The sequence below is a fragment of the Pangasianodon hypophthalmus genome, chromosome 3 (genome assembly GCF_027358585.1).
Source record: "Pangasianodon hypophthalmus isolate fPanHyp1 chromosome 3, fPanHyp1.pri, whole genome shotgun sequence".
Lineage (NCBI taxonomy): Eukaryota > Metazoa > Chordata > Actinopteri > Siluriformes > Pangasiidae > Pangasianodon > Pangasianodon hypophthalmus.
In genome coordinates this window covers 32,023,875-32,091,817 of record NC_069712.1, presented here as the reverse complement: position 1 = coordinate 32,091,817, position 67,943 = coordinate 32,023,875, and the positions used below count along the sequence as shown (strand labels likewise).

At 38.9% G+C, this 67,943-nt stretch overlaps 2 protein-coding genes and 2 long non-coding RNA genes across 9 annotated transcripts in view; 3 read left to right on the top strand and 1 right to left on the bottom strand.

Moving 5' to 3' along the window:
• The window catches only part of LOC128316996 (uncharacterized), a 139,176-nt gene extending 124,629 nt beyond the window's left edge, over positions 1-14,547 (top strand). For both annotated transcript variants that reach the window (XR_008301437.1, XR_008301436.1), the window contains one exon: positions 14,492-14,547. This is a non-coding gene — a long non-coding RNA (uncharacterized LOC128316996). The remainder of the gene's footprint in view (positions 1-14,491) is intronic.
• Positions 14,548-21,596: 7,049 nt separating this feature from the next.
• On the top strand, positions 21,597-32,728 carry fndc5a (fibronectin type III domain containing 5a). 3 transcript variants are annotated; one of them, XM_026939454.3, is made up of 6 exons: positions 21,597-22,254; positions 26,891-27,006; positions 28,246-28,438; positions 28,913-29,002; positions 29,238-29,371; positions 30,428-32,728. In XM_026939454.3, exons 1-6 carry the CDS (start codon positions 22,185-22,187, stop codon positions 30,488-30,490), a joined length of 666 nt encoding a protein of 221 aa, XP_026795255.1. In that variant the 5' UTR covers positions 21,597-22,184; the 3' UTR covers positions 30,491-32,728. The 3 variants fall into 3 exon arrangements, with proteins under 3 accessions (XP_026795255.1, XP_026795253.1, XP_026795252.1); XM_026939452.3 differs by having other exon boundaries at positions 21,603-22,254; positions 29,238-29,423; positions 30,425-32,728; XM_026939451.3 differs by having other exon boundaries at positions 21,606-22,254; positions 29,238-29,423; positions 30,428-32,726.
• A 672-nt stretch (positions 32,729-33,400) lies between these two features.
• LOC117596876 (uncharacterized) lies at positions 33,401-52,963 on the top strand. 2 transcript variants are annotated; one of them, XR_004577870.2, is made up of 5 exons: positions 33,401-33,611; positions 33,963-34,049; positions 48,632-48,782; positions 50,498-50,592; positions 52,364-52,963. It is a non-coding gene; the product is annotated as an uncharacterized LOC117596876 (long non-coding RNA). The 2 variants fall into 2 exon arrangements; XR_004577871.2 differs by having other exon boundaries at positions 50,425-50,592.
• On the bottom strand, positions 35,694-65,822 carry LOC113541991 (collagen alpha-4(VI) chain). 2 transcript variants are annotated; one of them, XM_053232886.1, is made up of 43 exons: positions 65,715-65,822; positions 63,844-63,885; positions 63,411-63,507; positions 62,673-63,269; positions 61,620-62,198; positions 60,304-60,876; positions 59,538-60,155; positions 58,853-59,422; positions 58,094-58,645; positions 57,400-57,975; positions 56,709-57,296; positions 56,065-56,408; positions 55,826-55,904; positions 54,970-55,106; positions 54,669-54,761; positions 53,644-53,697; positions 53,448-53,519; positions 53,125-53,151; positions 52,970-53,014; positions 52,628-52,681; positions 52,374-52,436; positions 51,866-51,931; positions 51,609-51,662; positions 51,306-51,341; positions 50,750-50,815; positions 50,442-50,504; positions 49,608-49,670; positions 48,244-48,306; positions 47,561-47,611; positions 45,665-45,700; positions 45,499-45,561; positions 45,288-45,350; positions 44,593-44,628; positions 44,451-44,487; positions 44,153-44,164; positions 42,634-43,127; positions 41,636-41,711; positions 40,258-40,920; positions 39,582-39,678; positions 38,448-38,821; positions 37,688-37,858; positions 37,564-37,605; positions 35,694-36,372 (listed from the first exon to the last, which is right to left on the bottom strand). In XM_053232886.1, the coding sequence occupies exons 3-43, from the start codon at positions 63,484-63,486 to the stop codon at positions 36,191-36,193; spliced, it is 8,505 nt and encodes a 2,834-aa protein (XP_053088861.1). In that variant the 5' UTR covers positions 63,487-63,507; positions 63,844-63,885; positions 65,715-65,822; the 3' UTR covers positions 35,694-36,190. The 2 variants fall into 2 exon arrangements, with proteins under 2 accessions (XP_053088861.1, XP_026795015.3); XM_026939214.3 differs by having other exon boundaries at positions 38,472-38,821.
• Between the last annotated feature and the right edge of the window lie 2,121 nt (positions 65,823-67,943).

Below are 67,943 nucleotides of genomic sequence, written 5' to 3'. Positions count from 1 at the left end.
ACAACTCTCGGCTTTATAACCCCATACACACTCCATACACACACACACACACACACACACTCACACACACAACCACAGAATGGACACATGGCACAGGGCCAGTCACAGATGGGTCCCGGACTCTGTGTGCGTGTTGGTTGTCATGGCGAGGGAACACAAGCAGCGCTAAAGGGGCCGAGACAAAAGCCAAGGGACGGGACTCGTGTCTAAGAGATGGAGAGGGAGATTATTAGAGAAGAGAGGGAGCAAGAGACATAATGACAGAGAGAGAGAGAGAGAGAGAGAGAGAGGTGGCAGAAGTGTGTATGTCTACAACAATGAAGGCTTTTCACTAAGAAGCCAAATGTTTCAAAGTGTGACCACAACAATAGGGAGAGAGAAATACAATATACCACAGTGCTATAGAATCCTGGATTCTGATTGGTCAGAAGGTGTTGATTAATTTCCTTTAACAGCAGCCCTGACAGGAGTGCAGCTGCAAATCACAGGTTTATATGAAAGCGCTCTTTATAATACGTCATCGTTTCTATAGTAACAGCTCAGACTTAGACTTGTATGGTGGACGGATTAAAAAAATGTGTTGTGAGACTTTATGGAAGGAGTCTCCAGTGTCAGCCTGTCGTAAGTTTTCTCCCAAGAGAAAGAGGAGATTGCTCTTTGCAGTTTCTCAGTAACATGAGTGGAATGTTTCCCGACATGGAAACACTCTGTGGAAGGGTTCTACCTAAAGGAGAACCGGAGAACCCTTAGGAGCGTATCTATCAGCGACAGCTATAATACACCACAAGCATTACCTCACACGACGTGCTTGTGTGTATCTGTTCCTGCTGATTTGTTGCACGAGTGCTGCATGGCTGCCATCTGCACAGCTGCTGGAAGAATTAAATATGAAAACAGGTTTATGGGGCATCGTAAAGGACGGGGGAGAAAAACAGAAGTGCTCAATGCATTCCCCAGCTGGAGAGAGAGAAAGAGAGAGAGAGAGGGAGAGAGCTGAAAGTAGAAATTACAGCACGAAGGGGAAATTATAGCGTGGAAGGGCAAGAGGTCAAGAGAAATTTTCTTTTAGGTTGCAATTTTTGGATGATAATTGAAATAATTATGGATTATGAATTATATCAAGAAGTAATGATAGAGGGATAGTGCTATTGGTTGTGACTCTTGTGTCATTTTTGAGAAAAATATAATTCTTTACATGATTCACTGAATCATCTAAAGAATCATATCAACTCGTGCTTAGTGACTCACTGATTTCCTCAAACACTCACTGAATAACTTGCAGACAGAATCTCTTATCCACACACTGGTTACTGGTTACTTCCTCATTGACTCACTCATTCACTCGCTTACTCACTCACTCACTCACTCACTCACTTATGACTAGTGACTCTCACTTACTTAGGAACTCACTGATGCACTCAACCACTCACGTACTAAAGCACTCACGCACTTACTGATTCACTCACTCATTTACCGAATCACTCACTCATTTACTGAATCCATGACTAATGTAATGAATCACTCACTCACTATTTGAATCACTCACTTACTGAATCAGTCATTCACTTACTGATTCATTCACTCACTGACTCACTAACATAGTGGCTCACTGTTTTACTCAACCACTCACTGAATCACTCACACACTGAATCACTTATCTACTCACTGTTTACTTACTCATTGATTTATTCATTCACTCACTGAATCACTCACTCACTCACTCACTTAATGACTCACTGATTAACTCAATCACTCACTCACTCATTGGAACAATCACTTACTCACTCACTCACTCACTTTCACTTATTGAATCACTCACTCACTCACTGAATGATTCACTCACTGACTCACTCACTTACCTAGTGACTCACTGATTTGCTCTACCACTCACTGAATCACTGAATCACTTACTGACTTTCTGACTTTAATTTCTTGTTCCATCTTTCTGAAGAGAACAACTCTATTAATTGTAATAATTTTGTGGACAGTTATTTGGTCTGCAAATAGGGTTTGATGGCGTGATGCTTAAAAAAAAACATAAAGGTGCTACTGATAATGATTACCTGCATGTGGAGGTTAAAGGGGTCACAGCCCAGTGAGAGAGGGAGAGAGTTTTTCCTTTAGGAAAGACATCAGAACGACGCGTGACTAAAGAGAAGGAGGAGCAAAAGAGAGCTGCTGCAATCATGGCACTTTCCTCTCTCTATTTATTCTCCTCAATAAGAGTAAAGGACAAAAAAAAGCAAAAAAACAAAACCGGGAGCAAATGGTGGTGAAAAGGGTCAGCGCAGAAACAAAAGCAGGGAAGCAGAGGAGGAAATCCAGCATGTTTACATATGCTAATTTTATAGAGCACCAATTAAAGAGCCTTGTTTTATGATGCTTTTTATGAGAAAACAAAAAGGCAATGGCTTCGGCCTCCTCTCGGGCCTCCTCACACACACACACACACACACACGCACACACACTGTGGAAAGGAGGCCATGTCTGTTTATCATCCTATTCACACACACACAACGCATCTGTCACTGTTAGGAGCATGCTGAAAGGAAAGAGGGGTGATATTATTATTATTATTATTATTATTACTATTATTATTTAAGATTTTCTTATAGCCACACAGGTTCATCCATCCAATTTCTGTAGCTCTTATCCTACACAGGGTCACGGGGGGACACCCTGGAAGGGATGCCACCCCATCTCAGGGCACAATCGCACACACACTCACACACTACAGACAGTTCGGAAATGCCAATCAGCCTACAACGCATGTCTTTGGACCCGTGCAGCACGGGGAGAAAATGCAAATTGCACACACAGGGCGGAGGTGGGATTCGAACCCTCAGCCCTGGAGGTGTGAGGCAAATGTGCTAACTACATATATTTAAATTTGTAAATCAGGATGATTTAAATTGATTTCTTTCTTTTTAATCTTTTTAGAAATATTTTAATATATTAATATTTTAATATTTATTTTATCCACTTAACCGCCCTCTGGCTCTAGCTACATCCCTGTAATTATATATATATATATAGTTATGTTTTACTGTTTTAATGTTTTAATCTAATCACTATTAGATTACATCTGTATGTAACATGGTTTCCAAACAGAAATGAGTTTTAAGAATTCATACAAGACAACTTGCTTTAAAAGTTATGACTTCATTCATATGAACATCAAAACTGATATCACTAGTGAAAGGGATTGGATTGGTTCTAATAGCTAGCTTTTCTATTTGCAGATGCAGATGCTTGGTTCATCCATAATTCTCTTTAATTATAATTTGTAGCCTCTTTCTCTATTTCTACATACAGGCATTTGGATTTCAATTCTTTGGCATCTGTGCTGATTCCAATAAGAGCATTAAGATGTGTGTGGGCTGGTGTTCGCCATCTCAGTAGCCGCGCTGCTGCCCACGAGGCCAGAGGTGATTCCCTACATAATGATACGTGGCCTGTAATGTTTAACCAACGGCCTACGCACACACAGCGCTAAAACCCCACAATGCAAATGCTATGTCAATATGTCTCTACTGGGATTTTCCTACACTTTAGAAATGATGGACTGGCATCGAGTAAACATTATTATACCACAGCGCTGTTGAATTCCAGAACCTGATTGGTCCGAAGGTGTCGAGTATTTTTCTAAAACAGCAGCTATGGTAGTAGTTCTGGCTAATCACATGTTTATATTAATGTGCTTGTTCTACTACTTTACAGTTTCTTTAGTAATAACTAACACCGGGACTTGTGTGGTGGGCGCGCCACATAATCATAATAAACCACATAATAATAACAAACCGATATGTCGTCATTTAACAAAGAAAAACATATAATCGTTGATATGGTGAAGTTTTCCATAAGGAGACGTTTATTTAGCATTTATAGATAAACGACTATATATTTATAGCTGCTGTAACGTAAGTGGTAACAAGAATGAACTTGTCTGGCGGACGTTCCACAGCATTAAACATAACTATAAATGGATAAAAAGTATGTATCATTCTTTAATTAATAACTAACGAGGATGAAAATGATCTAAATCGTGTGCTATGGCTTCTAAATCGTGTGCTATGGCTTTCACAGTCATGAGATCTCAATGCAATTGAATGCCTATGGGAGATTTTGGAGCGATGTGTTAGTCAGTGCTCTCCCTCGCCAACATCTAGCTCATTTGATGTTGGTTTTCCCTTTGTCATTTTTCATAATATTCAGAAATGAGATTTCTGAAATGAGATTTCTGAATATTATGAAGAATAAGAGACCGACACCTGTAACTATGCAACGGTTAAAGAGGTGAAGAGGTTACAGTCCTGAAGGTGCCGTGTCTCAGGAGGTCAGGGTGGGGTCGAGGGGTCGTTCGTATTCACTTCAGGAAAGTGACGGACCAGGGAAAGCAAGGTGAGCTGGTATTGTAATGCGTCCCCTCCTCAGGTGACGGACCCTTTGATGCAGCAGGATTCAGAGCATTAAGACAGCACCCTCTCAGGGGTCAAAGACTAGGGAGCTTTGGGAAAAACAACAACAACAGCAACGCCTGGGGCAAGCTTTTTGTCCTTAAAGAAAATGAACGCAGCTTTGGGCGGGATGGTGGGCATGAGAATCAAAGGAGGGGATGGAAAGAGAAAACAAATACGAGAGGAAAGGGCCAGGTTGAGGGATGGATATGACTGGGATCAGTGGGGACGGGATGCATAATGCAGATCAGTTGAAGAACCCTTTAATGCGTCAACACAACACTGAGGTTTGACACATTGCTTAAACTTATACTTAGAATTCTGTACTGAAACGTGCTGCGAAGATCCATCTCTATCAAACACATTGTCTGCAGTAGATGAGGATTGTTAAGATGTGGGTTTAGAAATTTAAAAAGTTGATTTGCATGACTTTGATCATTTGAAGAAATGAGAACTTCAGAACATCAGAAACATCCTGACTCATCAGATTCGAAGCATCTCTTCATTCTTGGATATTTAACCAAAAAAGCCAAAGCAGATAGACATTATGCATTGATAATAATAATTTGACCAGATTCTTATCAGACAATGGAGTCTAATGATTTAGCGATGTTTTGGCTCCTCTCTGTGCTCCTGCTTTCGTCGGCTACATGCTGAATGTCTGAAAAAGGTTTCGTTTACGAACACGCTAGCAGGATTAACAACGCAGCCTTTCTATGTTGCTCGATGGGAAACCCTACGGCAGACTGTACAGATGTTCGTGATGTGAAGCTGGATCTTGCCACGCCTTCTCCTCATATTGCCTGGTAGCAGCATGTGGACTGGTGCTACGTCCAAGTTCTTTTGACTGATTCTTCATCCTTGAACAGTTGTACATTAGAATGTCCTGAGGTCATTCCTTCTGGAGCTTTTGCAGGGTTGCCAGATTTGCAGCTGATATCATTTGAGGTTGATGAAAGTATGGTTTGAATCATAGAGTGCTGCAGTTCATCTGTGTTGCCAAATGCTTTTGGGCAACTACCCAGTTTACACAAGCTTTCTTTCAATCACTACAATATGTCCACAATGTCAACAGATGAATTTAACAGACTGAAAGATCTAAACGTCTTGGGCTTCCACAGCTGCGGCACAGAACTCCTGGATATTTCATGCAGAATTGCTGAAATCTCACAGTCACTGATGTCACTGTATGTTAGAGCTGATGAGACACCAGAGTTGTCCTCGATTGGAGGACGCTTTGTCTTGGGTCAGTTTGTGATATTGTATTTAAACTTTCAGTTAAAAAAACCTTAAAAAGGAGCCTCGACAACAGACGGCATTCTGGGATAGACTGTTGGCCAAGCTAACTCCCAAACCTGTCCAAAGAAAGTAATCACTCTTGGATCTTTTTATGGCCTCAGATGATTTTAGATAACAACTTGTAGTAGAAATAGGCACAGAAATGTTTGGAGAAATTGTATTTATACAACTTTTACTTAGATATTTGTCAGCCATGGTTTCGTAAAGGTTTTTTAAATAATCTAAAATATTAACTTTAGCTTTAAGTTTGTATTTACATCTATATTGATCTATATTTTATATATATTTTTAACCATGAATGGATAGAAGAGTAAATGTTGTAAAAAAAAAATTCTCTTATTTTAGTCATTTTATTTTTATTTTGCTTTTATTTCAATTTTATCTTGGGCTACACATGAATGATTTTATGATTCAATCATCTTCTTCTGTATCATCACTGTAGTTATGTCCCGTTTGTAAAATTCCTGTAAGTATCTTAAGCAGCTTCGTATGTGTACTCAAGTTATTTGTATAAATTATTGTTATTATTCTGATTATTATTCTGATTTCATCATTCACCTTTTAACATTTGGTTCTTGAAAGTATATTTATAGCAGAAAACTAATTAACACCTTCTGACTAACAGTAATTATATGTAAATATATTCTCACCATACTAATATAAACTCCGCATGTTTTTATAGAAATCCTTTACAGTGTATGAAAATGAATCCATTGATGTGTGTCAGTTGTGTTTAAAACAACAGCTTTATTGGGTAACGTGTAATATTCTGAGTGACACTTTATTTACTTCGTTGGTTAAAAGGTTCAAATTAGCAGCCATATTGCCTTCCAGTGAATATTATAAAACCTACAGTTCCAAATTGAACCAGCAGCTTCTTTTGGGCCGGGGTCCTCTTTAGAGCTATACACTCACTCTCCAGTTTATTAGGAACCCCTGTAAATCCATTCATACTTGCAATTATCCAGTCAGCTAATCATGTGGTAGCAGTGCAGTGCGTAACATCGTGCGGATCCAGGTCAAGCGTTTCAGTTAATGCTCACATCAATCATCTGAATGAGGAAAAAATGTGACTTTAATCGTGACGTGGTTGTTGGTCCCAGATGGGCTGGCTTGAGTATTTCAGAAACTGCTGATCGCCTGGGATTTTTAAAATTTTTTACACACAACAGTATCTAGAGTTTACACAGAATGATGCGAAAAACAGAAAAAACATCCATTGAACTGAAGTTCTGCAAATAGGTCATAAGACATTGGCCAGACTGGTTCGAACTGACAGGAAGGCTACGGTAACTCAAATAACCACACTTTACAACCGTGATGAGCAGAAAAGCAGCTCAGAATTCACAACATGCCAAGCCTTGAGGCCAGCAACAGAAAACCACAATCTTTTTCCGATTTTCAGCTGCGCAGTTTGGGTGAGTCTGTGGTGGTGAGAGAGATTTTTTTTTTGGAGAGAGATTTTTTTTTCATCAACAAAACACTAAGTGAGGAAATACTAAGAATATATTATTAATTACACAGATTAGTCACAGATTAGTCATATCACTAACATTAACTTGAATGCAGCACTTCTGTCTTGCTCTCACTCTCTCTCTTTCTCTCTCTCACACACACACACACACACACAAAGCATCTCCATCTCCACACTGTTAGTCAATCAATGAAAAAACAATTACGGCTGGAGTCTCTGTAGGTCAGTGCAGCTGTCCTCCCTCTGATGTACTTCAGTGAACTGTAAGAGTGATTACAGTGCAACACGCTGACTAAAGCAGTCAAGATAAAGTCAAGCGTGAACATTTTTAATGTTGATAGATGATGTAAACGTGAAACTGATGGTTCATCCGTTTGTCACAGTACCAATTCTGCAGGATCAATCACTTCAAATGTGTACAACTCGCATTAAATGTCCTTAAAAGTCTGTGATGATGACTGTGCAACGAAATATCATGTCTTAACGCTTAATAATTTAGGAATTATGGTGTCTTTTTTTTTTTCAGAGTGCTCAGAGCTGTAGTCGCTCACTTGAGTAGCTTTGTCCATAACAGATTTACACAACCAGCTTGTTGTTATGTTTTAAAACTTCAGAACAAAACTGACCCTGCAGGTGGTTACAATGGTGAAAACTCCTGAGAACACGCGTGCAAACACACACAGGTACAGGAGAATGATGGAGAATGTTGGAGCAGGACACAGAACGGGCGGGTATAGGTAAGCTTCATGCACACTTTTTCCAACCCACAGGTCCAGGTGATCTTTTAAAAAAAGGTGATTTTGTAAACAAACAAACGTACTGGTGATCTCTAACCAAAACCTAAAAAAAAGGTACCGGTGATCTTAAAACAAAACTCAAATCAAACAGGTACTGTGTTTGTTAGAGGACACGCCTCCTAAATACACTGCAATTCCATAAAACTGTTTTTCAAACTCTGTTTTATTGGTTATTTTAAATGTTGTCGACGCTTGTATATATGTATATTTGGATATTTATGTGCATGTGTTTTGTCCTCGGATGCCAGGTCTGCTTCATAGTGTTGTCTTCTTCTGTTTTCTTTAATTAATCATAAAGACTGAATCTTTAGATGCATTAGGCTGTGAGTGTTTTCAGCTTCGATAGAGGAAATCGATGCATCAAGCCTTTCTGTCTATAACACATTTTCATTAGCTTATTGCCTGCAGTATCAGATTAAATCCTTGGCATGTTGAAAGAACCAGTGTATTTATTCAACACTTTTTCCCCCTGACTATTCCAAATTGGTGCTAGTTTTGGAAAAAGCTCCTTTGTTTAAAACTTAAAATTTCATCCAAAGTTCATGAAATACAGTATAAAGTAACTGCTGTATCTACTTGTTATCCACTGACAGGACTCTTAGACTCGTCGTTATCTTTGCTGAAAGTTAGTGGCGCTCAGATAAGTAACGTCCACGTCAATGGAGCCTTTTTCAGGACATTGCAGAGTTTAGGGCTTATACATTTGCATATAAAAGTCTAGGCACCCCTGGCCAAATTGCTTTTAGTAGTCAGCTTGGAGACTTTCCATTTTCTTTTTAGGAAATTTCACACACTCTTGCAGGACGTTTCTAGTTCTGAAATATTTCCGGGCAGTCTTGCATGCACAGAATGTTTAAAATCTACCTACACATTGTCAATGATGTTCAAGTCAGGGCACTGTGAAGGCCTTTCCAAAAGCTTCAGCTTGCATTTCTTGAAGTAGTTCAAGGTGGATTTTGAGGCATATTTTGGATTCGTAGGATCATTGAGGCATATTTTGGATATGTTATAGAAGCCAGGCTCTTTTCAGCTTCAGATTCTTGACTGATTATCAAACATTTGTTTCCAGAATCTGCTAATATTTACTGGAATCCATTCTTTCATCTACCTATGCATGTGCCACTGGCTGCCACACAGCTCTAAAGCATAATAGATCTACCCCCCATGCTTAACAGTTAGCAACATGTGTTTTTTATCAAATGCTCCTCCTTTTTTCCCCTCCAAACATACCTTTGGTGATTGTGGCCATAGAGATCCATTTTACTTCATCAGACCACAGCACCTGTTTCCAAAATGCCTCTGGTGTTTCTTGCTACTCTTTTGCATTCATCAGCATATGTTCACTTTGGTGATGAGGGTGCAGGTAAAGGTTCCTTCTGATGACTCTTCCATGCAGAGCATGTTTGTGCAAACACCACTGCACCACCACTCCAATGCCAGCTAAATCTTCCTGCAGTTCTATGTGAGAGATTTCTTGGCCTTCCATTTCTTGCCTTGACTTCCACAGCTCCCCTTAGCTGCCCTCTTTAATGATATTTCATACGGTGGAAATTGTGAGCTGGAATTGCTCTGATATCTCCTTAGCTGTCCTCTGCTTTGTAAGCATTAAATTAGCTTCATTTTCAGATCTTCAGTCAGCTGCTTAGAGGAGCTCATGGTTGTTGAGTATTAGCGCAAGACTGTTGAATTGTTATTCCTAATGACAATTCTTTACCTGCCTAAAGAATCCTAATGAGTCAATTAAGGCCTAAGGAGTTAATTAAGTTTTTTACAACTGGAAGCGTGTCCTTTTGGACATTGCATGAGTACTATTTTATTTAATCAAATATAAAGTAACTGTGTATTTGCAGAAAATGTTCTTTTTTGGTCTTTTTTTTTTTTTACTTTTCTTCAGAAGTTGTTTTGTTTTTTTCAAATCAAAAATAGACAAAATGTCATTTGGGCTGCCCAAACTTTTGCGTATAGCTGTAGCTACTAGTTAGCCTCTTGGCTAGTTAGCTGACAGTTAGTGACACTAACACATTCGGTTCAGATTCCAAGTAACGTACACGGTAAGACGTATATTTGTTTACTTTAGCGTTGTTTTCCGACTGTGGTGCCGCTCACGTGAGCTTCCCTCTTTGGGTGCTTTCTTCTGTGGTGGTTAAAGGGGGTTTGTTGTATTTCCTCGATGTGACAATCTTGCCAAACAACCGTTGTTTTAGTCCATGTCTATTGTGTAAAATCCGGCAGTTCCATGTAACGTTTGTTTGTTGTTACTATAGAAACGATAGTGAGCGCATCAATATAAACCTGATTTATATTAACTCATGTCAGATCTGCTGGTATAGAAAGTTAATCAACACAATCTGACCAATCAGAATCGACCATTCAGCAGCACTGTGGTCTAAATACGGATAAACATTTATAAATATTGTAAGATGTTTTTTCCTGCTGAGTGCAGTCTCTCTTGTGCGGTGTGTGTGTGTGTGTGTGTGTGTGTCTCTCTCTCTTGTGTTCTTTAGAGAGTGTTGGTACTGAAATGAAAGTTTATTGATTGAACCTTCTAGCTACTACAAATAAGGAAATGACAGGAATAAGAGAGAAAGGATTAATTACTCCTCCTTCTGGCACTTTATTGATCACCAACTTTCTCAAAGTATTAACCTCTCAGACAAGGAAAGAACATAGAAAGAGTGTGTGTGTGTGTGTGTGTGTGTGTGTGTGTTAGTGGAGAGAGTTGAGATGTGGATGTAAATTGTGTGTTTGGCTTCTCTCGTTTATTAATACTCAGCTTTTATTCACTTTAGATTGTGATGCAGGCTTTTAGGTCCGAGGAACGGATGCATAGCACTACGCTATTCATTTATGTCCAGAGCGAGGCTATGAATGACAATATGGCTTGTGGGCTGTTTGGAAATGGCTGACACTGCTGATTCTCTCTCTCTCTCTCTCTCTCTCTCTCTCTCACACACACAAACACACAGTACAGCATTAAGGCTTGCAGCCAAAGATTTCATTTGTGTGTTTGCTTTGCTGCTTTTGTGTTTATATATATTTACATGCAGTCAGCGGTCATTTCTTGTTTGCAAAAAATATATCTTTGTATAATTTAATCAGAGCGAAAGTCCACACACTGTGTGTGCATTTTTACATAATCAAGCTGTTGAGGTTTTTTTTTTAGTCATTTCTTGTGTAAAAATGAGAGCACGTTCTGGCAAAGAGCACGGAAAAGTTTCGTTTCTGTTCACTCCAGCGCCGTTAATGCATTCTTATCAGGACGTGTGTTTATGAAAGACTGAACAGAACAAGATGCCTTGGATATATTGTGCGGAAAATGTTTGCATACACCAGAACAAGACTTTCTGAGTTTTTGATAACTTATTTGCTCAGTCTTTGCCTTTATAACTGGTCATTGTTTATCTTATTCCTGATATATCTGCTAGAACCTGTGCTTGAGTTAGGGAAAGTTACGTGTATTCAGAGTAGAGTTTACGCAGCTGCTTACGTTGATTTTATACAAATATCCGTCGTGTAGTTCACACTTGAGAAGAGGATTTTCAGGGGATAGAAAATGCAGACTGGAGAAGCAGGTCACATTTTCCCCCCCTTTGCTGTCAAATGTAAGATGATTTTATAAAAAAAAGCAAGAAAGTTGGATTTAAGTCGAGGGTTTTTTTACGAGAGAATTGCTCATAATTGAGACACGCCTCTGTTTTCAGCAAACTCCACCCCGCTCCTGTCGCTCTGAGTAGCTGCAGACATCTAATATTAGCATTTCCTTTATTAAATCTGTTCTGACATTAAAATATCAGTGCACTTTTATTTATTATCAAATGAATGTGTAACTTATTTTGTACTAACATGCTAAAGAAAGAAAGAAATGTTGTTGCAGGTTATAGTGCTGGACCTCCTTCCACACACACACACACACACACACACACACAGAGCTAAAGCCCATGCGTAAGCAGCTTTTCTTTACGTTGACCCGGAGTGTGTTGTTGTGCTGATGAAATGGAGCGATCCATTTCCCTCGACCTGCCGTCCACACAAAACAAATGGAGCAGGAACCTCGGCTTCCATCTCGTCCATTTAATTAGCACGATGCCCAGAGCAGCTCTTGCATTGTCCATTCATTCATCAGCCATCAGAAGCACCCAGCACAGCTTTTTAATCCCCTCCTAAACACACTCGTCCTTTGTTTTTTTTGTTTTTTTTTTAATGTCACGCCATCAGCAATAGTTCTGCATCAGCAGCAAACAAGCAGTGAGCTGCAACTTTAATCCAGACCGCAGCCATCGCTCAGTGACCTCGCGCTCTTTTCCACCCTTATGTCTGTACTGTGTGAGTTTTCCACTAGTGCATACTGGAGTTAAATCAGGAACACGCTCTTCTCTGACTGGGAATGTTGACGCATGAATGAAGATGGGTTGCAGGATGAATTCTCCATTTGGCTGCTGGCCTTTAGATGACATGATTTTTGCCATTAGTATTGGCTGCTCTGCGAAAGCATTCCACAGAGCTTCCTTCATTACAACAAACGGCAGAAATAATCCGATAGTGCTTCTTCAGATCAGATCTGAGGCGGTTATGGCAAAGGTTCTTTGTCTTGTTGCAGCACATCCCTACATTTCATTTAACTTATTACAATTCTATTTTTAGTAAATAATTTCAATTCTATCTTAGATTTGATTATTATTATTATTTACTTATTTTTTTAATTATCAAAAAGACAATTACATAACTAATTAAACTAAATACAACAGATTATTATTTTACTAACTCAAAAATCTGGCTTTTTTTTTTTTTTTTTTTGAAAAGCAGCAGTTTACTAATGAAATATTTTAATACATTTTTGAGAATGAATAAATCTATTAATTAAAAAAAAAGAAAATTAAAAAAAAGATCCAAGGCAGACAGTGATTCTCATTTCCAGTCTTACTGCAGCGTTTCCCAAAATCTAAGCTTTCCCTCTTTTTATTAATTTAAACCTTTCATATGCACTTTTAACCTCGTACCTTGATTGTTAATTAATTGTAAAGTTTTTAATTAGTAAATTATTTACTTGCTTAAATTAAAGTGTTAGTGAATTACGCTACTCCTCTGCCCAGTCCATTCAGTTATTTAAAATACTTAAAGCTTATACTTATACAGTATAAAACCCCCCACAGTGCTGCGTGAGACTGCTGGGAAATGGAGTTAAAGACGTGTTCCCTCCTGCACAGCGCAGAATCAGGAAGTGGAGAGATGAGAAATAAATTCAGCAGAGAGAACGAGAGCGAGGATGAGAATTCAGAACTGAGTGAGATTGGAGGTGGAGGGAAATGAGATGACTTTAAGCACAGACTTTTCATTTACATTCACATCCTCACTCTGTCTCTCACATCCTTTCTTTCTCTCTCTCTTTCTCTCCTCTTAAACCTCTTTCCCACTCACTCTTATCCTTCTCTGTCTTTCTCTTGCTGTCTCTCTCTGTCAATCTCTCTTTTCCTCCAGACTCTAAAACTTTGTTTAGTGCATTTTTTTTCTCCCTCAATCTCTCTCTGTCTCCCTTTCTCTCTCCATCTCATCTTCCCTTTCTCTCTGTCTGTCTCTCTATCTGTCTCTATCTCTCTGTCTCTCCCCCTCCTTTTCTCTCTCTCCTTTTCACTCTCAGCAGTGCCTCGTCTCTCATTCCTGTATCTGCTTTCCCCGTTCTGGAACAACTTTCCTATTCCATCTGCGGGGAAATGAAAGATCACTCCTCCTTTCCTGTGCAATCTCGTTCTGAATGAAAAGCTCGTGCTTTAGTCGAGATTTATTGAGCTGTGAGAGAAAGACTTCCTGCTGCTACACTTGTGCTTCACTTTCACTCACATGCTTTAAAGAGCCATTTGGGCTCAAATTCAAATTGTTCTGAGGTTTAAAAATGTTTAAAAATAAATGAGTTGAAATTAAATTCCAAGCTGCAAGAAAAACACACTTTTGTTTGCAGTTGCTATGGTTTGTGGGATCAAATCAAATTTCAGTTTTTTTTTTGTTTTTTTTTTTAAATGCATCTTTTCTGGTTCAAATGATAACAATTCGAGAGTGAGTAAATTAGTACGTGTTAAGAGATTATTGTAAAACAGAATGAAAAATATCTCTTATGACATGATGTACAGTTTCAAGTCATAAATTTGCCTTTTGGAACATTTAGCCCCGCCCACTTCAAAAATGGGAAACCTATAATTGTGAACAAGTCCTAGGAATTTTGGTATGTGCTCATAAAACTGGTGTCAAAATACTCACAGTCAGAACTTATAAATATTATAAAACAAGTAATAAAGTAATTTTTTTCAGAAATATTCTCTCATGCATTTGTTCCTGTTTTGTTGCCACATGTTTAATTTGTTAATGTTAACAAATATAATCCTTTCTCTCCCCTTTCTTAGTTCTGGTATTTATTTCATTGTTTTCCTTCTTTTCTCTCTCTCTCTCTCTCTCTCTCTCTCTCTCTCACACAGGAGCAGCTTTTTTAAGTCCAAAGTCCTTATTGTCCTCTGAAAAAGGAAAGTGGTGGTGAGTAAAAAAAAAAAAAAAAAAAAATTACATGTACATTTTAAAGATATACTTTCACCTGCTCGTGTTTCTTACCAGCAATGCAGTGACCATTTGCACACTTTAAATGTCAGCACAATCCAAAAAAAAAAAAAACTTACGGTCTCTTACACTTATGTAGCGAAGTCTTGGAGTGTTCTTTCAGGATTTGAGAAATAGTCGTTGGGCAGCATTTATAAAACTCTGCCTCAAAGCTTTAAAAAGTAACAGTGAGCTCGCCAGGAGAAGGTCATCTAAATGTAAATGCACTTGTGCGGTTACACGCTCCTACTAGCACAGGAACACGCTAACAGCAATGAAACGAGGTGTGTGTAGCAGCTGTGTAACGTGCAGGAGCGAGTGCTGACTGTCACACACCGAATCATTTCTCTCAGAGATGCTCTCGTGATCGTTTCCATCCTGATTCATGCATTCAAGTGTGTGTGCGAGATAGATAGACAGAGCGAATAACACACACACACACACAAGATGCGTCTCCAGTGATGGGATTTCAGGCGCTCTAAACAGCGTCGCATACGTATAGGTGTGTGAATACATGTGCATGACTCTCTCTCTTTTTTAAGAAAAAAAGAAATTGCGCAGTTTTGCCTTACTTGCTGTTTAAAACATCTGGAAGTGGAAAAAATACAGTTATGAAAAAGTGAGACTGGGGCTGAGTTTATTAAAAAAATATTTATATAATCTCTATCATACAAGAGGAATAAAACACTTCACGACATGCTCTTATTGGAAAATAATCAACCTTGCGGTGTAACAGTAACTGCTCCTCATCACACTAAGCCTGTTGTTGATTATTGTCCTATAACAGCATGACACGCAGTTTAATTTTTTTTTAGTAAGTTTTATTCCTTACATACTGTATACAGCTTAAAAAAAAAATAAAAATCCTCCATTCTCCCCATAATGTAAAGCAGGGACTTAAACCCACAGCTCTGTGTAAAGCATTCATCACCACTCCTCTTTTGCATTTCATCAGATGCTGGAGCTGGAAGAAGCTCTGTGGCACATTAGCACAAATTGCACACTGAAATCAGGAAGAAGGTGACACGAGAGCTCCTTTCAGGATCTTTCAGGATCAAATTAATGACGATCAATTACAGATTCATCGCCGTGGTGATGGATGACGGAGCAGCAGCCTGTCGGAGTAAAATTAGCTGAACGCAGGTCAAAATTAATCAGGGCTTTGTAGCGCGAGGGAGATAAAGCCTGTCGATCTCAACCGGTTTTCATTTCCTCACGAGTTTCTGAACGCTTCGGATGGATTCGAACAATTTCATTACAGGAGCAGCATTTTAAAGGGATGAAAATAATACTGTGTCTGTGTAGCCTTTAGTCAGGATTGAACCTTTTCTCAAGTACAGTGCTTGCTTTTTTCTTTTTTTTTTTAAAATGAAATGGAACAAGTAAAAAGCAGCATGGTAGAAGGAATGATCTAGAAATCTCTATTAAGGATTCTTTATATACGCACACACACACACACACACACACACAAAAGCTTCATTAGAATGAGTGCACCAGATGGTGATGTATTATATAGCATGATGAAAGTCTTTTTTGGAGGTGACACACACACACACACACACACACACACACACACAGACACACAGACATGCATTTCATTGCACTGCTCTTAGACTTCAAGCTAATGTGTAGTGTAATGTCTGAAACAGAAAGACACTTTTCAATGTCAAAGTTAGAAAGGCTTTTTTTTCCCCCTCAACATACACATCCACACACACCTGCAGATCATGAAAATGGGCTCCAGAACAACGCAACGCATTTTCATCCTTAACTCCAAACGTATTCGATGGCCCAAGACGCACTTCTCACCTGAAGTTTCAGCAAAGTCCGCATTTTCTATCCCTGTTTTTTTTCCTCACTGAATCATTAGACAGTGGTTTCAGGCAAGTCCGTAACCTGGGTCCTGTTTCCTCCACGTGAATATTGACATAACTTCCTAGCTATATTAGCATAATTTCAGCCATGAAATATATCTCAACTTCTCGACAACGTTTGTTGTAAATAGTAAACTATAAATTTCACGTTTTGGCCGAACTACTCCGTGAAGTCGTTTGCTGGAATTGATCGCGAGCTTCGTTCCTAATTTTACTTTGACTGACTGCTTCAAGCTATTCTCCATTTCGCTCTTGAAGCACTTTTATTACTCTCAGCCTCTTTCTGGCTCCAGTTGTTCCACATGCATAAATATAAATCCATCAGAAGCTATAAGTCATCAAATGGTTCTTTTTCTCCAGAGACTCTTACGCTCGCTCCTTTATAAAATGACTCGGCTGATTCACAGAGTACGTGCTGCTGATTGACAGAAAGTCACTTCCTGTTTATGTATTTAACACTTTTTTTTAAATCTCTTTATTGGCTAAACACCTAGAAGCTACTTTGATTTTTATTCCACAGGCTCGGGGTGAGTTTATCTTCAGATTTAAAACAGTTCAGATAGTTTTGATGACGTGTAGATAAAGACGGTTGTATTGGCGATTATAATATGTTCATTTATAAATGCATTATAAACACTGCTGTAAAGCGTAATACCTTTTCATTAATAATTATAATGGTCCATGAATGCGTATGTATATGAATCTTAAAAGAACAACTGTTTGTTAGTTTTCATTACATCTATTTGTGTAAATAGCAGCATCTTGGGATAAACTCCATACCCTTATTCTATACCTTTATTTTATAACACACGCGCACACACACAGTTTCTGGATGTTATATCCAGCCAGATGTTCGGACGTGTCAGCCAGATGTACAGACGTGTCAGCCAGATGTTCGGACGTGTCAGCCAGATGTATCTGGTGATGAATATTCATGATGAAGAGAAAAGATGGGTTCAGGGCTTTTAAACACTGAGTGTGTTTGTGTGTGTGTGTGTGTGTGTGTGTGTATAAAAATGACAGGAGAAGACAGATGTGTGTTTACAGTGGATGTGTGGTATGTGTGTGTGTGTGTGTGTGTGTGTGTGTGTGAAATTGATGGTAGAAAGTGAACAGTTCAGCACACTGGCCTGTAAATAAAGTCTATCCTTTCTGCAAACACAACATCCTTAACTGTTACTGAGGTCATCTCTCTCTCTCTCTCTCTCTCTCTCTCTCTCTCTCTCTCTCTCTCTGGTTCTCAGGTTCTCTTTCTCTCTGTCTCCAATTCAATTCAGTGAGCTTTTTTTGGCATGAGCATTAAAGCAGTTACAGTATTTTCAGATCATGCATCTCGCTCTGTCTGTCTGTCCGTCTGTCTGTCGGTCTGTCTGTCGTTCTGTCTCTTTCTGTCTTGTGTTTTTTTTTTCAGTTTAATTCAGCGAGTTTTATTGGCATGATCTTTGTAACAGCAGTTAAAATATTGCCAAAGTATTGATATGCCTTTCTCTGTTTCTATTTCTTGCTCTCTCTCTTTCCGTCTCTCTGTGTTTCCTGCAGTTCCTCGAATCTCACTCCTCACACCATAATTCTGACTTTCTCTAACATTTTTAATGCAAAACATGCCCTTTTAAGCTCTAACACACACACACACACACACATTCTTCCCATAAGCGCTGAAATGAAACTGTACACCAATCTCCTTCTCTGAACAGCCGAGATCTGTAGAGCTCATCGTCACACTTCCACACATTTCTGACCTTTTTTTTCTGTAATTTATACTGAATATTGTCATTTACATTTGTACATTTGTTCATCTGGAACACATTCTGATTCAAAGCGACTTACAAGTGAGACAGAATCCTGCCCACGAATCCAGTCCAAGAATCCAGTCCAATCTCAGAGCAGTCAGTGAAGCAGACAGTGATGTACGAGTTTCCATTATCACAGACTTACAGAAAGCTGGTGACGTTATTTTATAAACAGTGAAGTAAGACCACGTGTGTGTCATACACACTCACTCTCAGAACTGTAAAACAAACGGCTGCCAAGGGGGCTTATGTCAAAATATTCCCAGAATAATCCCTAATTCAGCTTCACCACACAACCCTGTTGTTGATTATTTTCCTATAACAGCATGCCACTGTGTGTTTTACTCTTTTTTTGCGCATCCAGATCATTTGATTCGTTAGTTTATTGTATAAATGACATATTAATGGATTTTTTTTTGTTGTGTTGTTGACCATCAGTGGCTGTAAGGCAAAACAACAGGTCACGATATGCTATGGACGCTGTTTTTACTTATTTATTTTATTGATTATTTTTTAAATATTGAAAGTATGAAATGAAAAGCAAAATTATCCTTGACATCTCTGGCAAAAATGAATGCAAGTCTACAGGGGGGCACTTAAATTTGAGTAGCAGGATCGATGCTCGACATTCATTCGAGCCCTTATTTCCATTCAGGAAACAGTGCTGTAATGATCTGGGGTTTAACTCTGAGAATGAGAGTAGAGAGACTCGTTGGACGACGTGATCGGTGACTGCGGAGATCTGGAGGGCGTCATCACATCCCGCTGACTCTGATGGCACTGCAGTGTTGCTCACACACCTCCAGGTTGCTTAGCATACAAAAACTCTGCGTGCAGGAATAAGAAAAGGTCAGCTGAAAGATATGAAATCTGAGTGTAGGGTTGGTTTCTTACCTTTAACACAGGCTGGGTGATTTTGTGTGTGTGTGTGTGTGTGTTTTTCCTCACAGGCTGTGATTTCTGATAAAAAAAAAAGAAAATAAACCACATTTCTACGCAGCCTACTCCTCAGTAGGTAACACAATCATAATTTGTTGGCTCGACATAATAATCTTGTATATAATAATAATAATAATAATAATAATCTTGAGACATCTAATGAGTGTGTAAGTCTAATGAGTAGGATTAAATTATAGATTATAGACATTTAAATGATATAATTATGTCAGATGTGTCTGTTGTACAGGGTTTTGGCAGAACGGAGCAGTGAACGAGTGTGTAGAAAACCTGTCGCAGGTGAGAGAGCACTTCACCTCAGCGAGCACTGAGACACGCACACTCGAGTCAAGGTGCAATTATGCTCATTCAGTACCGAGGAGTTTGTTCTGAGGTTTCTCTCTAACACGACAAGTGGCATTTTGTCTTAATAACTTTGAGAGAAGAGAGAGGATGGTGAAGGAATGACTGTTTATAGCTGCTAGAAAGTGAGAACATGAAGTTGTTGCTTTAAATTCCAAATGTGTTGTTATTGGACAATAATAAGCTTAAGGCTGGTAAGATAAGAGTAGATGTTTTTCTAATGGAGGGAATTTTTCAGTTTAGTGGCTCAATGCTTAAGGCTCTGGTTTACTGTTCTTCTTCTTTCTTGGTGCCCCGTGTGAGGAGTAGCTACTGTTAACTACAGTCATGTGAAGTCTGGAAAATAACGGCTATCAGAAATCTTCTAGTTTAGTAAGAGTTGTGCAGCTCGCGTTTAATGTGCTTTTAATGTGCTGAGCTTGAAATTGGCACCCGGAGGAATTACGTACACCATTAAATTCCCAGCACTGCTTTATTCCCAGCTGACCTTAAAGCCGTAGTTCAACATCTTCTGCATTCTGTCTCCGTATCTATAAACACAGAGGAGTTAGATATTTGTGGATTACATCCACATCAGCCATGTGAGCGAATCCCCGCTGGTGGGATCGTGAGCCCAATTAAAAGATAGAATGCATGTAATGTAATGGAGGAGTACTTCATCATTTTTTAAAGGAAGGGAAAATCCCAAATGCCATTGTATTAGACTTATATAGGTCTCATAGACATTATGTTATGCTGTATATGTATCACACAGCAGGGATTAAACCCTGGATAATCAGAGAGCAGACAGTAAAAGGGGTTCATTTTGCTCTGCTGTTCTTATTACACACAGAAAAGTTGAAAATGTCTGTTTCGGAGTAGTTGAAAAACCAAAGTGTATACACGGGGACAAACGTGAAGAGCAAATTCATTTTTCTGTTTTTTTTGATGTGACAAAAGAAAGAAAAATTCAGTGACCAACAACTGAAAGAAAATCTTCCACAGATATGAAATAGATTCCCTATTCTGTGTATATACAGTATGAAAGAATGAATATGTTTCCATGTTTATGTTTATGTTGATGCAGACAGTACACTAATAAATACAGTGGCATTTTGGAACAAATTTACTTGATATGTTTCATCATTTCCAAATGAACACAGTTTTGTCTTTCACCTGTTGTGCTTTTTTTTGTAAGTTATACTATACTGATGCACTACGTAATGAATAAATCATACACACACACACACACACACACACACACACAGAGGGACGGAGGGAGATGGGCATAGAGAGAGAGAGAGAGAGAGAGATGGTCACACACAGTAAGAGAGAGATGGGCACACACACACACACATATAGACAGGGAGATGGGCACACACAGTAAGAGAGAGAGATGGGCACACACACACACAGACAGGGAGATGGGCACGCACAGTAAGAGAGAGAGATGGGCACACACAGACAGAGAGCGACAGAGAGAGAGAGAGACAGAGAGAGAGAGAGACAGAGAGAGAGAGAGAGAGAGAGACAGAGAGATGGGCACACACACACAGACAGGGAGATGGGCACACACAGTAAGAGAGAGAGAGAGACAGAGAGATGGGCACACACAGACAGAGAGCGATAGAGAGAGAGAGAGAGAGAGACAGAGAGATGGGCACACACAGACAGAGAGCGATAGAGAGAGAGAGAGAGAGAGAGACAGAGAGATGGGCACACATACACACACACACAGACAGGGAGATGGGCACACACAGTAAGAGAGAGAGATGGGCACACACAGACAGAGAGCGACAGAGAGAGAGAGAGACAGAGAGAGAGAGAGAGACAGAGAGAGAGAGAGAGAGACAGAGAGATGGGCACACACACACAGACAGGGAGATGGGCACACACAGTAAGAGAGAGAGATGGGCACACACAGACAGAGAGCGACAGAGAGAGAGAGAGACAGAGAGAGAGAGAGACAGAGAGAGAGAGAGAGAGACAGAGAGATGGGCACACACACACAGACAGGGAGATGGGCACACACAGTAAGAGAGAGAGAGAGACAGAGAGATGGGCACACACAGACAGAGAGCGATAGAGAGAGAGAGAGAGAGAGACAGAGAGATGGGCACACACACACACACACACAGACAGGGAGATGGGCGCACACAGTAGAAGAGAGAGAGAGATGGGCACACACACGGAGACAGCTCTCTGTGTGTGTGTGTGTGTGTGTGTGTGTGTGTGTGTGTGTGTTGGGGGGGGGTATCTGAATTCCTCTGACGCAGGCAGTGAGTACAGACGTCTCGCGCGCACCGTGTGCATCTTTCCGTCGTCTCCGTTGTTAACGTGCCAGTCTCCGTTCTTTCCGTCTTTCTCTTGCTTCCTGAGTGCTGAGCGTGCTGCGCTCTCCGAGGTGCTGAAACCCGGTCGTCTCTCCCGTTAATGAACACGCGGTTCGTCAGCGACGCACGCGCCTTTAATGCGACACGGCGCGGAGGCAGACGGTCGCGCGAGAGCCGGACTGAACCCCTTAGCCACCCCCACCCACCCCCTCTCCCAGTTTCCCGCCCCTCGTGAGAGAATAACGGAGAGAGGGGATGAGGGGAACTGAGCTGCTTCTGCACGTCGAGCGCGCGGTCTAAAGGATGGCGCCGTGTTTGGCGCGCGCGGTGCTGCGCGTGCTGAGCTGTTTCAGCGTGTCGCGGGTTTTGGCTGGTAAGTGCGCGAGCGCGTCTACGAGACAAAAGGCAACAGGCTTTTCACGAGGGTTGTGGAATTCGTGCTGGTGCGCGCGTGTGAGAGACAATCTGTGTGTGTGTGTTTGTGTGTGTGTATGTGCGTGTGAGAGAAATGTGTTGCATGCACTGCACGCGACCATGCTTAGCGTCCTCGTGCACTGCATGTTGCATTGGGATTACAGGTGACAATATCAGGTCAGATGCATGACTAGATCTTATGCACCTGTTGCTCTCTCTCTCTCTCTCTCTCTCACACACACACACACACACACGCACACATAGCGAGAGAGATGGGGTTATATTTTCAATTAAAAAATAAAAGTAAAATGTATTTTATATAAATTAATTTTATAATTATTTATTGTGTAAAAACAGTGAAATAAACACTTCAATAGGAATTAATATAGAACAAAAAAAAAAAAACTGCATGTGGATTCATATTGTGCCTTTTTTCAAATTCAATTACTAACATGAATTTTTTTAAATAAAAAAAATTAACACCATATCTGTCATACACACTCACCATCCACTTTATTAGGAACACTGGTACACCTGCACATTCATGCAGTTATCTACTCAGCCAATCATGTTGCAGCAGCAGCAGCATGATGCATGAAATCATACAGTTACAGGTCAAGAGCTTCACGTAATAACACACTGTTGTGTGTGAAATTCCAGATCAGCGGTTTATGAGATACTCAAACCAGCCATTCTGGTACCAACATCCATGCCACGATCAAAGTCACAAATGTATCTGCATGCCACATGATTGGCTGATTAGATAACCGAATGAATGCACAGGTGTTCCTAATAAAGTGGACAGTGAGTGTATTGTATGTCCACATTTTCACATTTATGTGAAGTGCACAAAACAGTGCATAAAAGAAGCAGTAAAGAATTAATGCAGTGAATAGATCTAGTAGATCTAGTAATTGAGCCCATTGCTTCATTAAAATAAAAAAAAAAAAAATCCAGTACTAATAGCTGAGCTCAAAGCATCAGACGCTGTCCGACCCTGATCGCACTAATCACGTCTCTGCAAGCTTCTGCTGCTTCTGTGGTTGATCTGGTTTGTGTCTCTGAATGTCGTACTTCATACGTCATTATAGCATGAATAAAATAAAAATCAGGCCATCAGATCAGATGAAGATATTTCCTGAGCCAGAATTTCATCACGAGACTCAGAACAGGATCAGTGCGTAACTAATAACTAACAGGTTAAAGGAAATCGGAAGAATTGTGTAAAAAAAGCGTAACGTTTGTGTGCTGATCGTTTTGGAAGAAGCCCTCGCATTCCTAAAATAAAGCGTATTTCACCCTGGAATGGAAAGAGCAGGATGAGTCAGGATCAGGTGATCATTCCTCATAAAGGTCAGAAATATGTCAGTAAAGTTTCTTTATGATGCCTCAGCTAGACATTTCCAGGTTATTAAACACTTTCACTGTTAAACACTGAAAACATTAAAACGAGCGACTATCATCAGCCATCAGTGCTACAGATTTACAGTCGACCATAAAATCAAGAATCAGAGAGAGAAAAGTGCATGTGGTCGTAAAACATTAGCAAGAGTGGCCGTAAATTCACTGCAAATGTGGAGAAGACGTCCATTAATCAGAAACTGGAGTCTTCCTCCTCCTCCTCCTTCTTCTCCTCCTCCTCCTATTCCTCCTCCTTCTCCTCCTCCTTCTTCTCCTCCTCCTCCTATTCCTCCTCCTCCTTCTCCTCCTCCTTCTCCTCTTCCTCCTCCTTCTCCTCCTCCTCCTCCTCTTCCTCCTCCTTCTCCTCCTCCTCCTCCTCCTCTTCCTCCTCCTTCTCCTCCTCCTTCTTCTCCTCCTCCTCCTATTCCTCCTCCTCCTTCTCCTCTTCCTCCTCCTTCTCCTCCTCCTCCTCTTCCTCCTCCTCCTATTCCTCCTCCTCCTTCTCCTCTTCCTTCTCCTCCTCCTCCTCTTCCTCCTCCTTCTTCTCCTCCTCCTCCTATTCCTCCTCCTCCTTCTCCTCCTCCTTCTCCTCTTCCTCCTGCTCCTTCTCCTCTTCCTTTTCCTAGTCCTCCTCTTCCTCCTCCTCCTCCCAGGACCATAAGTTACCTTGAGCACCTTTAATTATGATTTGGCTCGTATGAATTGTTCCAAATTTGCATTGAGGTCTGTCTTTAAGGCACGCCTACACAATGGTTATTCATAAATCATATGTACAAAAGTTTGTACACCCCTGCTATTAGAATAATAAAGAAGACACTAACACACAGGGAATGAAACACTTTGTTACAGGAAAATAATCAACAATGAGGTGGTGTGATGATGCTGCGCTCCTCTTTTAATGTTGTGGCTCGTCTGTTAAACAAGTTCGTTCCTGTTATCACATACGTAATAGCAGCTAGACATACATTTCTCCCTTTTTTCTCTTTCATGGAGTGAAAAAATGCAGCTTGTCACATTACTGAGAAACCTCGAAGCGTAAACTCCTCCGTCCTGAAGACACTGGAGACGCAGACACCGGAGACTCCTTCTTTAAATGTTAAATAAACCTCCTTACAGAAAACGTACTGATATCAGAGATTATCTGCAGCAGCAACGTAACAGTCCAGAGTGAGAATAAAATAAAATTGTTGTAACACACTAGAGAGCGGCACAGGGACACATTTTCTCCTCCAGCATCACCACCACCTCCACCACGTTCCCATCAACCTAAACGTTACAGCCAGCAGAATTTTATCATCGAGCTCAAAAGTTTGAGCCCCCGTCAACATCCTCTAGTTAATTTATCGCAGTGTGTCTCGTTAATGTCTCTAATGACAACACAGTCAGCACATTTTTACTGTTCAAGGCTCATTTAAGTCATCAACATTTCAAGCAGATGTAAACTCTCATGCTTTTTTCCCAGCGAGCTGTTGACTTTCATGTCAAATAAAAGAAAAACAGTTCTACAATGTGGTATATTTACAGCAATACTGTTTCGCTTTCACAAATGTTCTCCACTAACTTGTCTGCCCACGTTTTGCTTTTATGACTGCCTCCGATATCTTTCACATCATCTGAGCAGCTTTTTTATCCTTTCTGTTTTTCCTCATTCTTCCACTGCCAGATGTCGCACTGCCTTCCAGAAATCACATCTGGAGGCTGAGAGGAGCTTTGACCTCATGCGAAGTTGTTATTTCTGGTGAATTTTGCAGTATGTTTTGGATTGATATGGCAGAATAACACCCACATCTGTATTTTTTCTGTCTGATGTACTATAGACTGTATTGGTGGGAAACTGCAGTGCAGTCTAAACAGTGACACAGGAGGTTTAGTCAAGTCATGAGTCAGGACAAGAGTCATCTATCTGTCTGTCTATCTATCTATCTATCTATCTATCTATCTGAGCTGTCTATTTCCCTGTCCTATCCATCCATTTGTCTGTCTGTCCATGTCTTTGTTTCTTAATGTATCTATTTATCTGTCCTATCTATCTATCTATCTATCTTTCTTTCTTTCTATCTGAGCTGTAGTCTACTCATCCGACCCGTCCATCCCTCCGCCTCTGCTGTTGTGTGGTGTGTGATTAATTTTAGCTGAGGGTTAACCTGACTCAGAGCACACACACACACACACACACACACACACACACACATGGCTGTATTGTTACACAGAATCTACAGGTTTTTTCCCAGAAGGAAATCAGATTAGTGGAAGAACAGCAACAGCGGCAGCTGGAAGGACAGACTGACTCTGTGTGTGGAGCTGTCAATCATTTTAAAAAGGACCTTTGCTCCTGATGGTGATGGATAAAGAGCAGGAAACTAGAAATATCAAACACACACACAGGCTTTTTTTTCCTCTCTGAGACACACACACACACACACACACAGGCTTTTTTTTCCTCTCTGAGACACACACACACACACACACAGGCTTTTTTTTCTCTCTGAGACACACGCGCACACACACACACACACACACACACACACAGGCGTTTTTCTCCCTCTGAGACACACACACACAGGCATTTTTTTCCCCCTCTGAGACACACACACACACACATACATACAAGCATTTTTTTTTCTGTCTGAGACACACACACACACACACACAGGCGTTTTTTTTTTCCCTCTGAGACACACACACACACACACATACACACACAGGCATTTTTTTCTGTCTGAGACACACACATACATACACACACAAACACACAAACACACAAAGCCATAGTTGAGGCTCTTGACCCAGTTGTAGAGCTCTTATGTATAATTCAGGCCTTTCTCACTGTGCTTCACCAATACAGTGACAGATCACATGGAGACAAACACACACACACACACACACACACACACACCCCTTCTGGATGTTGTGTCCTACCAGATGCTCAGCCATGCCAGCTGTATCTTTCTGGTTATGAATATTAATAATGCAGAGAAAGAATGAGTTCAGGGCTTTTGATGCTGAATATCAAGTCATGGGAAATACTTTAATGTGCTCACACACATGTGCACGCACACTCACACACACACACACACACACACACATCACACACATGCAAACAAGCACAAATATTCTAATATTTCATTTACAACAGAAAATCTGTCTCTACAACTGAAAATTTCTCTCTCTCTCTCTCTCTCTCTCTCTCTCAGACAGTTTAGCTCCTCCTGTAAATGTGTCTATCCGGGATCTAAAGGCCAATTCAGCTACAGTGACATGGGACATTCCAGGAGCAGAGCCAGTTATTGGATTTGCCATCACACAGCAGGTACAGAGAGAGAGAGTGAGACAGAGAGAGAGAGAGAGAGGGGGAGAGAGGGGGAGAGAGAGAGAGATGGAGAGAATCCAGCAATCTGGCTTTTAAAGCCTTAACCCCTGAGCCACCACAGTGAGACTGGGAGATATTCACAACTAATAGCCACTTTCATACCACAGCCATTTGCCAATGCTAAGAATTTGTATTCATTAAAGAGCATGTTGTAGTTTTTATTCTTTATTAGTTGCATTTAATGTTGTGGAATGTGGAAAATGTTATTTCCTGTCACCGCTTACTTACAGCAAGTATAAACAGCCGTTTCCTCATCAGCCTATATATCTTAATAAGACAAAAAAAATTTGCAGCTTGTCATGTTACTGTGGAAAACGTACTATAATATTTATAGTATATAGTATATTATGTATATTAATATAAACCTGTCATTTGCAGCTGCACTATTGAGAGAGCTGCTGTTATAGAAAATTAATCAACACTTTCTGACCAGATGCAACACTTTCGGATTAGAGTGAATAGTTCAACAGTGTTGCGGTATAAATAATAATAATTACGTAAGCTTTAGCTAAAATTATTTCCTGTGTTACGGCTGTATATTAGAGTTTCAGATCTCTATATTAGAGTTATCTCGCACAGAGCGAGCATTTAATACTGCGCTGATCGAACATTTTGCCTCAAATAGATTGATTTCTATAATCCTGATGCTGCCGTTGAACGTAAGTAAGGAGCTGTATTAAGTCCAGCATGAGCGTGTGGCAGTTTGTTGGAATGTTGCAAAAGTTCAGCCTCAAACTCACGTTGTGAGCAGCCACAAATCGCTGTGAAGCATGGTGGTGGTAGCACCATGTTGTGGGGATGCTGTTCGTTAGCAGAAATCAACCACAAATTTGAAAAAAGAGGAAAAAGTGAGCAGTATTCACAGCTGAAAGAGAATGATAAACTCAAACCTGGATATTGAGAGAGGATCAATGTGAGATTACGGTTCAGTGGAAATAGAAGAATCCTGGCTCGCTTCTTTTACTTTTTTTGTACATTGTTAAAACATTCAATTTCCTTTGTTGTTCTTAGAGAGGAAGCTGAATCAGCAGCTCAGGCTTCTAAACTCTTCATACTGAAACTGAGAAACTGTTATTCGAGTTTCGAAACTTTGATTAAAACAATATTTTCGTCAGAAGTCCGAGATTCCTGTAAGATGCTGACTTTTTTTCTTTGTTTTGTCCATTTTCTTGCTGACAGAAAAAGGACGTGCACATGCTGCGCTTCATACAGGAAGTGAACACCACCACACGGAGCTGTGCATTGTGGGATTTGGAGGCGGAGACGGACTACATCGTGCACGTGCAGTCCATCAGTGTGCAGGGGACGAGTCCGCCGAGCGAAACTCTGCGTTTCAGGACGCCAAAGGAAGCCGAGAGACAGGCGTCTAAAAGTAAACACACACACACACACACACACAGTCAGTGCAATCTTCTCATACACAGTCCTACAGCCAGAAAGTATATTACGGGTTCAAAACTCATAGTATATGATGAGAATTTGGAACGTTTGGTGCTCAAAATTGTTTACTTCTCTAAAATCACCCTCTAAGCGCATTGCTTTCTTCCATTTTTATTATTTAATAAGATTTCCCTTCTATTGTAAGGTTCCTTCTACAGTAAATCGGTTACCATTCACAAAAGCTGGCCAAGTAGAAGGTTTATAGAAATCCAGAACCATTATCCATCCAAAGAAGCTCAAAGCTCCTGGCAAAAGTGATTTGAGACCTCATTTTCTGACAGAAGCAGACGGGACTAAGTTCCTAATCAGCTAAAAGAGTTATGGACTGTCACTTTCACACAGCCGTCATGCTAAACTTAGGAGTGTGACGTTCTGTCAAGCTGACAGCTGCCATGTATCTCCTCAGACGAAGTCACCATGGAGGAAGTGGGGCAAGCCAGTCAGCTCAGGGCGGGGGAGCTCATCATCATCGTGGTGGTGCTAGTAATGTGGGCAGGTAAGAAGACCTTCGAATGCTATGTTGAAAAAAAAAAATGATGAGAATGAGCCTTCTATTAACCATAATCCTTAAATATCCTGGTGGGATAATTGTTACTGGAAACCACTAGGCCAGTTCCTTTTAGAAGGAGATGATTGATTTTTTTTTCCAAGCTGTAAGCTTTTGTTTAATCTAGGCTTAATCTTAAATAGCAAAAAAACCTTTTTCCTGTTTGTTGTTCTTTCGCTTTCAGGTGTGATTGCCCTCTTCTGCCGTCAGTACGACATAATCAAAGACAACGAGCCTAACAATAACAAAGACAAAGCCAAGAATTCGTCGGAATGCAGTACCCCTGAGCATCCGACAGGGGGGCTGTTACGGAGCAAGGTGTAACCCCACCACCTCCACCTCCACCCAGAGCTCAGAAGATGACGAGCAGGTGAATCAGTCTGGCAAGTTACTCTGTAGAAGCCTAAGCCTCGTCCTCACCTCAACAACACCATATCATCTCAACAAAACTCTTAAAAAACCAACACAAACAACCAACTCTGATGTTTCATAGCCATTTTATTATTTATTCATCATCAGGAACCTCTTTTTCCTAGTCAAGATATTTTTGAACATAAATATAAGTAGCTAGTTAGCCAAGGAGAACCAGACGATTGTATTTTATTGTTAAATATCTCGCTAACTGTGAAGAACCAGAGCTCCATGTATTCCTAGATAATTAGCTACAAAGAACATAATTTCTACTAAGATATATGAAACATATTATATTATATTATATTATATTAATATAGAATCTTTTATTAGAGACCCTTTTGTTTATTTTAAGGCTGAGCTATTTGCACCCAGGATAAAATAGGAAATGTGTAATTTTAACACCCAAACTTGCTAGCAAACTTTATTCACACAATGTTAGCTAGCTTTTTTTTTTTTTTTGATCAGCTTTACTAATCAGGTTGAGAGTGGCCACTGCTTTTAATTCCACAATGAAACAGTTAGCCTAATGTTAGCTAACGGCTTTAATTACCTTTAGAGTTAGTCTAATGTTAGCTAACCCTCTTACTTCCTGGACGTAGTGTATTTTTGATATAAAGACATCTGCTCGCATAGTTGTGTCTTGTCTAGTAAAATATTTAACACGTGGAGCTGTGAAAAGAAGGCGAAAGTCATATTTATATTTATATTCATATTCATATTTAACACTGTACATGTCTAACCGAGGCTTCATCGTGTGGAAGCACATTTTATTAGAAGGAAAGAAGGATGTAAAACTAAGTTATTAGGATTGCAGTGCTAAGGCTAATAACTCCCATTAAACATTAACTCCAGAGTGATGCATATCATCGTCCTTCTTGTTCGCTCAACTCATTTTCTTCTCTCTCTCTCTCTCTCTCTCTCTGTCTCTCTCTCACTCTGCCTATGCATTTTTTGAAGCAGTTCCTCAACCACAGCAACAACAGCAACAACCAGATGCCATCTGTGACCGTTATCAAGGTGTGACAGGACACATTTCGTCAAAAAAGGACAAAAGATTAGAGTGTAATGACAGCACACGCTGCTCCAGCTGAGGCTCGGATGAGCCGGGTATCACGGCACCTGGCTCCAGTCTGAAGAGCAACAGAGAAGATAACGGACAAACAGGAGGACGTACAGTACGTGCGGCGCCAACGGGTTTTAGTGACGAGACCAGAGCCAACGCTGGCCGGCAGTGAGGAGATTAAAATGGAGGGCTGCAAAGGAAAGCAGTCTTTTCTCCTCGTCTTATCAGGAAACAACCAGCTGCTCTCTACATCATTACACTGACGTGGATGAGAACACTCTGGAGTGACGTAAACCTCGCAGGACTTCTTCTCATCCCGTCTTTTCGGCGTCTCGATTCTCAACGTGCTCTTCGAGTGAGATCAAACTTTTGATAAAGCTACAGTGATTTCTACCACAGCACTGTTTGAATTTCTTTTCTATAACAGCAGCTCTGACAGCAGTGCAGCTGCAAGTCACAGGTTTATATTCTCCTCTAGTTTCTATAGCAACTTCTTCTTTGTTTTTAAAAAAAAAAGAAAAGAAAAACACAATTGGTGATGTGAGGTTTTCTGTAAGGAGACGTTTCCTTCACATTTATGGAAGGAGTCTCCAGTGTCAGTGTTTTTTTTTTTTTTTTACAGTAAGATTTTCTGACAGTTTCAGGAGTTTACGCTTTTGCGGTTTCTCTGTAACATGACAAGCTGTTTGTTTGTTTTTTTGTCTTATTAACTTCAAGAGACAATAAATAAGAGAGAGGACGGGTGAGGGGACGACTGCTTATTTATAGCTGCTATAACATATGTGATAATAGGAGATGGTAACTTGTTTCCAGGATGTTCCACAACATTAAACGTAACTCTAAAAGGACAAAAAATACACTGTCATGTTTTAATAAATAAGAAATTGGAATAGCTGGTAAATTTCCGTTGTATAAGGGGAATGAAACACTTCAGGATGTGCTGTTATTGGAGAATAATGAACTTCGTGGTGGTAACAGTAACGTAATTGATTAATTTCCGAAAACAGCGTGTTTTTATTGCTCAGTAATGTGCTTGAATATGGAGTGATGTGTAACACAGTGCTAGACTTGTGTGAGAGAATCTGAAATATTTGCGTTAAGGCTCTCTATTTGCGAAGACAAACGGTTGCCTGTTTTATATCCAGTTAATGTGTGTTTACAGAAAATAAGAGAAAGGGGACAATAAATAAGAAAAATAAAATGCAGAATAAAATTCGATAACTTTTTGCATATATAATGTATAAACATTTGCATGTGTATAGATTATTATATAATCGTCATATTTCCGGAACCGATGCGTGATGTAATTTTGGTGGTTTCTCCTTTTTAGATCTACAGGCCAGTGAACCCCTAATGTCTTCTTTTTTCATTGTTTTGTTATTATAATTTCCTGAGCATGTGTAACTCGTCAGTTAGAGGATAAATCCAGTGCATCCAGTGTAAAAAGTGTGATGATGTGTGAAAAGACGAGAAGACAAGGTAGTTGTGGAGCTGCTATCTTAATCCCTACTGAAAGGCTTCTGTGCTAAAGGACACGCCTCTCAAGGACGTCTACTCGGGTATCTCACAGACGCCGGAACCTCCTCCGGGGAAATGCACCTCTACTTTCAACAAGGGCTGAAAACTCTTCACATCAGCAATAATCCAGGACTTGATAATGAGAACTTCATAACGGGGGAATTAATTAACAGTGACTTTCAGTGGGATTTAAAAGTATCACTTTTTATGATCGATGATACATTTTTTTTGTATGCCTAAAATGAGAAAAACAAACGATGACGTGATGTCATCATTTTTAGATGTGTCATTTTTTTAATTTGAATGATGTCATTTGTTTTCTGCTAAAAGTAGAAATTCCTGCACTGTTTCGTTTTTTAGCACTAAAGTCAGTTTAGGTGCATTAATCCAGCTGAAATCGCATTATGTATATAATCTCTACACATTCTTTGTATTGCTTGTTGAATGATTTGAAATATTACTTTTTACAATATTCTCTGTATTGTAGATTTTATATCACACCACACAGAACACATTAAAGCTGAAACAGATTTGCTTTTGGGATTTGAAGGGTGTTGAAGGCCGGGTGCGTCTCAAAGGCCTAAATGATATAATACTCAAATTAAACTGTTATGATTTCACTGAAAAGTGTCTGTTAATTACATACACTCACACCACAGTGCTGTGGAATTCTAAATTCTGATTGGACAGATGGTGTTGATTTGTTTTCTATAACAGCAGCTCTGACATGAGTTCAGGTTTATGTTAATACGCTTGTTCTAATACGTTATGTTTCTATAGTAACATCCTGCAACGTGACCTGTAAGGTGCACACTTCACATGAACAGACTTTTTTTAAAGTTGATTATGTAAGATTTATGGAAGGAGTCTCCAGTGTCAATGCTTTGTAACAGTCAGAGGTAAAGCTGTAACTTTAAGATTTTCTCACATCTCAAGGACGGAGCAGTGTACACTTTTTTTTTTTTTTGCAGTTTCTCAGTAACATGAAAAGCTGCGATTGTTGTCTTATTAGCTTCAAGAGAGAGAAAAAGAGGCTGGAGAGGGAACGACTGTTTATAGCTGCTGTAACGTAAGTGATAAGTGGTAACTGAAACACTTCAGGACTCGCTGTCACAGGAAAATAATCAGCTTTGAGGTCGTAACAGTAACCCTGCATCCTCACATCATCCTGTAGTTGATAATTTTCCTATAACACTATGATTCATGACAGTTGGCTGAACATTTATTCATGTGAAAGTATGTTTTCATTACTCATTTTTTTAAAAAAGCTGTTAACAGGTTTGAAATCACATTTTAACTAGTATTTCAACTCTGAAAGTGACGTCGTAACCCATCCTTTAATATCGTTTAATAATTTATTTTCTAATTTTCTTTCTAAACAATGTGTACACTGTGCATCAGTGCTAAAAACATTATGCCGTAAATAACGCTTGACTGCTGTAATGATTGCGTTTTGCAGCAGTTGGGAGCAACAGGAATACGGCACGAAGGAAAACACCGTGCATGTGTTTGACAGCTTCATAAAACTTTCTTATTTCTGTCTAAATATGAGTTTTATGACAGGTATGCGTTTTATATGCCATTGAGTAAGACATCATGTTAAGTATTTTTATGCTTAAAGTCCAAAATCTTTATCGTGGGCTGGTAATAAGCTTAGCGAGTTAAAATTTAAAGATTGTATGCGCAAAATGGTTGCAGCTTTATATGGTGCATAGTGGAGTGGATTAGTGGCTCATGCAAATATATTTATGTGCAGTGTTTACTTTTTTTGGCGTAGAAGTTGCAATTGCAAACGTGTTGTAATTTTTTTTTGTGGTGGCTCTATGGAAGAACCTTACAGCTGTCTAAATATCACTTTTCCGACATTTTTTTTTTTTAAATCAATTTTTGATGTGATGTTTTGTGCCCCGGAAGCTGGAGTGGAGCCTCTCAGCGCGTGCTTCCGGTTGCTGGGGTGGAGCTGTCTCTGCACAGAGGAGTGTTCAGCTGCTCTGCTTTCAGGTAGAAAGGGACCTGAACTCACACAAAGCACCCAGTTTGGTTTATTAGCCTGCTTTCATTCATTCCAACTTAAACAAGCCAGTAAGTAATGCCAAGTTCAGATATTTCAGGAAAAAAACACTCTATAGGTCTAATAAATAAAGCAGAAACAGTACAACAGAAGTACATCACTTCTCCTTCTCAGTTTAAAACAACATCTACAACATCTACAGCAACATCTACATCATCTACAACATCTACAACATCTACTACAACATCTACATCATCTACAACATCTACAGCAACATCTACATCATCTACAACATCTACAACATCTACAGCAACATCTACATCATCTACAACATCTACAACATCTACAGCAACATCTACATCATCTACAACATCTACAACATCTACAGCAACATCTACATCATCTACAACATCTACAACATCTACATCATCTACAACATCTACATCATCTACAACATCATCAGCAACATCTACATCATCTACAACATCTACAACATCTACAGCAACATCTACATCATCTACAACATCTACAACATCTACATCATCTACAACATCTACAACATCTACAGCAACATCTACATCATCTACAACATCTACAACATCTACATCATCTACAACATCTACATCATCTACAACATCTACAGCAACATCTACATCATCTACAACATCTACATCATCTACAACATCTACATCATCTACAGCAACATCTACATCAACATCTACATCATCTACAACATCTACATCATCTACAACATCTACAACATCTACAGCAACATCTACGCTTGCTGTTGTTTCTAAAATTATGTTTAAAAGCTGAAATCTATACGCAGTTGTGTAGTTTTCCCTAATCCATGCATGTTAACTGAAGAAAGAGAAAGACATAAAAAAATCTAATACGAGGTGATAATTAAAAAAAAAAAAAAAGCTATTTAGTCTAATAAATGAAGTTTAATAAGTAACGTGTTGTAAGCATTTGTGAGTTAAAGTCAACACTCTCACGCTTTTTAAAGGAGCAATAAGTGATTTTTTTTTGTACATTGTATCATGCTGGTTAATTCATATCACTCATACTCACATAACTTGAACGGTATTAAAAGGACCGTCAGTCAGAGTATTTTATTTGTTTATTTATATATTTATTTAATTGTATATTTATTCTCAAATTAAAGAATGTTCTTGCTTTCTTTGTGTATTCTTTTTCTTCTTCTTCGCCTTCTTCTTCTTTCAATGTTTGGATTAATTTTTTTGTTCTTTTTTGCATTATTAAAAACGCATTCATTTAGAATTTATTTAAAGTCTATAAAGGTAGTCTTTAAAGTTTTTTTTTTTTTAATTCTTTATATTTACATATTATATACTAAGTATTTCATATTATGCATCATTTTATTCTTTCTTTGTGTATTTCTTCTTCTTCCATTTGGGTCTGGATTCATTTCTTTCTTTGAGTGGTATTCATTTAATTTATTATTATTATTATTATTATTATTATTATTATTATTCTTTGTAGTAGCATAATGACATTTGGATTCAATTTTTGTGTGTGTGTGTGTGTCTCTGATTGTCTTCACTGCAAAACGAACATCTGAAGAAAAAAAACCCTGTAGATTTAAAAATGACTCGACAAATAGCAGAAAATAGTTTCAAAGTGTAGATGGTTTTTATTTTATTAATTTTTATTTTTTGGCTACCTTTTAACAGTGGACACCGCACTTAATAACTTCAGTCATAACAAAAATGAGCCAAAGTTAGTGACATTAAATCTTTATACACACACCAAACCATCATAAATTTTTACAAGGACACATTCTTGATGATTCAGCATCCAGTAAATCAGATAAATCAATAAAGCAGGTTTTGATCTTTGCTATATGCTGTTAATATTATGTTTTTTTCATAGCTCATTTCATCTCAGTCTCATTTTTAACTGATATTTGATAACCTTCAGTCAATTCTGTCTGTACAGACGGTGATTAAAACTGGACTTATTACTGCTTATTACTGATTACTACTCTGTGCTGCTCTTCTATTAATCATGAAACATATGACAGTAGAACTTTTAACAAGTTCTCGACCACACAAATGAATTAAATTAACCCCATAAATGAAGTGGATGTTTCTGATGTGCCACGTGTTCAGAGCTTCTTCTTGACTCTCAGACACTGAGCTTCACACTCCTCCCGCGTGTCGAACCTGTTCCCGTTGCCCGTGCAGCCTCCGTACCAGAAGCGGCTGCACTCTGTCTTAGACGCGTTGTAGTACCATTTCAACGTGAAGTTGAAGCACGTGCCCATGTCCTGCTCGAGCTGGCAAACATCTGAGCGAGAGAAACGCAAAATTATCTGCACTATTTATGTTCATTACATATAAGTGAACATCTAGGTGCAGATTTACTAAAGATTTGTGCATTTAAAAGAGAATTATTGTCAAAAGTACACTATAGTGAAACTCTTTTCTTCGAAAATCCTAGCTTGCTAGTGACTCGAACCTGCAAAATACAGGGCGGAGTCGATACCAATGAATTTATTCACCACTGCAGGAACAGAAATTGAATTTGTGTGTAAATTAGTGCAACCGAAGGGCAGGTATTAAATCTGTAAAAGCTCATTTCCACAGTTTGAAGACAAACAAACAAAATTTAAAAAATATATATATATATTTCTTTAACAAAAGAAGTCCAAAAACAAGATCAATGAATAAGCACTATTAAAAACCTGATGTTTTCCTAAATGTTGTTTTCTTCTTGAAATTCTAAAATGCTCTAATATTGTTATGTATGTGGCAGTAAATAAGGAGTAGCTATGAGAACGATAAACCAATTAATTAACACACTTTCCTGTTGTGTTACTCTCATTTGGATGGCATGGCTCTTGAGATTAATTAGTTTGATATTTAATATGCAAATTTCCTTGCTCTTGGTACTGCAAATTAGGGCTACATTGTAAGTGGCATTAAAAGCAAACAAAAATAGAAGGCTAATAGAATACTAGCTAGCTAGACCTAGCATACCTGATGGGAGCCACTGAAATGAATTTCGTTTTATTAAATGTATGCAGTGTAGGAGGTGTGCTCATTAGAGGAACGTTATTAAATAAATAAATAAAAAAATTAATTATTTTTCTTAAATTGAATTTGCAGGAAGAGTTTCTCAGCTAAATTTTAATAAAATCTAACAGAGATAACCAAATAAGCAATATTTGACTAAAATTGTTATATATTTTTGATAAAAGACTAAAACTAAAGCCCAGATTACCTGTTAACATTTAAAGAGTTGTTATATTGTATTGACATGAATGAAATCTTCAGCAAAAACATGTTTATGAATGAGTTTAACCAATCATTGGTCATGATAGAGTAAAGTTTCTGGTGTTATGAATTTCTGTTTTCTGTTTTCTGTGGTTTCTCCGTCTCTCTAGGGATCAAGTGGGCTCTGATGCAGGCGAAACATTGGGATTCTGTCATGTGGGATATTTTTTATAAGCAAAGCATTAAAGTGTGTGTGTGTTACCTGTTGCTATCGATGGTTCATCCTGGAGAAAAACTTGACCATCTGTTGGAGAAATGAATACGTTAAAGTATCAGAGATGATATTATTGTTTACGAAGATGATCCTATAGTTGCTGCTGACGCACCTAATCCCCTGCACGTCTCCTCACACTCAGTTTCCGTCAGGAAGCGATTGTCGTTCCCCTCACAGCCGCCGTACCAGAAGTGTGTGCATTTCCGAGTGTTTCGGTCGTAGTACCAGCTGGACTCGTAGCTCGAACACACCCTCCCAGTGTCCTTGTCCAGCAAGCATCGGGCTGAGACGCAAATAACAGAAAGCACGGATTTAAATTAGACTTTATTACTAAAAGCGGTTATCTTACAAGATAATGCTGTGCATTTTAACACATAAGTGAAACTTTTTATAACATTACTAATAATGCATTGATGCCATATTTTCAGACCTGGGACACGTTTGTGGTGCCTGCTGATTAATAATTGAGTAACCTACTCAGGACTAATCAGTCCCGGACCTCATGGAACATGGTTTGTGTTTACGTATATCACAGTAAATTAAGAGTAGCTATGCGAATGAGGAAATCAGCTAAATATAAAAAACGCCAACATCAACATCTCCTGGCCAATCAGAATTGAGAATTCAACAGCGTAGTGGTATAATCAATACCACTACCTGCTGAACGGATTTTGAGAATTGGATACGAAGGCATCTTTACAAGAAGACAGCACCTCACATGGCCTTTATTATAATAGAGATGGATTTAATCTCATGTATGAAAAATGAGCGTAACTCCAGACTGTGGAGCCATTTTCAGATCATTACTTTACATATGTGACAAAGTAATTGCAAAGTCTAAATTCAGAGACATAAAAAAAGTTTGCAGTTACTCATTTTTAAATAGTTGGACACACCCTTCGATGCATCAGGCCCGTTTTGGTGCGCAGCGTCCTTTTCGTCTTGCTTCTCGGCCGTCTCACTGTTCACTGGCGTCACTTTACTGTCTACTGCAGTGTGCTCCTTCATAGGTTGGTCCTGATACTCATTGTGGTAAGCGTCCTCGTATTGATCTGTGAACCCCTCCGGATACGTGTCCGTGTATGTTGGATATTTTTCCTTAATTATCTCAGTGTATATTTCCGGACGTGCCATGAACACTTCCGGAAGCGGTGCCATGGTTTCCTGATATCCGTCTGTGCTTGCTTCAGCGTAGGACTCGGTAAAAGATTGCGTAATGGTCTCCTCAGTCGGGAAAACGTCATGGCTGACATGTAGAGGAATGATAAATGAGCAATTCTGTACTTTAGAGTATGATATGAACAGCGAGAGATTTCACCCTTATTATCAAATGTACATGTGTTAAGTGATAAGCAATAGAACAGGGATCAGAGGTATCAAGCTCAAATTCTGCCCAGGCCAAAAGTTTTTTTTTTTATTTATTATAAGTGATGGGCAGGTATTAAATGTAACCACTAATCTGATTATTTATTCTCTAAGATGAATATGACTGAGTCAGTGCAACATATTTGATGACATAGACTGTATTCATTCAGCCATAATTTCACTCAGTTTTCCACTTCTCTTGTCTTTGCTCTCCATAAACTTCTTTGTTAACCCGTTTTCCGGCTTGCTACACTGGGTAACACATTTCCCTAGTTAAAATAAATAATTCTATAGTGGACAGGTTAACACAAGACTCGGTTTTGAATCATGTTTAGACACGCATCACACACCGAGTCTGTTTTAACCAGCGATTCAATCCACAACAGCTTTATTAAATGTATGTAGAGCATGAGAGAATTTTACACATCAAGTGAGAAATTGCATAAACATGCATTAATTTCCCACACAGCTACTTTTTGTATACGCTGTGAACTTTCAGATCGTTATATATGTAAGGTGGGGTGGGAAAACCTGTCGGATGTTGGTGTGACTGAATTCAGGCAAACAGCCCAAAAAGATGAAAATGAAGAGATGAAGATGCCTGCTGTGTAGAAGCTTTAGCGTAGTGAGCCACGTCTTACCTGTTTATTGGAGGAACAGAAGGCAAACGGTTAATCTGCCTTTGAACAAAACTGCTGCACTCGTCATTTAGAGAAGAGGGTTTGGGGAAGATATCTCCTGTAAGCAGATAAAAGATAACAGTGTAATCAGATAATTTTTAGAAGCTCAGCTTCAGATCACAAAGCGCTAGTTCTGGACAGTTCCGCACTAGGCTGAGAGACGTGTCTCAGTTATGCACAAATCTGACTTTAAGTCCAATGTGCGATATGGATTAGAGTGAGGAGCTGTATAAAATCCAGTGCCACTGTCTAACTCTTTCTCATTATTACAACATTTCACCCTTCATCTCTACAGTTCTGGAGAGGTCAATAAATGTGAGTAAACTGTGCATGCAAACTGACTTCATAATTCTAACTAGAATAAGAACAATAAGCCTCAATATATTTGTTTTTTTATTCTTCTCATTTGTATATTAGCTTAAACTGCATTTTATAGCTCTTATGCTAAATCGCAGTGCAATAGACAGCAAAGAAGCAACCTGCTTTATCGTTTCTTCAGATCTTTTGGCCAGGGCTTAAAGACAATTGCAGGAATTAAACAAAAGCTATGCATAAATATTGCTGTATCTTTTGAACTTAGGTTGCTGACTCTAAATACAACCCCATGTTAGGAAAGTGTCATGGAGATGTTTCTTACTGGTAAGCAAGCGTAGGAAGGCTCGTAAATATTTCTGAGCATACTTCCGTTCCTTCGGCCCCACCTGTCCCAGCGGTATATGGTGTTGCTCCACTGGTGATGTGCTGAGACCTTCTACCTGAGTCCAGCTGAATTTTTCTCCCACCGTCAGCGTGACCATCACAATATCGTTACACTGAGAGAGCATGGAGATGTATTTCAGCTCGTCTTTGTCCATGAACCTCCCAGATTCTTCACCGAGGATGTTCAGGACCATTCGCTTCTTCCTTGGTGCCCGTGCTTCCAGGAGAACATTGGTTATCATCCATTCCAGAGCCGAATCGAGACGTGGTGAACCACCAGCTTGTTGCATGTCTTGAGCAATGTGTCTCTCTGTCACGGCACGGTCTTTGAATGCGTCAAGTCCGAGCACTTCCTGAACGTGGGAGTTGGGGTAAGTGGAGCTCTGCTGGTAGACACCGATCCTGGCCTTCCCGTCCTCTTTGGTAGGTTCATTGCTCACGTCTACTATGTTCATCAGAGAAACTAAGAACTCTTTCACACCAGAGTATTGATCAGCCTGAAGGTCATAAGAGGAGTCCATCAGTACGGTTAGGTCCACATCCACCTCCTCGGGCTCAGGGTTTGAGTCTATGCCACACCTCTTGTCTGGGTTACAGTGATCTACAGAGAGAGAAACGGTGAAGTTCTAGAAGTTCTTCAGCGATTTTACTTCTTTTCTTTATTTTTACAACTCTAGAAAGTCAACGTTTTAAACTAATGACTACTGTTGCGCACAGGTCATGTCTGAAACTCAGCGTTTACAAACTTCCGGCTTCTAAAAAGCCTTCATGCGTTTTCTGAACTCATAATTACCTTTTGGAAAATTTAGAAACTTTCCGTGAGGCTCAGCCTTCACAGCGTGACGTAACGTTAGATGCGTCATGACACAGTTCGTCATTAAAGGTGTCATAACTGTCATGACATCATCTGTTATTATATGCAAATTTTTGCCAAGTCTGTTCTAGTTAGCATACGTTTTAAGATAGTTGTTATTACACATACTTTATAACAACTGTCATAACACTGACAATATAACATTTTATAACACGAAAATTGTCATTTTGTCAGTTTGTAGATGACACAACAGTGTCACGTTTCAATCAACTGCCTCAAAATACTTTTCCTTAAGGGTACCTTAATGATACACAATAATATGTTACTCATTTGGGGCATCAACTGTCATGACAACTTATGCACCATGTAGACATATATAGACATAGCATTTGTGTAACTAACAACTTGCGTTAATGTTCCTAATTACAAGTGTGTTATGACAGTGTATAGGGCCTTAAGCATCGTGTGTGAGGGGTTTGTTTTAATATATGTAGCAATTTACCAAAACAGATGACACACTCTTTAATCCATCTGGCTTCCCCTTCATCAGTAACCTTGAAACTCCTTGTTTCATCAGCCTGAGAAGCAATAAAGGGAGAAATCACTGATGCATGAGATATTATTATTATTATTATTATTATTATTGTTGTTATTATTATTATTATTATTATTATTGTTATTATTACATGGGACTCAAGGAAAAGGTTACATTGTTTTAGAAATGTCTAAATACATTTAAATTGTTTTATGAGTATACTCTGTACATTAAAAAAAATAAACTAATCGTCTACATTGGTATTTAACGTAAATTTTATTGATCCACTGCAGATGCAAGATAAAGTAACATAAAGTAAGAGTTAGTTTTACATTCGTTTGTCAAGGGGATAAAATACACTGTATGGCCAAAAGTATGTGGACACCTAACCATCAAACCTGTATGTGGTTCTTCCCCAGACTGTTGTCACAAAGTTGGAAGCACACAATTGTATAGAGTGTCTTTGTACGCTGTAGCATTACAGTCTCCCTTCACTGGAACTAAGGGGTGCAAAAACCTGTTCCAGCATGACGATGTCCCTGTGCACAAAGCGAGCTCCATGAAGACATGGTGTGTGAAGGTTGGAGTGGAAGAACTCGAGTGTCCTGCACAGAGCCCTGACCTCAACCCCACTGAACACCTTTGGGATGAACTGGAACACCAACTGAACCCCAGACCTCCTCACCAACATCAGCGCCTGACCTCACTAATGCTCTTGTAGCTGAATGAACACAAATCCCCACAGCCACGCTCCAACATCTAGTGGAAAGCTTCCCAGAAGAGTGGAGCTCATTATAACAGCAAACACAGGGGGAATAAATCTGGAATGGGATGTTCAACATGTACATATGATGTCAAGTGTGCTCAAACTTTTGGACATATAGTGTGTGAGGTTCTTTTTTTTTAAACAAATCCCTGTAAATAAGTGAATGTCAGACTGCTTCTTCCATTTTCCTGTTTCCTACCTGAATGGCAAGACGAACATTTGGAGCATCGTTGAAGGTGATGACTCCCAGATTGATATCTGAAGCCTTGAGCTTCATCATGCCCGTGTTGATGGCTGAGATGTCCTGCGAGTCCCCGTTTGTCAGGAAGATGATCGCCTTGCTGACTAGTTTGCCATTTCGGACGCGTTTGAAGACGTTGTCAACAATGAAGCGTATGGCCTGGCCCATATTGCGGCGGTTCCTGCTCCTCTGCAGAGAGATTCCCTTGACTGCCTCCAGTAGCTGACTCTTTCGACGGTAGTCCGAGAAACGGATCAGATAACTGGTTTGACTGTTGTAGGACACAACGGAAACTCGAGCTCCTACTGGACAGTTCGTCTCAGCAATGGAGATGTCCTCTAGCAGAGACACGGCTGTAGAACGCATCTTATCAAACGCCTCTGACGTTACGTCCGAGGACATGTCCAGAGCAATCACTAGCTCTGTAGGGTAACCTGGACACTGAGTGTGACCTAAACACATTGAAGAAAAGAAGGAAATCCAGTAAGGTAGCATGATGGAGCATAAACACAACAGCTAAAACACATTATTAGAATGTTCATGAAGTATTCCTCAGGTTCTAGGAAGGTTAGACTGTATTGTTCCATACTGTTGTTCGCACAACATTCCCAGAAAGATTAGGATAACATTCCTACAATGTTGCTGCAACATTTTCACTTCTAACACCAGTGTTTCTATAATGTTAGATTTTGCTTAAATGGAAATGTTGTTTGAGCAACTTTCATTTATCAACCTTTTAGTGAAGTTGTGTGTAAATGTTTTCTTTGCCAATCTGAACTATAAATTACTGCCAGATTTACAAAAGTTTTTCTGATTTTCTTCGTCCTCGTGCGTATGTTAAGTGCCAATCGCCTTACAAAGCACGTTTACGGCCCAGCCGAGTTACATTTAGCAATGACCACTAAACTCCATCAAAGGCAAAGGTAAAGTTTGGATCCACTGACGGCTCCTGGGTATTAAGGAGTTAAATAATTGACTGATAAATACATCTAAATTACGGGTAATTGCTGACTCATGAGCAACATACTGATCTGTGGTTACCATTAAACCTTGGCAGTGGACTCGGAATTCTGATACAGATAGATGGATTTATAGATGGATAGATTGATCAACAAATGGACCTGTGGTTGGATGGATAGTGTAATGAATGGATGGACAGATTAATAACTTAGATGGATGTACAGATAAATGGATGGATGGATAGATGGATTAATGGATGGATGAGACACAACAGACAGTTAGACAGGTGGATGGATGGACAGATAGATTCAAAGGTGGATCAACACTTTGACATATGGTTGGATGGATGGATAAGACAGATAAATAGACTGCAGCCTGGATGGATGAATGGATAGGTTGGTGGGCAGATGGATGGACAAATGGATGGATAGACAGACAGACAAACGAAAAGGTAGACATACGACATGGACTACAGGTCAGATAGACAGAGAGACAGACAGATAGATCATGGTCTTACCTCCACAGCAAACTGTTAAAGTATTAGACAAATTTGAGAATTAGAGAACGAATGTTTGTACAGCATATTTGTGCTGTAGGTACAATATCAGTGAATAATAAATAGTTTTAAAACTAATAAACTTATATAAAATGTGTATGCCATGTTATGTTTAATGTCGTACTGAGAGACGGGTCAAAATTCTCAATACACATTATATTTTATATCTTCTCATTTAACACAATAGGTCAGTTTAAAAAAGAAAGACTTTTTAATAGCTAATCGTGTGTAAAGGTTACAGTAATAATGATCCTCTTACCGCAGTTTTCACGCACGTAATTCACTAATTCACATTCCTACAAGACAGAACAGGGCAAGGCGCTCAAATCAGTAAACAGACTCTGGAAATGCTCACGTTTTGTATGCAGCTGTAGAATTAAAGGTGAAAAATAAGAACCTACAGTTTTCGCACTGCTTCCTGATGATCCTTTAGGACCCTAAAGCACAAAAAGGCATTCTATAAAGCCAACTATTTTAGCTGAATCATTATTGATGAGTTTTCACAGAAAATTATTTTGTAGGAAGATCAGTTGTTATATGCATTTATACCTGTTGGTTGAAAATGTCCTTGGCTTTTTTTGCAGTTACTGGATTATCACATACACCACTCTAGTACCGTATAAACTAGCAGATCAGTGCCGAGCAAAATTATATAATAAACACCAGAAATTGCAGGATGAAGCCAGTTGTTTTCAGGTTCAAATCGGCTCATAGTAAATTATGTCTGAATAAAGAATACCATCTAACTGTAAGGTGAGAAACAAAAAATAAATAATTTTTTTTTTCTTGCCTTTGGACAATTCTTTGACACCAGATGCATGCATTGATGTTTTTTTTGTATGTTTACTCCAAATGATCTTAATGATAAAAAAAAAAAAAAAAAAGATTTCAACCATAACACTTTTAATGAACCACAATGATTTTTAATAATTTTTTTAAAATTGAAAGCTCTAAAAAGGACAAAAAATGTGTCGAAAAATATATAATGTATTCCGTCAGCTCCTAATTTCAGTAGGTTTTGGATAATGATGATATCATCAACAATTCAACTGATTATTATTATTAGAATATCAGAGGAATATCAGGAAATACTGACCTGGGGTCCGATCAACCCTTTGTCCCCAGGATCTCCAGGAGGTCCCCGATTTCCACTGTTCCCCTACTCACAATAATACAAAACTATAAATAATTACTTCTGTGAAATTAATTACTCTGAGAAAAATCACTTTTTGTATATCAAAGCAGTATTAACTTAAAACATATGATCTAATCTATTGATAATTATTGAGATAATTGTAAGACCTTACCGGTCGTCCTCGGTGTCCTTTGAGTCCTCTTTCTCCAGTGGATCCTTTAGTTCCATCTTCACCCTTGATTTTAATAATGTTTCATCTTTTAGAAGTAATAAATGAAAAATATGCAAAAAAATTTAATTTCGAAAAGAAAGTACAGTAAAGATTTATTAAAATGTACCGGCAAACCAGGATATCCAGGAAAACCAGGATTTCCCTGCAAGAGACCAAAATTCATAGCTATGATCAGTAATAACCATATACAAGAAAATCTACGTTATAAAACTAAAGAAATAAAACAGGAAATCTGTTTTATATACAGGCTCCTTCAAAAGTATTGGAACAGCAAGGCCAGTTCTTTTGATTTTTGCTATATACTGAAGACATTTGGGTTTGAGGTCAAAAGATGAATATGAGACGATAGAGATCAGAATTTCAGCTTTCATTTCCTGATATGTACATCTAGACGTGTTAAACAATTTAGAACAAGGCACCTTTGGTGGCAGATCACCCAATTTTGGGTTATTGTCTTGCTGCATGATGAAGTTCGACCCAAAGTCCGACAGAATGTTTCTGTAGACTTGCGAGTTCCTTCTGCTGCTTCCATCGTGAGTTTCATCATCAATAACGATTAGTGAACCCGTTCCAGAAGCAGCCACGCAAGCCCAAGCCATGACACTACCTCCACCGTGCTTGACCCATGAGTCTGTATGTTTTGGATCATGAGTAGATTTTTTATTTCTCCACACTTTGACCTTTCCATCACTTTGGTAGAGGTTAATCTTGGTTCCAGAGCTTTTGTGGCTCATCTCCGTATTTCTTTGCGAATTCCGGTCTGGCCTTCTGATTCATACTGCTGATGAGTGCTTTGCATCTTGTGGTATGGCCTCTATATTTCTGCTTTCAAAGTCTTTTTCCAGTGGTGGATTATGATATCTTCACTCCTGTCCTGTGGAGATTGTTGATGCACTGACTGCTTTTGGGTTTTTCTTCACAGCTCTCACAATGTTTCTGTCAACAACTGCTGCTGCTTTCCTTGGCCGACCTGTTCGATGTCTGGTTGTTAGTACGCCAGTGGTTTCTTTCCTTTTCAGGACATTCAATATTGTTGTAATGGCTCTGATAGATTTTCTCTCTTTTCTCAGCTTCAAAATGGCTACTATATGGCCAGAATTTTCATTGACAGCTCTCTGGCCTTCATGTTTGTTTTAACAACAAATGCAGTCTTCACAGGAGAAACCCAGGATCCAAGAGCAGACACTCAGAGCTATTAATTGTTTAAACAATCAATCTAACAGGCTACACCCGGGCAACAAGAAACGCCTGTCAATCACATGTTCCAATATTTTTGATCACTTGAAAAAATGGGTGGGTTCAAACAAAGGGTGCATTGTTTTAAGTTGTTTAACACATGTAGATGTAAATAATAGGACATGAAAGCCGAAATTCTGATCTATCTTCTCATATTCATCTTTTGATATCAAACCCAAATGTCTTCAGTGTATAGCAAAAACAAAACAACTGGCCTTACTGTTCCAATACTTTCAGAAGGGACTGTATTTAATAAATATAACTGAACCAATTTTCTACACAATTAAAATAAATAAAAACATCTTGAAATTTTTCATGATATTGCTTGGAGTAGATGGTGAGCTCTCCAAAGTACAGTAATGCTCAATTTAAAATAATAATAATAATAATAATAATAATAATAATAATAATAGTAATCCAGACAAATATCCTACTTAGAAATTAAAAACAGGGAATGTAAGAATATGTTTTGTCCTGGAGGTCTGTAACCGTCTAAAGATATCTATAAAAATCTATAAATAAGAAATAGTGTCTAAAATATATAAAAATAAAAATGATTACATAAATATAAGTAAAAAAATTTTTCTGAATTCATTTAAAGTAAATAAAACAATTTTGAATTTCTTTTTTGACATTTTGGTATTACTTAGAGACGATCTCGAACTCTATGATGTACAATAATAATAATTTAAATTTGATTTTAATAATAATAATAATAATAATAATAATGATACTTAGGATTTAAAGACAGGAAATGTAACAATACTTTATGTCCTTTACGTCCTGGAGGTCCGTAACTGTCTGCGCCCATGTGGCCCTGTTTAAAAGAAAAGAATTAATCAATTGTACTTTCTAATGATCGTGGTGAGGAAAAACATTTCAAACCTTGTGTAGCATAGTTGATAATCAGTAACTGAACAATGTGTACGGATGAACTTACAAATAATATCCATACCTGATCTCGGGCAAAATTTGTAGCAGTTCCAACATGGAACTGTGATTTTAATTCAGTTAAACTTATGAGCACTAACAACCTCTGTCTGGCTTACCTTACTAACTTTACTTTACTTTAAGGTGCTTTACTAACTGGATGTTCAGAGGATTAATACGATTGAAGGGCAGGTATTAAATTTGCAAAAGCTTGTTTGTGACAGTTCAGGACAAAATAAAATCTTAAATAATGAAAATTCACCAAAAAATATATGCCTTAAGTTTCTGAAAATTAAAGTTCAAATTGACAGTCAGGTTGGTTTTGTATTAAATATTCACCGGATGTTTGCTCCTCTGATGCCTACCACATTTAAACAGAGGCTGTGAAAATATTTTTATTCCTGTGTGTTATAAATAGAACACAATGTCCATCACAGTCTGTGCTCTCCCAGTTCTCCATTTTTTATCTTTATCTTGTTTTATCTACACTGAAATAGTTTAAAATGGGGACCTACTGACCGGTGGTCCTCTGAAACCCTCTGGTCCAGTGTCACCTTTACTGCCCATGTCGCCTAGCCGACCCTGAAAAGATTACACACACACACACACACACACACACACACGCACACGCTTTGAGAGAAGAGTTGTTATAGCATTAATGGCCATTGAAAAAAACATGGTCTAGGACACTACATAGAAACTGTATAACAAGGCAGAGTAAATACAAATACTAACTCTGAGTTTAGTATAAAGTCTGAGAAGACATTGTAAATCTGGAATTTTTTTTCATTTAAAACTAAAAAAAATGTAATGTAAAACAAATAGGAGAAGTAGAAATATTCAAGATACTGCATTATTTCTAGAATGTTAACTACAGTGTTAATGCTAATGTTAACTTGTACAAAAGGTCAGATTTTCCTCGAGCACGTGATCAGACGATGATCCAACACGGATCGTCAGATTTTGGACAGACTTGTGGGGTCCATGCCAGCTCGAGAGCACGCTGTCATTAAAGGAACAGGGGGATGTACTGACTACAGAGAAATTCTGAAGTTCACGTAAGTGTCTACATTTCGCTCAGGTTGTCATGCTGATAATATAACTTTTAATGACAGATATTGTATGAAATTAGAAAAACATGCAAAATCAAAGCATTTTCACTCAGGCTCTCAGATTTGATATTATAGTGTAGCCCTGTTTATTCGGTTTAACAGCTGATTAACAGCTTGCTGGCTAATAAAATAATTAGCAATATGGCACTCTACGCTATAGTATGCATTTTCAGGCCTCAAACTTAACTACAGACATACACAAAGCTCAGAGAATTGAGTGTGAGATGCACACACACACACACACACACGACTGAGTTTAACCAGAGTACAGGCATGTCTCAGTTATTTATGATTCTGAACTTGTACATAAGTCGGATTCACTGTGTACTTCAAAGTCCAATGTAGAAAGTGTGTACTGGTAATTACTATTTATTACCATCTACATATTGTCCACTGGGTGTTTCACTATAAAGTGCTGTTTATCTGGCCAGTCTGATTTGACTGAGCGAATGAAATATACAGGTTTTGTTTGTTAGGGACTAGTTTGTTTCATGACAGCTCGTTTTTCTTCTGTAATATAAAAGCTTTTTCCATTTCCCAAGCTCACCATTAACCCACGCTTTCTTATTCACACCCATGAACTGAAAAGGCAAGCTCCTCCCCTTCTGTGTGAACACTGGAAAATGATATTTAATTATTTTCTTCTGTGTTGTGTATGTCTCTGTGAAGACCGTCTGTTTCAGTAAGAACAATAAGTTCCTGTTTGGGACAGAGTCTAGTTCTGTGAAATCACAGGAAAAAAAAACAAACCAGAAAGGGTGTATGACATACCCGTGGCCCTCTGCGTCCTGGATTTCCTTTGGCCCCTTTATCCCCAGCTGCACCATACAGTCCCTGAGGAGAAACCATCAAGAAAATCGAAATGTTTGCATACAGATGTTTATAGCTGAAGTGACATTAAACCTTTTCCCACTGCATGAAAATTAGCACCAAAAAAAACAAAAAACAAACTAGAACTCGAACTTGATCCACTGGTTCAGACAAATGATTCCAGTTTTTGATACACGCTCAAGTTTGGCACCTGAGGGTACTCAGGAGTGGGACTGCTGGATTACGCTGGCTGCGTACATTTACGCAGCATCATACAAACTGAATAAAAAAAAAAATTGTTTGTGCAATCAAAAGCAACAGCATGCATTTCAACTGTTCAATGATTTTTACAGCACAACCAAAAAACTCTCTTTTTTTGAACGCTTTCATGCATAAAATAGTATATATATATAAAACGTATCAGAATTTTAGATGGATAGGCTATAGATAGATGTCGATACGAGATCGGAGAAGAGGTGTAATGTTTTTTCAGTTTGCTGCATGTTATGAATACAACGTCACAAAAGTTCTGTCGGTTGTTATGTGTTTGCTGTTACTTTTGCTTTTTGCAGCGAGAAGCTTGAGGTGAAAATCTGAGCAATATGAGCCACTTCATGAAAGTTTCGTTGTAGCCGATATGTAAGGAATTAAACACTTGGGGGCTTGCTGTTAGAGGAAAATAATCAACCACAGGGTGATGTGATGAAGTGGAGTTACTGTTAAAATGCCAATATGGATTATTTTGCTATAACATTTATTTTAAATACTGATGATACAGGAGCAGTTTGGACGTACCTGAACTCCAGGTAGACCTTGATCACCTTTCTCTCCTTTGGCTCCACCTCTCCCAGGAGGACCCTGAAGAGAGAGAGAGAGAGAAAGCAGAACATTATGACTGAGACAAAGACATGAGGAGTCCAACTATTGGGATAGACGACAACAACAGGTTTGAAAGTATTATGATTATTATTGGTATTGCTATTATTATTATTATTATTATTGTGTGTCCATGGGTGTGTGCATTGACAGAATACAGTATATAAAGATTAATATAAAATGTGTCTGGGAAAGCAGCGTTAGATTTCCACTTAAAGAGTCCTCACCTGCAATCCCGGCTGACCGGCGGGACCCACTGGTCCCCGTTCTCCTTGTTCAGTGGAGGAAGGCCCCTAAAAAATATTGATTATTTATATAATGTTATCGTTTAAAGATGATACAGAGAAAACTGTTAAATGTGCAAATAATGTAACGAGATTCTCCATCAGATAACAGAAAAGTTGATGGTCATGTGATCACTGTTCTGGGAGACAGGAGTAACTGTGTTACACGGAGTGTCTCTAATGGAAAATATATACAGGCTCTTACAGGGGAATAGAATAAAACAATCGACATAGAATGAAATACAAAAGAATAAGTTGCAGAATAGAACAGATGAAATAGAATAAAATAAAAAACAGTGTAGCAGTCACTGCAAAAGGGAATAGAATAGAATTAAATAGAATAAGATTAACTATAATAGTATATAAGATGAAATAGAATAGAAGGAAATTGAATAGAATGAAATTAAAAAAACAAAACAAAAAGGGAATAGAATGCAAAAGGGATTAGGATGAAATGCTAGAATAGAAACGATAGAATAACGTCATAGAATTGCATTACCGGCGTTCCTGGTGGTCCCTTCTTCCCAGGAAAGCCCTATAAAACAGGAGAAGTGAGACATCACTGCACTCTCTCCCAATTCCTCCAAATTTATGTTTGCACTCCAAATATTTCCCCCTGTGGCATGCTTTCCTGATGAGCAATGTAACACATGACCCAGGCAACAACACGGATCCAAACATCATACACTCACGCTGCCAAAACGTCACCCCCCCAAGAAAAGATGAGCACTTGTAAGCTTAAACTAAACATCAGTACATTAGTCGAGAAGCTGCGTTCGAGCTCCAGCTGAAGTGTACTTACATTCTCTCCTCGCTCTCCTGCTTGACCCGGAGCTCCATCTGGGCCTTGAACACCCTGACAGGAGGGTAGTCCAGGTTTTTATTATTTAATACTGCACAATTTACTATTTATCTTTTTTAAAAAAAGATGCATGCTGGACTGCTCCAGTGGTGATATATTTACATTTTGCCTTTAATATCATTAATAATTTAAAATGTATAATTCCATAAATAATACTATAATTTCATGAGTGAGATTGATTAGACACAAACACTCACAGGAAGGCCTGCGTATCCCGGCTCACCCTTTGGACCCTGCATGTTGCTGTCTGCTCCTGGTATTCCCTGTTAACCATCATTTAATGCAAAGAATAGAATTAAATGCTTAATGGCAATTATTCCTCTTTAAAAAAGAATTATAAAGAATTTTAAAGATTCTTTTATTTTAATTAAAGATTTTAATTCTTAAGGTTTTTGATAATGGATGCCCAAAAAAAGTAAATCATTATAAATGATTCACATTGTAGTCTAGTACACTAAAGTGTTTTAGTGATAAAATAATTTAGCAATCATAAATTATTTTAAAAAAATTTAAAGGATTAGAGTATGAATACAGAACAAGTACAAGAAAGGCAATTTATTATAATAATATTAATAATAATAATAATAAGAAGAAGAAGAAGAAGAATGTATTTGATTTCACTTAGCCGCTATTATTTATATTTAAATAAGAATTTAATTTGTATTTATAAAATTGAATCAATTTAATCTTTGCAGAACAACTCACAGGATCTCCTCTCACTCCACGTTCTCCCTTCGGGCCAGAACCTCCTTTAACTCCCTTTACACCCTGCAAACAGACACAAGACAATGACGAAGCTACTGCATGAGAATTATTATTCACTGGATGGAAATTAAAACTATATATATATATATATATATTCATGAACCCTTGCTGCTGTATGAAGTATGTAGTAAGTTACACATGGAGGTCAATTATTTGTTGAATGTGCAGTATATAGTATGTTGGGATGTACTTACTGGGCGTCCTGGATCTCCCTTCAGTCCTGCCTTTCCAGCTGCACCAGACTCACCCTGTTCAGGACACAGAATCGATACAGCGAATCAGAGAATCACTCAAATTCATAATGCAGGTCTCGCTCAAGGGCACAACAGCAGCTCTCCGGGCAGGCCTGGGATTTGAACTCACAACATTCTGGTTGCAGAGCTAACACTATCTTAATGAATGATATCCTGGACCAGGATTAGCCTGCTGAATAACCTGGTTATGTAAAGGAATAAACAAGTCTTAACTAATGAGATCAAATTGCAAGAATCCAAGTGTCAGTAACAGTATGCTGTATTTTAGGGATGGAAGATCACCTGTTGACCGTCCACCCCGATGAGACCGAACTCTCCATCTTCTCCCTGTTAGACAAAACAAAAAAAAACTCTCAGGAAGTAGAACACCGGTTTCTGGCCAATCATTGTGAGAAAGACTCATAGATGGAGGAATAAAAAGCCATCCTGGTACTTACTCGATTCCCAGTGTACCCTATCGATCCCTGTAGAAAACACGACATGGTACGTTAATGATTTGGTAGAACAAATGCAGTTTTATATTCATGCATAAATTCAGGGAGATTCATTTTCATGAAGAAGTGTTTTTTTAACAAAGCAAATTTGTAAGAATTCACACAAGCTAGCTTGTATAGAAGGTTGTAGCGAGAGGCTGGATTATCAGCTTGATGACAACGTGGTGTAAATGGTTTTTAAAAGGTGTGTAAATCCAACACAATCAAAGCGAAGTAAAATCTTAGAGCAGAGAACAGGAGATGATTGTATTCCTAGCGTGTTATACCTTGAGGCCTCTTCTTCCAGGGCAGCCTTGGTGTCCCTGAGTTCCGTTCAGACCCGGCTCGCCCCTTTCACCCTGTCCACAACAAGAAATAGCAGTATCTACCATCAAACCCGTTTAAGTCATGGAAAGTGGGTTTATAATATGTATACATTTTAAGAGCAGCAGGATCAGTTCAAATAGTTGAAAACATACTCACCGGGCTTCCCTCCTCACCAGGCATTCCAGGATGGCCCTTTGGCCCTGGTCCTCCCTTTAAATCCGAAACAGAATCCATTAATTAGCTCAGTCACTTGCAATTTTAATAGCGCATGATAAGATAATGAGTTCTCTGGACAATAAGAAAAAATGCTTGCATGCGTCTTTTCTTTTCTTAGTACTTCATTATAGCTTTTTCATCGTAATCCTGTCAGGTAGGGATTCTCCCAGTGTTTTGAGGTCTTGTTGATTTTATCTCACTCTATTAAGTGTTTGTGGTGTGCGTTCTGGTGTTTCACTTCAGATTAATCCCGCAAATGTATACCATTGCTTATTCCAGATTAATCCCAGGAAATTGTGTCCTTTACCATACGGCATACCATGTGGCAATCTGAGAAAGCGCAATAATCAGCCTAAAAGAAAAAAAAAGACTGATTTTTTTGTTTAAACTGGAATTGGGTTTTTCTGCCTATAACGTGCTTTGTCCCCTCTACTTTAAGAAACAACAAAATCTGACCTTGCCTATGGAGCCAGTTTAACAAACAAAAAAAAAAGAAACGCAGTCTGTCTGAAGATGTTTTAGTGTGCTTTTCTAACACAGCGAAGGCCATGATTGCTTAAGTTTTCGGTTACGTGTCATAGCAAAGTTAGGGTTAGGGTTAGATTCGGCTGTAAAATAATCAGCGATGCACATGTGCTGTTGCTGTCACAGAGATGGCAACGGAACAAAGTTGTCACTTTTGGAAGTGTGCTGTTGTAGGAAAATCATCAGCAGTGGGGTGGTGTGATGCAGTAAGAAAATGAATCAACACCTTCTGACCAATCGCATTAGAGAATTCAACAGTGCTGTGGAATAAATGTATGTGATGGGATGGTTCTTGCACTGATTACACTTTTTATATTAGGTTGCTGTCTAGGGCACATTTAAACAGTAACGTATTTCAGAATTAGATTTCCAGTGACAAATTCTCATTCACTTCCTAGAAATAAATAAAAAAGAAAAAACTGGAATAATGGAGGGTGTACCTTTAGTCCCGGGGGCCCAAAGGGTCCCAAGAGGCCAGAATTGCCACTACATGTACATGTCACATTGCAGCACTCTCTTGATGCCACTGTCTCCTGTTTGTTTAGAGAAAAAATAAAATAAATAAAGTCAGGAGAGAAATTCCAGTATGTATCTTAAACATCTAACTCAAAATGAAATTATAGAAGAATACAAAGAATTAGTTTGTTACATTCAAATTGCAATATATCCTATATATATTTAGGAATATACTCACAATATATTTCTCTTATTTGAGTATTTTAAGGAATAAAAGAAGCTCACAAGCTGTTCCAGCAGTGCATTGCCCACGTTAAGCATGTTGATGGAAAGGGGCTTGTTAAAGCTGAAACCTCGTCCAAATTCCAGCGCTTGGTGGTCCACATTGTCTTTCAGAGCCACAATCACCAGCGCATTAACCCCTAGTGCACAAATGACAATAACTCTGACCAAGTGTAGGGCAGTAAGAATTTAAAAATAATTTCAAATTGTTTTTTAAACCAAGAGAGATGAAAGTAGCACAAATTCTTTTGCCACTTAAAGTGATAGAAAATTCGACTCTTCCATTGAATGAATGAATGAATGAATGAATGAATCACTGACGCTTATGAGACCCTTTGTTTCCTCATAATTTGTTCAAGTTTCTTTTTATTATTTACTATTTCATTATTCACTAGAAAAACCATGCATCACCATTAAAAAAAGGTAGCATTGATCAGAATGACTAATAAAGTAGAACGTTCTTGGCTTGTAGATATGATTGAGTGTTCAGTGTACTTGTGAAATTGGCACCGAGAACCACTATGGCTAAAGAAACCTCTGTAGCTGTGATAGCACCTTGAGGATTTGCATGGAAGATGTTATCAATATATTTCTAGTACAACTTTCACATTAAAACTTAAATCAGTATGTGGAACCATTTGACAGTTAGTGTCTTGCTAATAATTCCTACAATACTAATGAAGTTTAACCATTTTGCAAAGGATCAACAGTCAGCAGATATTTGGGATTTTCATTGTTTTGGAATGAATATATACATATATCTGAATTTAGAATACCATGCTTGTTTTATTTGTATATTATCGTAAGTCTGTTTAATCCCCCTTAACCCATTAGTCACCAGTCTGAGTTGTTATCATACCACTTTGCCGGAGGCTCTCTGCACTCGCTTTTAGAGACTCCATGGAATCATCAAATCCATCTGTGAATAGTATAACCATCTGGGAAAAAGCAAATACACAACGTTTGTATACAGGAGGCTTCTGCTTCAACTGTGAGACTATGGGACCGTGAGATCATGTGTGGTCCTTGAACTATTGTTTATGTCTGTCTTTGTAGGATTTCATTACATTCAACCCAAACTTGATGTAGATGGCTCACCTTCACTCCAGCCCGCGAGCTAGTGAATTTTTGTCTGAAGGAGTTTAGAAGAAGTGCGTTGAAAGCAGTAGGTGTTGTAGGCCGTATGTTGAGCACCTTAGTGACCACGTTCTGGTCATACTTTTCAAAGTCAAAATCATCCATAACTTTGCCATCTTTGCCAGAGACAAGGCGGAAGCCAAACTTGGTTTCAATTTTGTCTGCAGCGACGCAGCAGAGTTCACCAATCATGGATAAACGATGAATAGCTGCAGCAACAAGGGACTCTGTGTGTGGTCCTAGTAGGGGCTGCGAGCTTGTCCTGCTTGATGCATCAAATCCAATGCCAATGTCAATAGAGCATCCTAACCAAACAGGAACAAACAGTTCAATCAGGCGATCAATAGTGCAACGCTTCCTTACAACAGTAATTTATACAAATAAATATGCATATATTTTGACAATGGAGTTAATCAGAGAGTCATAGATTGTCTTAAAGTGGCTTTACAGACCTCAGTGCCTTAATCTCAACTGAGCAGGTCAATGGTGACAATGGCAAGGACAAAAGGAAACCTTGTCAAAACCCAAGACTCAGTAGGGGCAGCCATCATTTTTTTTTTTAAAACAACTTAATCAGGAAATTTGCCTTCTGGAAGGTCACTTACCCTGCGGATCCGGTACGCTGTCTGGTTTGCAAAGGGCTTCTAGAACTTTGCTTGCGGTTGTCTTCATTGGAAGACTCTCAAAGGTCTCGTAGAAAACCCGCTCTTTTGAACCAGCAATTTTGATGAGCTCATGGTGATTTATATCATCCCCAATCCCAATAGCAAATACCTCAATGTTCTTTGCTCGAAGATTAGCTAGTGTACTTGGATCCTCTTTGTCATTAGCTTTGCCATCTGTGATTAGCAGCAAGTTCTGTGACACTCCTTCCTTTATCCTGCTTCCATGCTCTGGCGTAAAGTAGTCTCCTATTTCTTTCAGTGCTTGCCACGTGTTTGTACCTTGTTTTCTTTGGGAAATGTCATGTATGCCTTGTTCCACTCCTGCTATATTGCTGTATTTGTCTAGGTAGAAGTGATTCAGTACTTTGTCACTAAACTGAGCCACGCCAACCCGCCATCTGTCTGGTGCAATTTCGAGCTTTTTAACAATGTTGATCGCGGAGCCCTTTACAACTTCCCAGTTCTTCACAGAAATCGATTCGGACCCGTCGATCAAAATGACCAGATCTGCCGACTCCTTCTCACACACTAAAAAGAGTAAATGAAAGTGAAATTTAAATAACACATCAAATCAAAAGTACTTACATTAACTTCTAGTACTTGGGTTCACTTTGGTGCGGAATGGCTTTACCTGGCTTTGTCAGATTGCAGAGTTGTTGACTAATTGGTTTATACAGCATTTTAAAAGCCTCGTAGTTATCCACGTAGAAGGCTCTTTCGTTATTTCCAGTAATTCTTGTGAGCTCAGCCTCATTGGCTCCTGCCATCCCAAATGCGAACACGTTGACCTCAGAACCTGCAAGATCTTCAGGCCATTTTGTGAGGCCAGCAGAGTCAGCGACTGGACCGTCTGTTATTAAGCATAGCACCTGAGGAACATGCTGAAAACGCCTTCCTCCATGTGCCGCCGCAAAGTAGGAGAGTGCAGACTTGAGAGCCTGGGCCGTGTTTCTTCTACCTCCAGGAGCGTGCATCTCTGAGATGGCTTCCAGAACCTTGTCCTTGCTGTTGTACTGATTCAGAGTGAACTCGGATTTAGGCTGGTCAGAATAAACGATTGCTCCGAAGCGGACTCTTTTCTGCCCGACGTCTGCCTTTTTCACCACTGCTCCCAATAAACTTTTCATCACTTGAAAATTTGTGTCCTCAGCACCACCAGAGCCATCCACCAGAAAGATTACATCCATCAATTCAGGTCTTTTGCATTCTAGTGAGCAAAGCATTTGAGAGATACCATAATCGTCATGAAACGGGAAACCAACAAGTTTATGATTTAGATATCTAATACCTGTTATTATTAGAAATCTAATACATGCGTCACTTACCAGTATTGCAAATCTTGAAGATAACCTCACTACCCAAGGTCTGTAGGGAAGCAAAGTTGCTGTCCAGGTAGACTCTTTCATAAGATCCGGAAATATTAAGCAACTGAGATTTACTAGCATGTCCCAAACCGATAGCATAAATGTTGATGTTCCGCTCCCTAAGCTCTCTAGAAGGCTGTACTACGTCATCTTTGGACACACTATCGGTAACAAGTATTAGGAACTGCAAAGTACTAGCACGTTCCCCTCTGGCCTCCTGAAACACCGGTAAAACCTCACTGAGTGCCTTGCCTGTGTAGGTTTTGCCTTTAAGCTGCTGGATGGATGCAATTTCCTTTTGTAACGAGTCTTTATCGTGGAACGCATTTAAGGAAAATTCCACAATTGTGTCTGTGCTGTACTGAACGACAGCAAGTCGCACTCTGTTCTCTTTAACAGGAAGTTTTTCTACGGCAAATCCTATTAGTTCCTTTGTCTTTTTAAAGTCTAGCTCGTCAACAGCATCCCCACCGTCGATCAGAAAGACGACGTCCGCCGAAAGATCGGCACAAGCTGTAAGACAGGGCAGGAGAAAGTCAGTCATTTCATGGTTGCAATATAAGTCATGGCACGTAAAATGACTTATAGTCATCTGTAAAAGGTTTACCAGTGACCTACTGTGAATATTTTACTCATCAAGCAAGAATAGATCTTAAAACAGTCAATTATTGCCATTTAAACAACATTGAAAGTTTGGTGAAAATGCTCTGAAAAACGTACCTTCAAATGAACAAATTTCTTTAAGGACTTTGGTTTTAATTAGCTTAAGGGCATCATAGTTTTGGACATAAAATGTCCTTTTAGGGCTTCCGGAGACATCTTCCAGTTCGGCCATGTCTGCGTCTTTCACTCCAATAGCATAGATTGTGATGTTCTGCCCCCTCAGTTCTTCAGCTGGAATGTTCACTGGCGTTCCAACTGACTCAGATTTGCCATCCGTAATCATGATGAGTATTTCGCGAACCTTATCCTTGCGCGTTTCTGATGCCTGCCTAAAGAGCGGGATCATTGCCTCTAGACCCAAATCAATTCTAGTGCCACCTCCGTACATTATTAGGCCTTTCACTGCTTTTTCCACCTCAGACTTTGTGTTGTAAGTGTCCAGGCGGAAGACAGTGGTTGCATGGCTTGCAAATTTTACCACGCCAATGCGCACCTTATCAGGTCCGATCTCAAACATGTGAAGGAACTCTAAAATAAAAGCTTTCATTTCATCAAAGTCTTCGTAAGAAATGCTCCCTGATTCATCGAGTAGGAAATAGATGTCTGCTTCAGCTGTGAACCTGCAGCCTGAGTTTAAGGAAGAAGAATGTTGAATAAAGATACTGAATCTATGAGTGTTTATAATAATGAAATATTTTCTGAGGTTAAAAAGGTTAGTTCAGCATAATCAGAGTTTACAAACCTTTCTGAAGTGTAATTTCTTTCAATATAGGTATGAAGTCAGAGGTAATACCCCCGCAAATGCTTTGTGTTAACATACTCGACAATGCATTGAGCTTAATGAAACTCTCTACGTTAAACACAAACTTTCTGGGCGGGTAGGAAGCAATCTCCTTCAGTTCGTTTACATTAACGTTTTTGATGCCCAGAGCAAAAACTGTAACGCCTGAGCGACGCAGCTCTGCTGCCTCATTGCTGATTTCGTCTGCAGACCATCCGTCTGTGATGACCACTGCGATCTGTTGGACATGTTCATCACTTCGGCTGCCTCTTTCCTTGGTGAATACATTGTCCTTGGCAAATCGTAGAGCAGCTCCAGTGTACGCTTTGCCTCTGCCGTAGGACAGCTTCTGAATGTACTGCAAAATTTCATTCTTGGTCCTGAATGTGTTCAGATAAACATCGGCCCTGGGAACATCGCTGTAGTGAACAATGGCTATCCTCACTTTGTCGATGCCTACATCGAGCCCTGAAATGGTGTTTATCAGGAAGTTGCGTACAAGCTGGAAGTTTTCAGGTCCCATGTTGCCAGATTCATCAACGATAAACACGATGTCTGCTATGCTGGCGGATTTGCAGTCTGCAGAAGCACACAATATAACCTTGTTTAAGTGCTAGTTAAGAATTGATGAGAATCATCACTTTTATTGCACACACAAGGATTCTAATCTTAATGGAGATTACTGCTACAAGTTATTTATAATCTGCAATACAGCAAAAGAACATACCTTGGGATATACTGGGCACGTCTTGTGTTTCAATCGCAGACTTGACTTTCTGTACCACCTGCAGATTGGTTTGTGGTGTCATTTTGTAGGTTTGAGTGGGACTAGAAATATCGTCCAGCTCGTCCATTTCAGCTTTGCCCAAGCCAACAGAGATTACGTGTATTCCGTCCTTTTTAATTGTGCGCGATGGCTGAATGACAGTGTCGTTCGATTTTCCCACACTGGTCACCAGCAGGACCTGTTTGAAGCCTTGGGCGATGCGACTACCGGTTGAAGTATTGAAGAAGTTTTTGCGTGCATGTTCGATTGCTTTTCCAATTTGACGCACGCCTTTAGGCTTAAGTCGGAGATTGCGTATGGCTGATGAGATTTCATTTCTGGTCTTATTATTATTGAGCAGAAATTCCTCTTCAACGCTTTCGCTGAACTGTGCCAGGCCAACATGGTTACCGTCCTTGTCTACAGCGAGCTGGTTGACGAGTCGTGACAAGAAGGTTCTGATTTGTTGGGACTCTGGTCTTGATGCTGTACTATCCACCAGGAAAAAGACATCTGCGAACTTAAGGGAAGAAGCTAAATGGGGAAAATAAGGAAATGAATTAAAGGTTACTCTTTTGTATAAATGATTCCTAGGATATGTGTTTTTTGGTGTGCCCCTCTGTCGGTATCCATTTTAAAGGTAAACAGAAACGCAATTTATAGGACCGTTACTGACAAATAGTGTAGAGGAAAGTACTAAGAAAGGTTTAATGGTTGTTTGGCACCTGGAATTCTTTTTTGGTAGGTACTGTTCATACATTTATTCATCTTCAGTAACCACTTTATCATCTTAAAGGTGGCGGGGGATCTAGAGTCCATCCCTGTAACACTGAGTGGGAATACACCTTGGATGGGACACCTTTCCATCACGGGATACCATGCCTACACACATTCACACCTAGGGGCATTTTAGAGTAGCCAGTACACCTACCGGAATGCTTTTGGACAGTAGGAGGAAACCGGAGAACCCTGAAGGAAACTCAAGACTCTGAAAGAACATCCAAAACTTAGCACAGACAGAAATCTGAGCATTTGGTTGAGCTGGAGACCCTGGAGCTGTGAAGTGGTACCCATGGGAATTTTGGTAGTTAAGTAATAGGCTCTCTCCATACACAATGTATGACCTAACATTATCTTTCCAAACTGCTGTTTTCTTCCTGACACATCCTGGGTGGTTACATTCCCATGCTGCCATTCCCTTGCTTCTTACTACAGATATTCTATCTGACGTCTATATCTGAGCATGACCTGTCAAAAAGGAAAGATGTGCTAATTACCTCGTAATTGGTCATCGACAGCAATACACACTCTTCTGCGTAGGTCCTCAATCAGGTCTAGTGAATTTTGGTAATTGTCCATGCTGTACAAGAATTCTTTCTGGGGACTGTTAGCAATGGCTTGGAGTTGCGCGTTATTTGCTGGTCCAGTCTCGATCACAAAGACAACGACTCCTTGCTTTCGGAGCTCCTGAGCCGGCGCCTCGACATTGTCACTCGACTCCCCGTCTGTGATCACGATGGCAATCTTAGAAACTTGTTGTCTAGCTTGGCTGAAGTAGTTGTTCCGAATGAAGTCCAGAGCGATCCCCATTCTTTTTGGCCCACCCTTGCGATATGTGATGCTGAGCAGCTTCCTGAGCAGATCTTCTTTCGTGACTTCATCTGTACCAAACAAAAACTCCTGGTACGGTCTGTCGCTAAACTGAGCAAGGCCAACTCTCACCTTTTGTTTGCCAACGTCAAGTCTCTCTACAAAAGCATGGAGAAAACGACGGATTTCTCCAAATTTGGTGTCGCTAATGGTGTCAGACGAATCCACAAGAAAAGCAATGTCTGCTGCGGTAATCTCGCTGCATTCTAGGAGAAAAAAATCATAAATTTACTCTACTTAAAAGAAACTGTCATGCATAGATTTTAAATTGTGAATCATTACAATCATTGCCGAAGCTGGAGGAGTTTAGTGATCTCGAATATTTCGGTGAAGGTTTTTAGTCATTCAGGTCATTTTCTCAATGAAACTGGACAGAAAACTTCACCTTATCAACAGTTGCATATTTTTGAATACATTTATGTGGTGCGTCTGTCATACAAGTCCCTGTGTAAGTTGTTAATATAGAAACAATGTATGAGAACGAGCACTTCGCAGCCGAACTACTGTCAGAGCTGCTGTTCTAGAGGAGTAATCACCACCTTCTGTTCAGTCAGATTTGCAAATTCAACAGCGCTGTGGTGTAACTGAAAATAAGCCACAATTTAACATTGAAAGCTTTCAAGCTGGTAGAACTATTCACAAAGTAAACTTTATGATTCTTTTTGGAATAGAGCTCTTACCTTGCCGCTCTCCTTGTGCCTCTTCTACGGTGGTGCACAGCTCGCGACTGACACTCAGCGAGATTTCCTGGAGAGCAGTAAAGTCAGACACGCTGTATACATGATTTTCATATGGCTGACTAGCGAGCTTCTTCAGGAACTTCTCGTCTGCGTCTTTGATTCCGATGGCATACACTTTGATTCCCTTCTGCCTCAGCTCCTGAGCGTATGGCTCAACGTCATCTTGAGAGCTTCCGTCTGTGATGACAAAAGCGATCTGCGGCACCATTTGGTTTGCCCGACTCCCGGCTTGCTCAGTAAAGTGGTTTGTCAGCAAGAACTGCAAGGCCATGCCCGTGTTGGTGCCACCGGTCTTATACGGCAAACGCTTAATGTAGTCAAGAATCTCCTGCTTTTCCTCATAGGTGTTGAGGAAAAACTCAGTTTTTGGCGTGTCGCTAAACTGGACCATGCCGACCCTGACCTTATTAGGGCTGATGTCAAAGTTCTTCACAACGGACGTGAGAAATTCACGTATCTGTTGGAAGTTCTTTAGACCAATGCTGGCAGAGCCATCCACTAAAAACACGATATCAGCCTTGGCTTCCTGCGTGCACACTGCAAGAGAGAGATGCTGCTTTAATTGTTAGCTAAAAAGGTGTAGATTACCTGATTAGCAATATAACATTTAACATGAGTGACAGAAAAGTTTCTCAAAAATTTAATCTCTCATATCTTAATAAGTCAAAATTATCCTACCAATTTTTTGGCCATGACCCATGACGAGGTATGATGAGATTACAAAAATACACAGTAATCCATGAGCCGACCCCATCGTTGGACCCTTTCTGGTGGCCTGAAATAATTTTTTTGTAAATAGAAAATTAATGTGTCTGTTTGTTCAGTGAAATCATATACAGTTCAACATTTTTAAAATAAACCTATGCCTACCATATCAATTAAAAATAAGTATGACACATAAAATGCATGTGGAATAAATCTAATTAATTAATTATTTAAGTAATAAATTATTATGTTATTTCATTGAATTTTTTTTATTGAAAATTAGTGCTTAGGGGCATTACATCACTTTTATTTTTGCACTGACTTTAATTTGACTACATAGATATGAAAAACTGATCAGTATTAATTTACTGAAGCAAAAAATAATAATAAAACACGTACACCTTACCTTTTTTGTGAAGTTTTTTTCAGACGGTCATTTGCGTTTTTACTGTGAAATAGACGCAATATATATGTTAGTTAGTAGATTTTAGAGACATTTACATTATAAATTTCAATCTGACAGTTCTGTGATATTTAGTGATCAGAGTTTTAATCTTTCAAAGCAGATGCAACTTTTTATTTTTAGTTTTTTAAATACTATCAAGCATGGTAATTACATAGTTGTGATTTTTTCCCATTTTTGCCAAATGATGAAAAATTTATTTGTCCTAAGGAAAGGCAAGTACATGTACTCTTAATACTTAATGAAAAACACAAATAGACAAAAAAGTATTTCATTTTAACCAACAAGATATTAGTATTTAAGTGTTTATTTTTAATTAATTTTAATAATTAATACTTTTTATTTTTCTTATTTTTTATTTTAGATTACTTCTGATATATAGGTGTTTATGGAAATTCTTTTCTTTTCTTCCTCCTATTCTTCCTGTTATTCCTCCTACTTGTGATGCTTTTTCAACTTGGATTTCCCCCACGGGGGGGATCAGTAAAAGTCCATCTTTTCTCATCTCATCTCATCTTTAAGGCTGTCCTCCACCTTATTTATCTATCCATCTGTCTGTCCATCTATCTATCTACCTACTTACATATCTGTGACATTTCTACCTGAGGTTGTATATTATCTTCTCCAAATATCATGGCAGAACTTTGACCTCATACTTAATTTTTTGCCTTTGATTTTGCCTTACGTTTCAGATTGCTGATGTGTTTCAGGATAGATCCATATTAAATTTTTACTCCTGTTTTTGGAAGTGAATTGTTCAGTAGAATTAATTTTTTTTCCCCACCCTGAAATGCTATAGAACTGGAGAATGCAAACTTTTGCATCCTGGCCAGGGTCGTGATCGGTCCGGAGTATATCCAGGGAACACTTGGTGTATACAATATACAGTATTGTGTACAAGACTTATGTACAAGGCACATGCAGTGAAATGCGGTAACACAAAGATGCCTTCAGAAATAATGAAATTAAATGTTTCTGCATGTAAAAAAATCTACGAAAAAGGCCAGGAAACAGCACTATGGTGTGGAAATCAGTAGTCTCAGGTACACTTTGTACAGTTTTAGAAGGAAATTGGCTGGAAAGTTTTCCTAAACCGCTTGGAGAATCTGCCACAGATCTTCCGGAGACTCTGTCAATCCTCGCAGGCAAAATCTGACAGGCTTCATTATGGTTTTGTTTTTGTTCTTTTTTGTCTGAAACATGTGTATTATCTAATATATTGCTTTTGTTTGACTGACATAGAAAGATTATTCTCTCACATTTATTTTTTGCTGGAGAAGTGATGTGTAGAATCCTAAAATACTTTTGTTCTGACTCAGTAAGTCATAATATAAACATTTATAACAAAATTTGTATTAAAAAAAATACAGTGCCTAAGACTTTTGCACAGTACTGTACAATACTATAAACACACACACATTAATTCAGTTAATTCAGTTCATACTTTGTATGGATTTATTGTATTAAAACTGATTAGGTTTAATAATTACATGCAAAATGGCCAAACTACAAACTGTAGCCAAAAAAAAAAAAAAAATCAGGCAGCAGTTCAAAGGTAGCTCGAGTCTGTATCATGAACCGAAATCTTATCTGAATTCTAGTTTAAATCATGTTTTTTTTTTATATCCAGTGTTCTTTTAAGAGAAAATGTGCTTTAAATATAATCTTGTAAGTAATCATAACTTATTGATTACATAACCTATTAGCCTTTAAAGCAAAAGTAACCTTAATGTATTAGCTTATGTTGAATGAACCCATTTTAGTAAAGTTGTATGAAAAAAGAAAAAAAAAAAGAATAAAGACAGAACACTTACATGCACCAGTGATGAGAGTCAGGGGAAAGAGTCGTCTCACAACTGAGGACCCTGGAATACTTGGTGTGAGCGTTTATGGAGCCACTCCTCACACACACACACACACACACACACACACACACACACACACACACACAAAGTAGTCCCACACACAGGAGGGAAAAAAAAAACTTAAAGGGAGAAGCTGCACATAATGAATAGTACAGTAGTTAATCCTGTTAAATGTTATTTAATTGATGTATAGAATTAAATATTTAATAAATCACGTATTTCACAAATTTTTCTTCCTTATATCTTTCATTGACATACTTAAGGTAAAATACCTTAAATTACACCACAACGCTGTTGAACTCGGGATTCTGATTGGTCAGAAGGTGTTGATTAGTTTTCTATAACAGGAGCTCTGACAGTAGTGCAGCTACAAATCACAGGTTTAGATTAATGCACTCGTTCTAACGCATTCTTGTTTCTATGGTAACAGCTCACACAGGGATAAATGGATTTAAAAAAAAAAAAACAACAGAGGTAAAGCTGTTGATTTAAGTTTTCTGACATCTTCAGGAAAGAGGAGTGTATACTTTTCTCAGTAACATGACAAGCTGCGTTGTAACAAAGCCTGTACTGTATGTGTGTGTGTGTGTGTGTGTGTGTGTGTGTGTGTGTGTGTGTGTGTGCGCAAGACAAAAGTTAGTGCTTTGTTAATCTATGTTTATACTCCATTCTCTTCATACAGTCGAAGAATTTGCTGGCGTTGTTGTGTCATGCCCTGCTTACATTAAGTGCATTAACAGTGCTTATGTCTCTCTCTCTCTCTCTTTTTCTCTCTCTCTCACATACACACACACTCGCACAGCATCTCCTGGAGCATGTCATGTAGTCCAGTTGGAGACAATCAGGCTGTTTAAGGTTCACACAATTATTGGCACCCCCACACATATTTTTAAAAAAAACGTGCTTCAGTGGCAATAATTTACTGGCAATTATTCTAATTTATCACTCAAACAAATCATTGCCATAAAAACCTATGTGTTAAAATAATTTTAGCATTTTCTCTCAAAATTATTTGTGGCAAAGTTTTAAAAAAAAAAATATTTCAGATAAATGCAAACGAATTGTCACTGGAAGAATATTCTGTTTTCAGCTTTCAGAAATCCAACACTTAGACCATGAAAGGGTTTAATGTTCATATGAAATGGTAATTCAGTCCATCAGTGCTCAGATGACACACTCAGACCGTGGACTGATCCATATATGCTGAAATGCTTAAGACAATGTAACAGTATAACAGGTAAGGACAGTGGAACAGTCTGTATCGCCTAAAATAACAAGTCCCTATCAGCTGAAAGCACTCTCTGAAATCCACACGTTTCAGAGGAAGCCCATGCTAATACTAGAATGTTCACATAAACAGAAATGATATGATAACACTGGAACGATCAATATATGAGTGGCAGGCTTTGAAAACACTACTGAGTGTTCCTTTTTGCTGAAACAATATCTTTGCAGGAAATGAAAAATCCGGTTCGGGCCAAACCTGGGTTTTCCAGCCTATAATATACCTATGACACGTTAACCATCCAAAATTTGACATGGAAATGTTTTTCTTTTTTCCTTTTTATTCTTGCCTTGGCTTTCTTTAAAGATTATGTTGCGTAAGGAGCCGGTTTAACAAACACAGCGGTCTGCCAAATCTCGCTAGCTGTAGTCAGTTTTAGACGATCTCATTTCAGTGATTGTTACGTGTCACACTGTACGAAATACCAATACAATCGTGCTTGAGTTCTTTAACACACTGTGGGATAAGGTGTGTTCCCATGTCAGATTATACATTATGACAATAGACCTGTGATTAAAAAAAAAAGTACTACTCCTGCTTACGTCATCAATCAGCATGATCCGGAAATCAGCTGGTGCAGAAACGGGCTCGCATAAACAAAAATGTTCTTTAAAGTGAGTTTGAAGTAATAAGCGTATTTATGATGTCCTCTGGCGTGTTTTTGTGTATGTTTCAGCATCACCGCTACCATATTTGTAGCTGTCCTGTTAGTTTCGTGTCATCCTATTGGTGGCTTGTAGACGAGTGTTATAGCAGCATTTTCACACTGACATTTACTTAAAATTTCCACCACTGCCAGATCTCTGTCATCTACTGTCTTCGGCTGTGTTGGCACTAAATCAGCACATTGTGTTCCAAGACCGTTCCAAGACCGCTGATCTCAACTCACACCC

Coding starts and splice junctions, on each gene's coding strand:
- LOC113541991 (XM_053232886.1), bottom strand. CDS start 63,486: ATGGGGTCGGCTCATGGATTACTGTGTATTTTTGTAATCTCATCATAC. Junction 52,437..52,627: donor AGGGAGATCCAGGACGCCCA/GTAAGTACATCC, acceptor GTCTGTTTGCAG/GGTGTAAAGGGAGTTAAAGG. Junction 40,921..41,635: donor AGAGTGTGTCATCTGTTTTG/GTAAATTGCTAC, acceptor CTCTCTCTGTAG/ATCACTGTAACCCAGACAAG.
- fndc5a (XM_026939454.3), top strand. CDS start 22,185: ATGGCGCCGTGTTTGGCGCGCGCGGTGCTGCGCGTGCTGAGCTGTTTC. Junction 22,255..26,890: donor CGTGTCGCGGGTTTTGGCTG/GTAAGTGCGCGA, acceptor TCTCTCTCTCAG/ACAGTTTAGCTCCTCCTGTA. Junction 28,439..28,912: donor CGAGAGACAGGCGTCTAAAA/GTAAACACACAC, acceptor GTATCTCCTCAG/ACGAAGTCACCATGGAGGAA.